At 53.2% G+C, this 68,464-nt stretch overlaps 3 protein-coding genes and 1 long non-coding RNA gene across 5 annotated transcripts; 1 reads left to right on the forward strand and 3 right to left on the reverse strand.

The window, feature by feature from the left end:
* Window positions 1-17,400: 17,400 nt before the first annotated feature.
* LOC146420512 (serine/threonine-protein kinase pim-1-like) lies at window positions 17,401-20,618 on the reverse strand. Its single transcript, XM_085048190.1, has 8 exons — window positions 20,462-20,618; window positions 20,021-20,127; window positions 19,872-19,922; window positions 19,264-19,678; window positions 18,848-19,024; window positions 18,445-18,594; window positions 18,098-18,198; window positions 17,401-17,484 (listed from the first exon to the last, which is right to left on the reverse strand). Exons 1-6 carry the CDS (start codon window positions 20,616-20,618, stop codon window positions 18,488-18,490), a joined length of 1,014 nt encoding a protein of 337 aa, XP_084904316.1. The 3' UTR covers window positions 17,401-17,484; window positions 18,098-18,198; window positions 18,445-18,487.
* Window positions 20,619-28,304: 7,686 nt separating this feature from the next.
* On the forward strand, window positions 28,305-34,173 carry LOC146420513 (maestro heat-like repeat-containing protein family member 6). Of its 2 annotated transcripts, XM_085048189.1 has the most exons (16): window positions 28,305-28,595; window positions 28,884-29,093; window positions 29,403-29,467; window positions 29,614-29,730; window positions 29,914-30,062; window positions 30,342-30,489; window positions 30,734-30,921; window positions 31,011-31,148; window positions 31,400-31,514; window positions 31,670-31,807; window positions 32,016-32,192; window positions 32,326-32,481; window positions 32,638-32,739; window positions 33,126-33,228; window positions 33,509-33,565; window positions 33,877-34,173. In XM_085048189.1, exons 2-16 carry the CDS (start codon window positions 28,973-28,975, stop codon window positions 34,074-34,076), a joined length of 1,974 nt encoding a protein of 657 aa, XP_084904315.1. In that variant the 5' UTR covers window positions 28,305-28,595; window positions 28,884-28,972; the 3' UTR covers window positions 34,077-34,173. The 2 variants fall into 2 exon arrangements, with proteins under 2 accessions (XP_084904315.1, XP_084904314.1); XM_085048188.1 differs by having other exon boundaries at window positions 28,305-29,093.
* Window positions 34,174-44,788: 10,615 nt separating this feature from the next.
* Window positions 44,789-46,494, reverse strand: LOC146420514 (uncharacterized). Its single transcript, XM_085048187.1, has 3 exons — window positions 46,432-46,494; window positions 45,762-46,219; window positions 44,789-45,509 (listed from the first exon to the last, which is right to left on the reverse strand). The coding sequence occupies exons 1-3, from the start codon at window positions 46,492-46,494 to the stop codon at window positions 44,789-44,791; spliced, it is 1,242 nt and encodes a 413-aa protein (XP_084904313.1).
* Window positions 46,495-61,799: 15,305 nt separating this feature from the next.
* Window positions 61,800-63,248, reverse strand: LOC146420515 (uncharacterized). Its single transcript, XR_014849116.1, has 3 exons — window positions 62,796-63,248; window positions 62,288-62,404; window positions 61,800-62,123 (listed from the first exon to the last, which is right to left on the reverse strand). It is a non-coding gene; the product is annotated as an uncharacterized LOC146420515 (long non-coding RNA).
* Between the last annotated feature and the right edge of the window lie 5,216 nt (window positions 63,249-68,464).

The following is a 68,464-nucleotide window of genomic DNA, read 5'->3' on the forward strand; positions in this document are numbered from 1 at the left end:
CATACCACTTTGCTGCCTTGGACTCTAGCTCATACTGGAGCTCCAGCATGACTGGCACAGCAGCACTCAGAGGTGGAGTCACCTCATTCAAGGCACGATAGTCCACAGTCAATCTCCATTCTCCTTCAGATTTTCGCACAGGCCAGATGGGGCTGTTAAAGGAGGAATGGGTCCTGCTGACCACCCCTTGGCTCTCCAGCTCACGGATTAGTTTGTGAATGGGAATCACGGCATCACGAGTTGTCCGGTACTGTCGGCGGTGCACAATCGAGGTTGCAATTGGTACTTGTTGCTCTTCCCCTTTCAGGAGTCCTACTGCAGATGGGTTCTCTGACAGTCCAGGCAAGGTGTTCAATTGTTTTAGGCCCTCTGTCTCCACAGCAGCTATCCCAAATGCCCACTTGAGTCCCTTTGGGTCTTTGAAATATCCATTTCGGAGGAAGTCTATACCCAAAATACATGGAGCCTCTGGGCCAGTCACAATGGAATGTTCTTTCCACTCTCTTCCAGTCAGGCTCACCTCAGCTTTCACGAGGGTCAAGTCTTGTGATCCTCCTGTAACGCCGGAAATAGAAATAGGTTCTGTCCCCACATGTCTCGATGGGATTATCGTGCATTGTGCACCAGTGTCAACTAAAGCCTCGTATTCTTGTGGTTCTGATGTGCCAGGCCACCGAATCCACACTGTCCAAAAAATTCGGTTTTCCCTGGCCTCTACCTGGCTAGAGGCAGGGCCCCTCTAACCATGGTGGGTATTTGTGTTAGAGGTTCCTTCAACGGAATCAGACATATTGAGTAGAGCTACTTCCCTTCTGGTGGAGTTCCTTCTCTGAGTCTTGCCCTCCTTCAATTCACGCACTCGTCGTGCCAGGACAGCAGTGGGTTGTCCATCCCACCTGTTCATGTTTTCTCCACTGTCACACAGGAAATACCACAACTCATGTCGAGGGATATATCCAGCTCTCATAGCTGAGGAGCGTCTGCGTGGGGTAGCAGAACCTCTGGTCTGTACTGCTGAGATTTGGAGAAGGCTGTCTTTAATCTCTTTACTGAGTTTCTCATGATTCTTCTCTATCTTATTTTCTAGTTTCTGCAGATTTGTTTCCACAGCTGAGATTCTTGCATTCATTGGGCTATGCACAACATCTGCATACGCTCGGAGTTTCCTTGTCATATCACGCACAGTCTCATGCCCGTCATCTTGCTTCATAATGGCTAAAGCAGAAGCATACCCTGATGGTCCAAGCTTTAGGAGTTTCCGCCACATCACAGGTGTACATTCTATCCTATCTGGGTCTATAATCGGATCTGGGTTTGCTATGTCCTCTGGGAAGACAATTTCTACCACTGCCATTTCTCTCAAGCGTTGAATCCCTTGTTCTATGGTTCTCCACTGGGTTTGTTGCGAATAGAGATCGTCGGGATGTAGGTATCTGTCCCTCGCAGCTCTGATAGCTCGTCTCCAGAGGCTGCTGCAGTCAGGCCCATCTCGTATAGTTTGGTTGATATCTGGGTCACGTGACACAGTCCCTAAATGCCTTGCCTCAGTAGCATCTAGAAGTGTAACATCGCCTGCAGCATCCCAAAGACGGACTAACCAACTAATCACAGATTCATCATCTCGTTGGACATAATCTTTTCTTAGGCTGTGAAGGTCTCTCACATTCATGGATTCAACAATGACCTCTTACTCAGTTGCTGGCCTTGAGGGTCCCTCCCCACTGTCATCTGGGCGATCAGTCTTAAATTGGGCTTTCCTGCTCCTTGTAATAGGAGCAACTGCCATTGGCTTAGGCTCCCTTACTTCCTGTTCTATAATATCTGACAGTGTACGATAAGCATATGCCAGGGCCCAACATATTGCACTGCAGTTGTCTCTGCACTTCTCTTTCAGATACTTCCCCACCTCAGCTGGTCTCGGGATTTGTCCAGGGGGAAATTCCCAGTCTATTGGATCAGAGAATTTCTTTAAAGTTTTACCTATGTCCTCCCATACTCCACACCATTCAAATTTCCTCACATCTGGATTAGGTGCCTGCTCCTGCTCAGCCCCTCTGGACTTCTCAGCCCTCATTCTGGTAACACTGAACATCATATACACGGAAACTCCTAGGTAAAGCACCTGTACTACCAAGTTAATGGTCTCTTTAACATCCAGGGGAAACTGAATATTCTCAAAAGCTGATATACCAGATTTAAAGGGAAAGAGATGGGTGAGGAGCCAGGAAGCTTCACCCTCTACTTCTCTAACAGGTTGGGTAATATTACTAACAAAACTCCAAAACAGGTTACTAAAACTAGAGGAGGAAACTAACAGAGCATGTACATCTTTAACTGTTTCCCATACCTTCTTACAGATCGTCAGTATCACACACATTACTAGAACAAGCCGGAGTCGTGTCCCTGATTGGTGGAAATTATACATTAGGGACAGGATTGCCCCTACCTGTTGGTAGGGAAACAAACCTATGTGCCAAACAGACAGTATTACATCAAACAACCTCCCATCAAACAGCATAGTGACTACTGATGGCTGTAATTCAATACCAAGCGATTAAAACCAGAATGCAATTATTAGGGTTTTTTTTTTTCTTCACTTTCTCTAACCCCACAAAAGGTGTAGAACAAGTAATCGAGGCCCCACGTTGGGCGCCAAATATGTCCCGGGTTAATGATAAGACTCTCTCTCCTCCGAGAGCGAAGGGCCCCGACACCCCCTCCCCCACCCACAACAGAACCTCTCAGATGAAAGTGAAGAAAAACTATTTATTTAACAAAACCACGCAGGGTGCCCTACAAGGCACAGGGGAAGGGGAAAAAACAAGGTGAAAGGCAGTTATTCAACCTGAAGATAAAGTCCTTTTCTCCGACGCAGTCCCTCTCCTCCTCGCCCCCCACCCGGGGCCGGGTGGAGCTCCCTGGAGAGCTCTGCTGTCCTCTGGCCCTCCTGGGGCTCCGGGTGGCAAAGCAGATCGAAGAGAAGGGGTCCAAACGAGGAAAAAAAGAAGAAGAATGGAAAAAAACGGGAACAAAGCTCACTCCGACCCCCCGTCCAGCACGCAGTCTCTGCCGAGCGAGGAATCCTCCCCCGGAGCGAGGCTTGGGGAAAATGTTTTCAAAAAAACCCGCGTTTCTCTCTGCGGCTGGGTGCAGTTAAAGAGACAGGACCACACATTTTTTTTCTTTCTTGGGCATATAAGCCAACGATAGGGGATAAAGGATTATCATATCATCAATCCAAGACACAGGCAAAAGCCTGATCAAAGGATGAGAGGGGGGACTGCTATAAATGAGTTTAAGTTCACTGAAGTTAATTATATCCATGAGTTAGTAATATGTTAATGAGTTCATAAAGTTAATTATAAAGTTAAGTTCCTTATATTACTTATGTTGGAGTTACTAGGTGGCAAGATGCTGTACTAAGTGTAACATTTAAACACACCCATTAAATGAATGTGCATGAAAGCACCCATATAAAGGAAGATGTTTCTAGAATATCCCACCAGAAGAGGGTGATGTCATCAAGAACGTGGATTGGACCAGACGAGAACCAACCAGGAGAGACCTAGACCGTGATTGGACAGGAACGCACCAGAGAAACGAGCCAATCACATTTGGACAAACGAGCCAATGAGATGAAGGATCCCAAATGGACCAATGGGGTGTAATAAGCGAGGGTATAAGAGTGACCCAGTGCTTTGCACCTGGTCCTCTGCCCTTTGGGATGTGCGAGGGAGAGCGCCCAGCATCGAGTGTGCTGTTTTCTCTGCCTTGGCACGAGAAATACTGAGCTTCCATTTTCTTGGCTGTTAATTGATAAATAGTTGTTCTTCACAAGCCGGGGAGTGAGTCATGTTGCTCACCACACCCTGGTTCCCCCCTTGTCACCAATGCCAGGCAGTGTCCAGCGTGGCACATTGTGGCATCCTGGAGCTTTCATCTGCACAATGTGTGTGGCCAAGCACGTGTCCCCTCAGGCTCCTTGTCTCAGGAGATTTTCAGCCAGGCTGCAAGAGCTGCATTTGCAAATGCATTTGAGTGCTGCAGCTCCTCTGCAGGCACCTGACACAGCCAGTGGGATCCAATGTCCTGGCAGGAAAATCCCCATGTGCCTCACAACGAGTTCCACAAAACAGCCTGGCAGCTGCTGGCCTGCAGAACAGAGAGTTCTGGAAAATCTCCTTGGCATGGCTGAGAGCTCTCCTCCCTGCAGAGATCCTACAGAATGATCTCTGCACCAGGGCAGCTCTCTAGGAGGAGAAGTGGACGCAAGAAAAGGAGCTTTTGCATCAGACCAAGGCCTTGTGGCACAAGTCACAAGCACTTGGTGTCCCTGCATCCCTCCTGCCCCAGGCAGCGCCTTTCTCCTCTGCCCCACACAGCACACACTGCAACGCCCCAGAGACCAAAAGGCTTCGGCCTTCAGCAGTTTCCCCCAAATCAATGACTACAGCACCATGAAAACAACAAGCACTTCTGATTTGTCAGTTCCATCATTTTATTTCAATAAAAGCATCTTGTGGAACCTGTTCTAACAGGGCAAGAGCTACAGCTCAACTGCCTGAGGAACAGATTCCAGAGGAACATATTCCAGGCCAAATGCTAAATAATATTTTCTACCATAAAAACAGAGCTCCCTAGCAGTTTTCTTTCCCAACTAATGTCTAGTTTAAACCTTCAGAACTCTTTACCTTGTTTAATTAATTAATTTCATTAATTAATTATTAGGGTTGAATTTTAATGAATTTAGTTAGTTAGCTAGCTAGTTAGTTATTAATTTTTATTAATAATTAATTTTTTTTGTTTTTTATTAAACAGGAAAAGAGGGCATGAGAGGGTCTTTATCCAATTATCTTTAATTCTAGAAGAGAGCTTTACTAACATCTAGCCCTATTTTAACCTACAGAATTTAATTCTAATAAATTCTCTTACTTTTGCTCCTCAAGTTTTTGAGGCAGCAAGTATTATGGCACCTCAGTCTTGAGCCTCCTGGCCCTGCAGCAGATGGACATTGCCACCCAACTTGGTGGCATCTGCAGAATGACTGAGGGTGCCTTCAGTGGTCTTGTCCAGGTCATTGGAAATGTCACTGCCAATGTCAGCGTTTGGTTACTCAGACCAGAACCCTGATTTGCTTTGGCACTTGCTTTGGCACGTCTTGTTTCCTGGTCACCTCCATGTCACAAAGAAGGAGAAGCAGGTTCTTTGTTTGGGGCCTTGCCAGAGTGGTGAAGGTGCCTTTGAAACAGATTTTTTGGGGAAGGGAACCTCTCCATCCCAAGCCTGCCAGTCGCATGCCAAGAGCTGTGAGGGATGCCTGGGACAATGCAAAGGCACTGCAGATCTTCCAGCCAACACATCCACTTTCTGCAGGGCCTGGCTCAGGGGCTGTGCACAAACACACATGGAGCAAAGGAGAGCAAGGACAGAGCGTTCCAGAGCTCATTCCAGTGCTCATGCCTCCATGGGTGTTACACCATTGGCATTCCAACAGAGCCATGGTGGAATGGCTCCTCTGACTGGAGCACTGGAATGAGGTGTCTGAGGCTCCCAAATGCCCTGAGCACCCTCCTGAAGTGGGACAGCTGCCACTTGGGGACAGCCACAGCCACAGCTGAGCGCAGGCCTTGCAGACACTCAAACAACCATCTGTGTCACTCTAGGAATTGCTGTCCCCAAGTGCCATCTGGAATGTCCTGTAGGAGGGACCCTGAGGCACTGTCTGTCATCCTCTATCCTCCAGGCTGGGTGGCTGCTTTCCAACCACAAGTCAATTGGGAGGGACACAGAGCCACTGTCCTCGTCAGCGTTCCCACTCAGGTCTCTGTCTTCAGCCCAGGCCTCTAATGGGAGAGACCCTGAGCCACTCTCTGCCTCACTGCTCCAGCTCAGCTGTGTCTTCAGCCCATGACCAACATGGAAGGAGCCTGAGCCACTCTCTTCCTCAGACCTGCTGCTCAGCTCTGCATCTTCAGGCCATGCCTCACCTGGGAGGGACCCTGAGGCTCTCTCCTCCTCAGTGCTCCAGCTCAGGTGTGTGATCTCTGCCCATGCTGTGCCCAGCCCTGGCAAACTGCACACAGACCTGAGCTTGTTTGAGCTGGACCACTCCTCAGCTGGTGCCCCTGACAGGCATGGCTCTGCTTCTGCCCCTGCCCAGGGAGATCTTCCAGCTGGCTGGGCAAGGGGCTTGGGGGCACTGGTGCATAACTGGGTATGGAGTTGAGGCCTTTTCCCCACTGTGAGGGACTCTGATGAGCAGAGCTGGGCCTTGGCCTGTGGCTGTTCATGGATGAAGGCTCCTGTGCTCTGCCCATCCCTCACAGGGCCTCACAGGAGGCCTCTCTTCTCTACTTCTCCAGCTTCGATCTCATTTGTGTTCCCCTTGCCAGTCTTCCTCCAGGATGACACAGGACCTCTCAGCAATCTCTGTCAGCACAGCCCCCGCTGCTGCCCCTGCCCCCTGCCCACCCAGAGCTTCCAGCTGGCCGGGCTCCGGGCTGGGGGGGCAGCAGGGGCTGTGCGGGGCAGCTGCCCGGCTCTCCGGCCCCAGTGCGGGGGCTGCTGCTGCCGTCCCTGTCCCCGTGCCCTGATGCGGGGGCCGCCGTGTCCCCGGCTGCTGGCCGCCTCGCCGGATCACAGCCGCCATCCCGCTCAGGATGGCACGGGAGCCGCGCCGCAGCGAGCGCAGCAGAGCCTGGCCGCGGCCCCTGGGGCTGTGCGGGGCTGCCCGGCTCTCTGCTGCTGCCGCCTGCGCCACAGAGGCAGCACAGGAGTCACGGTGCTCCTCAGCTTCCTGCGGGGCTGCCCGTGACTCGCAGTTGGACAGCTGCACGGAGCAGGAGAAGGATGAGGACCAGCTGGCCCTCTGCGGTGCAAACGGCCCCCTGGCACAGCAGCTCCCTCCGTGCCCGCAAGCCTGGCCCCAAGCCCGAGCGCATCCCTCACCTTCTGCCTCCCAGGGAATCGCAGCCACTTCTTCTTGGGTTGGACGCTCACGGTGCTCTTCTCGCTTGTCGCCATATCTGTCACGCTGTGACACTTCGCTACTGCGGGAGATGCTGTCTCCTGATAGAGCAGCTCTCTCTCCTGGCAGTGGCACCCCCGGGCTCTCGGTGCCTTTTATAGCCTCCCGCTCACGCCGTGTCCCCAGGTGTCACAATGGGCTCTGGGCACACGCAGCCACACGTCACAAAGCAGCCTGCAAGGCGCTGCTGTCCCCACGGGCCACTCCCCAGCAGCCCCAGGACAGCGGCGGGCTAGGGGGGCTCAGAACCAGCTGCAAACCGGCTGGAACCGGCTGGGACAGCAGTGTGCAAAGAGGGCGGTGACAGAGCTGTCACACAGCCTCTCGCAAGGACACATCAGGGACTGCAAAAGCAACCAGTGCATGTGCCACAGCTTTAAAAAACTGTGTTTGCACATCATGCACAGCTGTAAAGTTGGAGAAGGCATTGCTGCAGGCTGAAATTTGTTTGTAAATAATTAGAAGGTAGAAATACTTCTGGAAAATGTTCCAAAAAATCCTTTTTCTGTCCAAAAAATCATTTTTTGGTGTCTATTAATTCTAATAATTGCACACTCAGCAGAGAATTCCCTTCTCAAATCAGGCTAGAGGCCCCACTGAAAAATGCAGAGCCTTTTGCACATGGAACATGTGCAACCCCAAGTTTAGGGTCAAGAACTGTGGTGTGCAAATAATGGGCTCATTGGGAAAAAGGTTTTCCTTCCACCAGAGTTGAGAATTCCATCATTTGCCCCTTTAGAATGCAGAATAAAACAGAGGAGAACTCCCACGGTTCAGGAGGCAAAGGAAAGAACTCCAGAGATGAGCTGTTGGAATACAATTTCAAAAATGGTTGAAACGTTCACACAGCTCCATTTGAAACTGGGAAATTGCACGAGGAAGTGATGGTGAATACTCCCATTTCAGAGAGCTTGGATGGGCTCTTGGGAAGGACTTGTTCCCTGGGAGGGTGGGGAGGCCCTGGCACAGGGTGCCCAGAGAAGCTGTGGCTGCCCCTGGATCCCTGCAAGTGTCCAAGGCCAGGTTGGACACTGGGGCTTGGAGCAGCCTGGGATAGTGGAAGGTGTCCCTGCCCATGGCAGGGGGTGGCACTGGATGGGCTCCAAGGTCCCTCCCAAGCCAAACTGTTCTGGGGTTCCACGATTCTCTGGTTCTACAAACTACTGTGAAACATTTCACATCAGGGTGGAGAAGTCATTTCCATCCTGCTTAGAGATCCAAATGATAACATTTGATGTATTTGATCCGTTAGAATTTTGTCATGACTCTGAAACAGGAGATTCCTCTCAAATGTAATAGTGGGATCCTAAAATCTTTCAATATAAGGATTTCATGTGTGCCATCTACAAACGATGACTCTGAATGAGGCTGCATGTGACACCCTCCACTATTAATTTAACAATTAATTCTTCAATATATTTGAATGACAGTGAATTTCCTGTCATTCACAAACTCTGACACTGAAATTTCTTGAAAGTCAGAATGGAAACCAAGTTGGATTTACCTCTGCAAAAGACAATGTATATTTTGTAATTTTGAAATTATAAACATGTAGTAGTAGAAGAACCCAGTGAAGCAAATTAGAAAGAACAGAGCTCTCTAAGGGATCCCTGAATATTTCTTGGCAGTAAATCACAAGAGCTCTCTTCAGCATTGAGTAAATGCTTAAGTAAATTGAGTACCTATTAAGCATTGCGTAAAATAAGCATCTGTGATTTCCAGGCTCATTGTCATGCATGCTTTTTAAAGTTATCCATAAACCCTTTAAATATGTTTGTATTCTATCTCTTAGAAGCTGCGGCGAAACATTTGTTGCACTCCTTGAGGTGAATAAAACACACACTTGTTCTGAAATATTGCAAAGCAAAGCACAGACAGTTGGTGTCTTGGTTCAACCCAGGCAGCCCCTCACAGCCCCTCGGTCACTCCCACCAGTGGGATCAGGAAGAGAGTTTGGAGGGTAAAAACTGGACTGGGTTGAGATCAAGGCACTTGAACAGGGAAAGCAAAAGGCACCACATGAGCAAAGCAAAAGAAGGAATTCCTTCAGCCCTTCCCAGGGCTGGGCAGCTGTTCAGCACCTCCAGGAGAGCAGGGCTCCATCCCACAGAACGGTGACTTGGGAAGACAAAAGCCATCCCTCCAAACGTCCCCCCTTCCTGCTTCTTCCCCCCACTGCATATCCTGAGCATGAAGTGACATGGTCTGGGATATCCCTGGGGTCACAATGATGCCTTAATAATTTTGGGGTTTTTTCTCTTCATGTGTCTGTAACTTGGTGTAGTTCTGTGCTCTTACAGAATGCTGAAAACCTCTGTTCCAACACATTTAACCAAAACAAAGCTCTTGGGACAGAGATTCAAGGACATATTCATTACCCTAGGGCCAGAAAATATCTAAACAACAGCGCCTGAAGGTGTGATTAGAGAATTAGGGACCAATATGCTAATAAGGCAAAACTCATAAAAGGTGAAGAGCTCATGACCTGGTGTCCATTTTGGGTGTAGTCCCTGAGGGAGACTTAGCTTGCCCGAATATACCTTGAAGGACTTGAATAAATTTTTTCCACTTTTTATACACCTAATTGTTTTGGCCTCTGTTTCAGGTAGCCTGTTCCAGGCATCAGAGTCACCCAGAGATAAAGGACTGAATGTCTGCTGTGACCCATGAGAGCTCTGCAGCCCCTGGGGACACAGCAGGGACAGGGAAAGGAGTGTGGGCAGTGCCTCCTCTGAGCCTCAGGGAACTTCCAGAGGAGGATCCAGGGCAGCCCCAAGGCCATCTGGCAGGCCTGGAACAAGGCAGGCAGCTCTGAGCAGCCTCCATGGCCCCAGCAGAGCTCGTGTGGGAGGGCTGAGTGCAGGGAGCACCATCAGCTGCCTGTGTGTCCCAGCTGGAGCAGCAGAGCCCAGCAGAGGCAGCCCATGGCCCCGGGCAGCACAGCCCCCGTGCTCTGCAGAGCAGCACCCCCAGCTCTGTGGGGCTGTGGGGAGCAGGGCAGGGGCTGCAGCAATGGCTGCTCAGGCCAGCACAGCCGTGATCCCCTGGGAAAGGCTCTGTGGGCAGCTGGGATGTGCCAGGAGAAGAGCAGGAGCCCTTGTGTGTGTGCACAGGAGTCCTGGCAAGAGCTGGGGCAGCAGGAGCTGCCTGAGGAGCCCCGGGGCAAACTCTCTGCTGCTGTCCTGGGCAGTGGGGCTGTCCTGGGGCTGCAGGAGATGCCAGAGCTGAGGATCTCCTGAGCATTCCAGACACAGAGTCACTGTCCCTGACCTCCATTGCTTCCCATTCTTGCTGCAGGGCCAGATAGGACTGGGCTGCTCTGCTGGGCTGGGGCAGAGGTAGGGAGAGGCTGGACTGGGCAGTGCCAGGGAGAGGAAAACAATGGACCCTTGGTTATACAAGTCCCTGCAGTGTCAGAATGGTTCCATGGAGCCCCAGAGAGTCACAATGATCTCCCTTATTCCATGGGCCCCCACAGTGTCACAGTGTCCCTTGGTTGGTAAGGGCCCCATGATGTCACAATGGCACCTTGGTTCATGAGGCCTTGCAATGTCACAATGGTCTCCTTATCTTCATGACGCCCTGCAGTGTCACAATGGCACCTTGGTTCCTTTAAGCCTCACAGTGTCACCATGGTCCCCTGGGTTACACGAGGCCCTGCAGTGTCACAATGCCCCTTTGGTTCTATGGGGCCCTCAGTGTCTGTTTTGCTTGTGGGCAGTGTCAGTACCAAAGACAGACACCAATTGAGGGAACAGTGTAATTTATTATAACACACAACTGCAAAGAAGAACAAAAGGATATGCTCAGCCCTACAGAATCATTTGCAAAGAATCATTAGCAAAGGATTACAAAAGGATAAGATCAACAATGCACTCAGTCATCTCTACCAAAGATTGCCTATAATGATTTAGAAGGATCCATCACCAGTTATCCTCAGACTTGACCATCACCCAGACCCACACATCAGCTGGGGAAGCTGTCACAGCCAAGGACTGCAGAGCCACTCTGGACACTGGGAATTCCTGCAGCTGTGTCCAGCCACAGGTGAGGCTTCCAACCTCGCTGGGAGAGAGCCCAGCTTGGATAGTGCTGAACAAACAAACTGACAGCACTTCCAGTGCAGGAACATCTGGATTCATTCTCCTCTTGGATTCCCCAAAGCCTGGCCAGGGCTCCAGGAGGAACCAAGGGAGTTGACTTTGATCCTACTCCCTCAAACAAAACCAGATATGGCCTTGTCCAGTTTCTAAATACAGAAAGGTAAAACCAGGTTTCACCAGTGAACAGATACATAGATCATATTACTAATAATGTTTCATTAATGACCAGATACAAATACAACCTGTAGTTGGAAGGTTCATCTAGAGATAGCTTTGGCTCAAGGCCTGTTGCTCAGGCCTTAGTTCTTCAATCAGTCCCTTGACCTACAGATGAACGTCAATCTTCATAATAATTGTTTTAATAACAGAACCTTAGATTTAAGTATTTGGCGTAATGGCATTGTCTCTTGATCTTCAATTCAGTGCTGTTCAAGTTCATTACTCAGAGCTATGATTAACATTCCTTTCAAAACATGCCTAATTAGTTGCTATTCTCTATGTTATTTATGAATTCTCCTTTTTTTCTTGAGACTGTGTCTCTTTTCAGACAAGTCTCAGTGCTCCATTTTTCAGCACAAAGTGTCACAACAACTCTAACATGGAATCATAACACACCAAGTGCACACACTGCAATGATTACAGTCACTGCCACAAATGCATTTCACAGCAGCCTCCAATTTGGCAGCCATGAAGTCAATCCTACCAGGGAGAATTTTCCTCTTTCTGCCACTCTTCTACTGCTCTTTCTATCAAGGTCATTCCTGACTGTTGGACTCAAACCCATCACTGATACAAGTGCAACATTCCTGTCCTAGAATAGCACAGGTTCCTCCCTGGACAGAAAGCAGATAATCCAAGGCCATGTAGTTCTGTAGAGCTCCAATTTGTGTTTGTTGGAGCTCATAGGAGGTGCTATTCAATATTTTAGCAGTATCATTTGATATTTCTTCTAATAATCGATTTAGCTCCTTAACATAAACTCTACAGGGCAAAGCAATGTACATGGGACAGAGGGTGAACCAGAATCTTTGGCTTTCTGAAATCAAAGGCACTCTTTGGGTGGAAAATGTTCCCTTGGCCCCAGCTCTTCCCTGTGGTTGTTGCCAAAGTAGCCAAAAGGGTGGCACTGCAGCTGAGAGTGGTGTAACACTGACCCTGAGCAGCTCCAGCACCCCAAGCTCTATTGACATTGTGAGTGATGTTCAAGCACAGAATGCCATTCACATTGTGGCCTCTAACTGTAACAGGGTAAGTTTCTCCTGAAGGCAAATCCTAGTGAATCCTGTAAAATTGATAAATGTATTCCTTTGTTCCACAGCACAGTTTTCTTTAATTATCCCTTCACTGGCTCTGTTACAAGTCAGAGCCCATTGACAGAGTTCTGCCAGAGTAGCGTGGGCCCTCCAAGGGAATCCTGTTCCTCCCAACATTAGTTGAGAACATACCCAGCAATTAGTTACAATGAGTACTTTGGCTACTTTGATCTTTATAATTTCGCAAGTATTTTCATGACTAATCCCTTGATGAAACTCCAGAGGTGTTACTGGCAAACAAAGATTCTGGTTGACTATCAAGATACAACTTACAGACATAAGCAGTACTTTAGTGACAAGGTTATTCACTCTTTTTCCTCAATCTCATTCAGGTCAGGAACAATAATTCCATGGTCCATGGAGCTGGCTCCTTTTTAATTCCACAATAATGCCCCCAAGGTCCTTTGCTGTTCAGCTTCACCACGGTGTCTGTGGGTAACAAGGCTTGGTGGGGTCCTTTCCCCTTTGGCTGGAGAGCTGCCAGGTCCCAGTCCTTGAGGTGCTCCAGGCTCCTGGCTGGAATTCCTGTGGAAGGCACTCAGGGTCACATCAGCCTTCACATGGAGCCCTGTGGATCAGAGCATTTTCCAAAGGGAACGTTGGGGCAAACAGAGAGATTTGGTCTGGCAGAATCTGTGAAACAACATCCTATAACATCTACTTGTTCTCCCATAGAACACTTGGCTGCAGGGACATATTCTCATTGTTCCTGCCCAGGTTTCAGGATTAAAACTGTGTTGTCTTTCCCCAGAGCTGTTCCTTCAGCTGGCTCAGGAGGGCCATTTGGCCTCTGGACCCACACCTTGGCTCCATTATTAGGACTGCTGGATCCAAACACTTTATCTCCACAAGCAGTAGTGATTTGAGGTGGATCTCCTTTTTTCACAACTGTTTTTAAAACTGTATTATCAGTAATTGTCCTACCCTGTCATGGGGTGGCATAATCAAATCTTGTTCAGTATTGTTAACCAGAATTTAATTTCTTCTTCATTATTTGTAGCGATTTCTCCTCCCATGACATGAACACTTTGCAAGGCCAAGCTGCAGTGAGCAGTTATCAAACCAAAGTGTTCTGGAGGAATCTGAATTCCTGTTTTGGTATTGATAACTCTCATTTGCTTCTGATTTATCCTCATTAAATCTAAAGCATAAAGGTCCAGCCATGCAGCTTCTGGAGTGGACCTGTAAGGGGTTCTCCATCAGGACAGGTTCCCATCTCCTCATTTTTTCATCTGCTCTTTTAACAAATCCTCTATCCACTCTACAAATCCTACAGCTTGTGGATAGTGCGGTATATGATAAACCCAGCAGCCTTAATCACTTTATTTCTCACAGTAACAGACAAAGCATTCCATATCACAGTATCAGAAAACCCTATAAAAATAGCCAATTTCATCCCATCCTCCTTTATTCATTATACACAAACTCGTCAATTTTCTCACTGACATTCAGGTCCTGGCCAAACATTTTCTGTAGGGTATTTAGTGTTACATCCCTGAGCAGCAAAAGGTAACAAACTGTCAGCATTATTTCACATTATTATTTTCTTTGTATCTATATCTATATATATATATACATACATACTTATTTTATTATATTTTTACATATAATTTTAATGATATATATATATTTATTTATTATATTATTTCACTTGCACAAAGAAATCTAAGCTCAGAATTAAAAACTTTTGTTGCTCCATGTGGGAGCATTCCAAAAACAATTGTTCCTTCTGTTGGTGCTTTTTCCAATATACTGTTAACAAAATTTATCCTCATCTTCCCAAACCCACAAGATCTTTTCCTTTTTCCTTATGCAATGTTGGATGCATTTTAATACATCCAGCAGATCAGCTTCTTTTAGCTGACTTCCCCATTGCTCACACAGTGCTCTGATCTCAGCCCACTCCAGAGCCAGTGAACTATAGGGAAGGTCTTCCCAACCAGGAATCTTGGATGGGATCAATTCCTTACATTTATATTTAAAAAGTGACATTTTGCTGTGATCTGGACAGACTATGCCAATTTTGTTTTGCCAGTGGGCAGGGCCAGCACCAAAGACACAGACAGCAACTGAAGGAATCACTGCAATTTCCTATAGTTCAGAGCAGCAAAGAATCACAACAGGAGAAGCTCAGCAATGCACCCAATCATTCCTACCAAAGATTGCCTGAAGGGATTTAGAAAGATCCATCACCAGTTACCCTCAGACTTTACCATCACCCAGCCCCACACATCAGCTGGGGAAGCTGTCACAGCCAAGGACTGCAGAGCCACTCTGGACACTGGGAATTCCTGCAGCTGTGTCCAGCCACAGGTGAGGCTTCCAACCTCGCTGGGAGAGAGCCCAGCTTGGAGAGTGCTGAACAAACAAACTGACAGCACTTCCAGTGCAGGAACATCTGGATTCATTCTCCTCTTGGATTCTCCCAAAGCCTGGCCAGGGCTCAAGGAGGAACCAAGGGAGTTGACTTTGACCATACACCCCCAAACCAGGCCAGATGTTGGATTTCATGGCCTTGTTTAGCTTCTAAATACAGAAAAGTCAATACATGATTCACTAATTAGTGGATACATCTATCACAATGCTAATGATCACGCATGTTTTGTTAATGAGTGGATACAAAGATAACCTTAGGTTGGAAGGTTCATGGAGAGGTCACCTTTGGCTCAGGCCTGTTGTTCAGGCCTCAGTCAGGCCTCTTGTTCAGGCCTTGGCACTTCAGGGATGTGGTTTAGTGCTGGGCTGACAGTGCTGGGTGAACGCTGGACTTGATGAGTTCAAAGGTCTTTTTCAACAGAAAGGATTCTAGAATTCCAGGATTTTATCTGCTCCATTCAGCCTGGTCCATGTTAGCAGCATTAATTTGCTCAGAAAGTTCCCTCTTGGTCAGCTCTTGAGGCCTGAGGCTTCAGGCCCTTTAGCTCCTGGTGCTAAGCTGCTCATGCTGAACAAGATGACTATGAGAGAAGAATACAGTTCATCCAATTCCTTCTGGGACACTGAGAGGGGAGGGTGTGAAAACAGGAGCATTGCTTGGTGTCACCTCCTCTCTGCCCTTCAGGCCTTTCAGTGCTCTGAAACAGCCAAGAGCTTTCTTCAAGAGTGCAAGGAAGCAGCTGTTCCTTCTGCCAGGTCTGGCTCTCTCCAGTCTCTGCACTTGACTGCTTTTGTCCCTCTTGCTGTGCCCTCTGTTCCCCCTCTGCTCGCTGGCTGCTGCCCAGGACTGTGGAACTGGCCCAGATCAAGTGCTCGAGAGCCTCATTTCTCTGCCCTTGGAGCTGCCTGGGCACAGCAGCCTTTTCCATCTGCAAGCTCCATATGGACAGGGAGTGCCCAGCTCCGTTCCTTGCACAACCTCCAGGAGCCCAGGGCCTGCCATCTCAAGTCCCTGCTGGCACTGAGGGCTCCCAGGTGCCTCAGGCTGCTGTGACACCACTGCAAACAGGAGGCAAGAGTGGCAGGGGCTGTGCTCAAAGTCAGCTCCATTTCCTGCTGCTGCTGCTGCTGCTGTGGGGTCATTTGTCCAGCCCTGCCCCAGACTCAGGGATCAGCTCCAGGCCCTGCTGCTGCTCCCTCGGGATCAGCCACAATCTGGTTGTTGCTCTCAATGCCAGCAGAAGCAGTGGCTGAAGCACCAGGTGCTGACAGTGCCCCAAGCCCTGGGGCCAGAGGGAAGGGAGCTGCTTCACATGAAAACCAGGAGCAAAGGACATTTCTTTTTAGGACAGGTTTCCTGGTTTAAGGAAAAAAAAAAGAGAAAAAAAAAGAAAAAAGCCTAGATGAAATATGAAAGATAAAAACAAAACTCAGGTGTGTAGTGTAAAATCTTCTGTAACCTTGGATTAAGAGGTAACTGATCTTTTGTAAAAGAGAGCTCAGTTATTTACTTTGTCAATGTGCCGACAGCATGGATCTATCTTACTGACCCTCAGCAGCCTTTTTTTAATAGATTCTGGACTTTGTTTCCAATATTAAGTTATTTTAAATTGTGGTTGAAGCAATAGGAAATTGATTGTGCCCTGCCAGCTCCGAGCAGGACTGGGAATCCAGATTCTGCTGATCCCCATCCCATTAAGAAAATGTCCTTCCTTCTCACCCTGCGAATGAGCTGTGCATTCCCTTTGAAATTGTCAGGGGTTTCTTAAAGATGCAAAGTCCCGCTTACAGCTTTTTGCTCTGGTTTGGAAGTGGAGAAGGGCAATTCTTCATTCACCAACTCCAGACTACACTGCCTTAGGAACACAGCCCACTCGCCAGGTTTGGCTCACTCACGGCACTTCTAGAGGAGGAAGAAAGTGCAATTGCACAATTCCAACCCAAAAGGAATGAAGAGTGGGACAGACAAAACATCCTGTGGACATACAGGCGTTCAGCTGGGACTGTGGAGTGTTGGGGTTCTTGCCAATTGGATGTGTATCCCTCACTGCAATCTCTGGGCCTGCAGGAGAGTCTCACTCACCTGCACAAGCAGAAAGCTCCGTCGGTGTGCTCAGAACAGGCTCGTCTGATGCAGAGCTGTCAGAGCAATGGGAGGGCAGAGCAGACCCAGCCATGCCCAGGGCTGAGCCCCAGCAGAGCCCTGGCAGAGCCCAGAGCAGCCTCAGCATCTGCAGAGCCCTGCTGGAAGGAGAGAAACCAGAAACTGCCCGTCAGCTGAAGGCTCCTGTCCCCCTTGTCCCAACTGCCTGCAGTGCCCAGGCCATGCTGGCTGAGCTCAGAGCTGTGCCCAAACCTCCCCATCATTGCTGCCTGTGGGAGGAGAGCAGGAGGGCAGGACATGTGCCCAGCCTCCAGCCAGCCATGGCAGAGCCACCTCCTCAGCAGCTGCCCAGAGCAGGATGCTCCTGTGCTCGCTGCCATCTCCCCAGAGCCCTCATCCCACCCCTGCTGAGATGATGGGGATCCACCTCATGGCATCTGCTGCTGGAAGAAAAGTTGCTCCCAAAGGATGTCCTCACCTCTCTCCAAGGGCACATCTGAGCCATTCTGCAGCTGGTCCCAGCACTGCTCCATCCAGACCAGACAACAGTGAGAGTTATTCCTTTAAAAACCAAACAGCAAAATAATGAGATTACAAACCAAAGGTGGAAACAAGAAAAAAGTTACAACATTATCACTGTCAGGAGCTCAAGGAAGGACTGACCCCTCCATGCCAGGGAAAAACCCACTCACGGCTGGGGGAAACCAAGGTTTCTCCCTTCCCCCTTCATTGCTCCCCCAAAATAATGGTAACCCAGGGCAAACAAGGGCAGTGGAGCAGCCCAAGCACTTCCTCCCCTGCCAAACAAACCTGCTGCTGCACAGCTTCTGGAGTCCCACCTCTGCTCCCCCCATGGGGGTTTGTTTTGGTCAGGGTGGCTGCTCGCAGCTCCAGCCCCAGCCCAGGGCACGCTACCGGCTGGGGGCTGCTGCTAGGGCCTGGGGCTGCTGCTCCCATTTGGGATCCAGTCCAGCTAAAAATCAGCTTGGCAGCCCACTGAAGAATGAGCTGCACCTGCCCCAGCAGAGCGGGCAGGGAGCCTTCGGTGCCCAGCCAGGCTATGCAATGCCCACGTGTGGGAGCATCCCCCTGGCTGTGGACTCATCTGCACATTGGCTCTGGAGCCTGGCTCTGAAGCAGGTGCCCAAATCCCAGCGCATCGTCTTCAGCTTACCAGGGGCCAGGTCGAGGGAGATCTTGTCATCCTCCACGTCGTCCTCCGTGTCTCCAGCAGCAGCCCCACCTGGTGCAGCTCCTCTGGGGGCTCCTTCTTCCCTGGGGGTGGGAGAGACCAGGCTGTCAGTGTTCTGCCCAGGGCCCCAGCTGAAGTGCGCCGAGCAGGACAAGCAAAAGCAGCTTGTGTGGTGGCCAGCAGTGCTGGCAAGAGCAGCTCAGCTCCAGCACATGAGAGAGCTGCGTGTTCCCATCCCATGGCCCCTGCTCCGTGACACGGGCATGACAAAAAAGGCTGCGTTCCTTGGATTTTTATTGCCAAGGGATTTGTGTGGAGCTGCCACTTACCAGGCCAACAAATCCAATGGGCTGTGAGGCTCTCTCCCTTCTTCTACGGCTGATGAATATCCTGCACCCAAGGATCACAGAACAGGTCTTCCAAGGATGGCCTGTCCATGGAGTGCACAGATAAACACCACCGGATGAGCCCTTGGCAGTCTGCGGAGAGGAAGCAGAAAGCGCCAGTCAGTTGGAGAAGGCTCCTGTCCGCTTTGCCCCACTATTCCTGAGCACGCCCAGGCTATGCTGGATATGCTCAGAGCTCAGCCTAAGCTTCCCCATGCATTCTCTGCCTGGGAGGAGAGTGGGACGTGTGCCACCTCCCCAGCAGCTGCCAGAGCAGGAGCTCATGAGCCCGCCGCTGTCTCGCTGCGCTGCTCTTCCCCCCCGTGCCGCAGAGATGAGGATGCACCTGGAGAGAGCCGTTCTGGCAGCGGGAGCTGGCCCCAGCTGATACTTCGGCCCCTGCTGAACGGGTGCTCCCCGCAGACCATCTGGTGCAACACGATGCCCAGAGACCAGATGGTAGCTGGCTCGCCGTAATACCAGCCGAAGTCCTTCCACTCCGGGGGGCTGTAGGCTGCTGTTCCTACAGAATACACACACAGTCCATCAGGGGAACGCTGCCTGCTCCCAGAGCCTCGCCCCAGCATCCCTGGGCATTCCGGGTGAGCCGCTGCCTTCTCACCAGCAGCACCTGGGACTCGGGCACAAACCTGGGCTTGCAAGAGGGCAGCCCTGGGAAGCCCTGGGAAGGCCCAAGCTTGGGCCCTGACATGCTGGGCCACGAGATGCTGGGAGTGGGAGCAAAGCCCTGGCTGGGCTCACCTGCAAAGCTGGTGTATGCTGCCTCCTGGAGATAGGTGCCACAGCCGAAGTCAATCAGCTTGGCCTGTCCCGTGCACAGGTCGATGATGATATTCTCTGGTTTGATGTCCCTGTGCAGGACCCCGCAGATGGTGCAGTGCCACACAGCCTCCAGGACCTGCTGGAACAGCTCCCGCGCCACCTCCTCGGACAGGAAGCCCCGTGCCCGAATGAAGCGGGAGAGGTCCTGAGAGTGCTCTGGGCGCTCCATCACCATCCAGATGCAGGTGGAGAGCTCAGCCCACTCCAACAACTGGATGATGCTAGGGCACCCCGTGGACACCTTGCTCAGCAGGACTATCTCCAGGGGTGCGCTGGTGCCGTCAGGCTGCGGGAGGAGCACCGTGCCATCAGCGGGGCTGATGCCGTGCCGAGGCTGCACAATGATGCCCTCAGCCAGCCCGGGATGCTCTACGTCCTCTGCTGAGCCCACGCTCCCGCTCCCTCTCCATCCCTCCCTCCTTCCCTCCCTGCAGGCGTCCTGGTGCCTGCAGCCTGCCGGGCCCCGGCTTATCCCCACGGACCCGGCACGCCCCGCTTTCTCCCGCTCGCTCCAATGGCTCACTCACCAGCTCGGCCCAATGCCGGATGCGGCTCCGGGACACACACTTCACGGCCACCTGCGAGCCAAGGGGAGCAGTGGCATGAGCTCGCCGCCCGCCCTGCCCAGCCCCACCCTCCTCCTCCTCCTCCGCCCGCCGCCAGCCCCGCCACTCACCGGGGCGCCGTCCGCCACGCGTGTCGCTGCATAGACGCTGCCGAACCCGCCTTTGCCCAGCAGCGAGCCCACCCGGTACCGCTCCAGCAGGGCCTCCTGCGTCGTTCCTGCGGGCGAGACACGGCTCTCAGCCTCCGGCCCGGGGCCACCCGCGGACCCCGACCGCCTCTGCACCGCCCCGGGCCGGGCATCCCCCTCGCAACGGGGCAGCGGCGGCTCGGGGCCGGCGGCCGCGCTGTTGAGCGGCGGAGCTCGGGCCGGGGAAGCTGCGGCCGAGGCGGCGGGAGCGGCCGCGCCGCGTGTGTCCTCCTCGGGCCCCGGGAGGAGCCGGGGCCGCCGCCGGGCTTGGAACCGGGGCCGCCGCCGGGCTTGGAGCCGAGGCCGCCGCCGGGCTTGGAGCCGGGGCCGCCGCCGGGCTTGGAGCCGGGGCCGCCGCCGGGCTTGGAGCCGGGGCCGCCGCCGGGGCTGGCGCCGGGCTTGGGGCCGAGAATGCCGGGGCCGAGAACGCCGGGGCCGCAGCCCGCACAGGCGGAGCCAAGGACAGACGATGCTGCCCCAGCCGTGGCCACTGAGGCCCGCCCAGCAGCGCCACAGCCATGCCGGCGACAGCCGGGCGGAGCCGAGAGCGCGGCGGGCCGCCCGGGGGCGGGATGGGGGCAGCCCCGGCCGGGGCAGGGGGCGGGCCGGGCGCATGGCCCCGCCCGGCAGGGGGAGAGGGAGCCCGCGAAAGGGAGGGGACACAGGGAAAGGGACACCGGGAGAGGAGGCGGGACAGGGGGAGAGGGAGAGGAGGAGCAGGAGAAAGGGACGGAGAGGGTCCTAGAAACTGTTCCTTAGCTGCAGCTGCGCCGCTGCCGCCGCTGCCGCCGCTGCCGCCGCTGCCGCCGCTGCCGCCGCTGCCGCCGCTGCCGCCGCTGCCGCCGCTGCAACTGAAGCTCCGGGGCAGTTAGTCCGAGTGGCCGTTTGTCCGAGTGGCCGTTTGTCCGTTCCCCGCTCGCCCCCGCGCGCCCCACGGCCGAGCCCCGCGCGCCCCCGGGGGCAGCCCCTGAGTCTGTCCAAACACGGGAACTTTGCCGTGTTCAGCCCACATCCAGAGGCTTGACTGCTGCACAGTGGCACAGCAATCCCCTTGGCTGCTCTGTGCATTGTCCCTGCTGAGGGTCAAACACTAGTGGAGCACATTCCCTGTCTCTAGAATTCATACCTGACCCAAGCACTGCACTTGTGTCTCCAGCATTGCTTTCCAAGCAGAACAGGGGAAGACAAACTGTGTGTAACTCGTGGTATTTTGGAGAGTCTAAAACATGCTAAGTCATAGATCTTCGAGGTGAGATCCATTTGCAGTTAATGGCATAGAGAAGTAGTGCAACATGGAAAAGGAGAGCACATAAATAAATAGAGGAAAACATCTTGAATTGTTTCTTTGCATTTTCATTTCACTTCTGGAAAGCTGTTTCAGTTTTCCAGGAATCTTCTCCACAGTCCTGCTTGCTCTTTTCAAGAACCTTTCCTGGAGGGAATGAATTGCAGGGATTATTGGGCTGCACTGGCCCTAGCCGGGTGCCTGGTGCCACCAAAGCCACTCTGTCACTCTCCTCACAGGTGCAGGACACAGAAGCCAGGAGGAAAGGCTCGTGGGCTGGGATAAGGGCAGGGAGAGGTCACTCACTGGTCACTGTCAGGGGCACAACAGACACAAGCTAGGGAAATTAATGGAATTCATTTCCAAGCAAATCACAGTAGGAGAAGGAGAACTAAAACAAACCCTAACAAAACAGTTTCCCCACCCCTTCCTCCTTCCCAGGCTCCCAGCCTCCACCTGCAGTCCCTCCTCTGCTCTCTCTGCAATTGGAAATTTGTCACAAGCCACAAACTTTGCTTTAGCCTCATCCCAGGATCTCTTCCTGCAGAGGAAGAACTTTCTCCAAGAGAGATTTGGAGTGTGACAGCCTTTGAGGCTCAGGGTGTTTCTCCTGCAGCTCCTTTTGGATCTCCTCTTCCCGTGCTGGGTTTCCTGAACCACAGAACTCTGTCAGCTGCAGCTTTGCAAACGTCAGGTCAAAGTCTGGATGTTCCTGAACAATTTGCTCGAGGTCCTTGGGGGCTGCATCCAATGCATTCTTCTGGTCTTCCCTCTTTGCATGGAGCCAGTGGATCTGCTGGCCCCTGGCCAGGGCCTGGCAGAGCAGGTGGAACCTGGGTCCTGCTGCAGGAGCTGGGGGAGCTCCAGGACTCGCTCTGGCCGCTGGGGCAGCCACAACACAAGCCGTTCCCAGCCAGGAGCCGAGGGCTCTGTGTGGCTCTGCAGGACCTTGTCCCTGAGGCTCGTCTGGATCAGCGCGGGCAGCTGGGCTGCACTTGGCTTCCTTTGTGTCCCTGCTTCCCCTGGGACAGCAGCTGCCCAGCGCCGAGGGGACAGCAATGGCACCGGAGCAGTTTGGGGTGAGGTTCAGTGTCTGTGCCTGGCAGAAATCCCAAATCCTTCCCGAAGGAGCAGAGAGTGCTGACAGAGCACAGGATGCTCTGCTGAGCATGGAATGGACCAGGGGTGATGTGAGACAAAGCCGGGATGGGAGTATGAAATAAAAGGAGGAAGACGAGCAGGAGGAAAAACCGGCAGGAGAGGAGGAGGAGAGACAGTGGAGGATGAAGAACGGGTGGGGAGGAGGGATGGAAGAGGGGAAGCTGGAGCAAGAGGAGGGATAAAAGGGGAGGAGCGGGAGGAAGAGGAGGGATAGACGAACCAAAAGTGAAGCAGGGGAAGGAATCACCACGTGTGTCTATCGTTCTCTGTGTCTGCAACCGTCGGCCCGGGAGCATCGCCCCCCCGGGACATCCCGCAGGTGAGCGGGCAGGGGGAGCTCGGCCCAAATATCTTGGGCAGTGCCTGGAGTTCTTTTTGGGAGGGGGGATTTTTGGACCTTGTAGGACTCCAGCACCGAGACCTAATTATCTTCGTTAGCTTCCCGGTGGAGTTTCTTTCTTTTTGGAGGGGGGAGGGGGAGGATGTTTGTATCTTGCAGGACTCCAAATATGAGTCGCAAATGCCCCTTGGAGGGATATTGGGGTGTCCCCTAGACGCAAATTTTTTGGGTGGTCCGGGTGTCGGCTGCCGTGAAAAATGGGATGGGATGGGATGGGATGGGATGGGGCCCGGGAAGGGTTGGATGTGGATTGGGCTGTGGGATGAAGTCTGGGGGAGGAGGATGGGTGGGATGGGGACAGGGATGAGGCAGCCGAAGGTTGGGGGTGATGAAGCCGGGGGGACCCCACTCCTTAGGGGCCTGTGGGGTATCCGGCAGCTGTGAGGGAGTTTTGGGGTACCCCTGATCCTGCAGGGGTGGCACTGGCAGTAGGGGGACACATGGCTCCGGCACCTCTGGACCCCACCTGCGCCCCTCCTCGCCCCCAGCGCCCCCAGGAGCGGAATTTGGGGAGGGGGGAGGTGGGGGGTGCCCAGGCCGGGCCCCCCTTGCTGTCCCGGCAACTGGGGGCCGAGTGCGGGGGGAGCCCCGCGGGCATTGCCCGGCCCTGCCCGGCACGGCTGATGCCGCCCGCCCGCGCTGCGCACTGCTCCGGACTGGTGCTGCCAGTGCCGCGCGGGGCGGGGCCGCTTTGGGGACCCCCCAGGGCAGAGCGCTTTGGGCACTCCCACAGCAGCTTTGAGAAGGGGGATCCCCAGAACCCCAAAGATAGAAGACTGGAAAGGAGGAACTCCTGGGAGGCTTTTTCTGAACTCATTCTTATTTTAGGAGGATTTTATGGACACCAAACACCCGGTGACTTCTAGAGATAGACTTGGGCAGGAGGAACCCCCAGCCCAAAGCACTCACACATTTTTTTTTTTACCCACATGAGGATTTCCAATTCCCAAAACTTGGCTGGATGGAGAAGGAGGTGGTGAGGAAGAGGAAGATGCCCCAGGTCCCCCAGGCAGGTGAGGAGGAAGTCACTGCCCCTTTCCTGCTCTCTTCTTCTCCACCTCCCAGCCCAGCATCACCCCTGGCTGGAGGACAACCGTGCTGTCAATGCTGTCCTGCTGGGGATGGATTGTGGGGATCTCTTTCCCTTTCCCTCTGGCACAGAGGCAAATCCCAAATCCTCTCCTTGTCCTTCCTCATCCAGGCACTGAGCTGAGGGTGGAGACCAGGGAGGAGAAATCCTTGCAGCTGAACCTCGTGGAAGATGCCATTTTGAGCAGCTCCATGAGACAGGAATTCAACAGACAAGAAAAGCCCCAGAGATGCTGCACAAGAAGGGGCTGCAAACCCAGCCCAGGGCACTGTGAGGAGCAAAGACCCACCCTGTGCCAGGAAAGCAACCAGTGCTTCAGACAGAGTTCGGACCTGTCTGAACCTGTTTGTCCATGAATAGGTTCATGATGGAGAGAAGCCCCACAAGTGCTTGGAATGTGGGAAGAGCTTCAGCAAGAGTTCCCACCTGATCTGTCAAAAGAGGATCCACACCGGAGAGGCTCTACGAGTGTCCCGAGTGTGGGAAGAGGTTTCAGACCAGCTCCCATCTCCTCATGCATCAGCAGATTCACACAGAGGCCCTTCCGCTGCCCTGAGTGCAAGAAGGGCTTCAGGCACAACTCCCACCTCATCACCCACCGGCGCATCCACACCGGGGAGAGACCCCGTGAGTGTGGGGAATGTGGGATGAGCTTCAGCCAGAGCTCCTCCCTGATCTACCACCAGAGGATCCACACTGGGGAGAGGCCCTGTGAATGTCCCAAGTGTGGTAGGAGCTTCACCAGGAGCTCTCACTTGACCCAACACCGGCGGAGTCACCGGTAAGGGAAGCCCTACGAGTGCCTTCAGTGCAGGAAGAGCTTCATGCACTGCTTCAGCTTCATCCACCAACTGGATGACACACATTGGGAAGAGCCCTTGTGACCCTCACTCCCAGTGACCCATGCTGGGAAGACACCTGGCTGGTGGATTTCACATCCTCCTGATTCCCTGTGGCCACCTGGACAAACACAGGGGCAGGAACATCCATCGGGACTCAGATCGACATCGGGAATTCATTGGGAAGAGCTGATTTAATAATGTTACATCCCCTAAAAAATGTCACGTGCTGTGTCCAATTGTTTCTTCCGGTGGCATCAAGCAACGCTGGATGATCCTGGATGTATTTTCCAACCTAAATAATTTCCTTCTTCATCCTGTCAAAACCACCAAAATTGGGGTAAAATGAAAGAAATGAAACAAAAAGATCTAAAGCTGCACCATTTTCCTGGGATTTGTGGGTGACTTTGGGGTTCAGGGGGATATTCAGGAGGATTTGGGTGTTCTGGGGCTGCCCAGGCTGGGGGATAGGATCATGATCTCGTAGTTGTACTAGCATAAGATGTCCGCCTGAGCCCATCTGTTCTCCAGGAATTCCACTTGTCTGTCCCAGTCCCTGGCCTGGGTCTCCCCCTTTAGGGTGTGCCCCCCAACGTGCCCAAATTGCTGCTGAATTGCCCAAGCTGCTCCCAGCTGTGCATGTTCCTGTCCACCAACCTCTCCTGGTCAGTGTCATGGGGGCTGGGAGGGGGTTTAGGGGATTCGGAGGATATTGGGAGAGACTTTTGTGGCTCTTGGGGCCTCTTGTGGTACTGTGAGGGGGATTGGCAGAGTTCTTGAGGAAGTTTTGGGGTCCTGGGCAGGCTGTGTTTTGGAGCGAATTTGGGTGGGTCTTGAGGATGATGGAAAGGGTTTTGGTAGCTCTTAGGGCCATTTATATTGCAGGGAGTGGTTTGGGGGGATCCTAGGAGGAGCTGTGGGGTGGTTTGAGAGGTCTGGGAGTGGCTAGGGGGCTGGAAGGGGGTTTGAGGCAGTTGTGATCCCCCAGACCCCCAAAGCTGCCACCACACACTGCCCCACAAGATGCTGCCAAAGTTCAGGGGCTCCATGTTAGGGTTCATCCTCCTGGTGCTATGGGGGAAGGTGAGGGGGAATCCCCAGGGGTCATGTGTGTCCCTGAGAGCATGTGTGACCCCCCATCCCAGTGTCACCCCCTTTTCCCTCCCCACAGGGCTCCTGACCCAGCTCCTGCTTCCCTGAGAGGGAATTAGGGGAGGGGGCAGAGGGGGTGTGCAGCCCCCACCACGGGATGACCCTGAGCCAGTGCCCTTTGTTTAGCACCAACCTGGGCTTGGGGCTGCAGGAGGAACAGAGCTGATCTGTCTGCTCTGCCTGCTGGGGCCACCTGAGCCTGTGGAGAACTCCTCTTTTCTTTAAGCATTTTCTTTGGGTTTTAGGATGTAAATATAGAATGTGTTCTAATACAATAACTCCCAGGATCTTTCTTTCAGTGCCCAGTGTCTGCAGAGCAGAGGGGAAGAGGGGGAAAAAGGGTGCTTGTGCTCAGCAGGTTGCCCGGGTGTGCAGTGTGGAACGGAAAGTGGCCAGAAGCCCCTTGGCCTTTGGTGGTTCTGCTGAAGCCTTAACACTTGCGCCAGAGCAGGTGGGCAGAGGCTGGAGCTGTGGGGATCCCTGCGAGACTGTGCCTGGAGATGGCCACAAGCCCTCTGCCAGCCAGGAAGCGCCAGCTGTGTCCTGCCCGTGTGCTGCTGGCTGGATTGCCGAGGGCTCCGAGGTGCCTCTTGCTGCGGCTCCTCTGGAGCTCCAGCAGGGCTGTGCCGCTGCCAGGCAGGATGGCCGGGCTGGGGCAGACCCTGAGGGGACAGGGCGGTGGGAGGCTGGGAAGGGATGAGGTGCTGTGGAGACCCTGATGGGACAAGGCAGTGGGAAGGCAGGAGGGGGATGTGTGAGGGGTAGGTGGCAGGAGGCTACAAGGGGACAGGAGGCCCACGCAGGGCTGGGGTGCTGGGAAGCCCTGAGGTATTTGGTGTCAAGAGGCCCTAAGCAGCCTCCAGGCAGCTTCTTTGCTCCTGACAGCCCAGCCAGCTGCTCTGGCATTTCCCCAATGTACCTGCCATGCCTGTGGCAGAAGGCCTTGAGGCTGAGCCTCAGTGGGAGGGAGGGAAGGTGGGGACACTGCTGAAGTGCCCAGGCTGGGCTGGCTGGGGACAAGGAGGGCAAGGGGGCCCTGCTGGGGCATGGCCTCTGGGTGCTGCCAGCAAGGGGCAGTGGGCAGAGGCAGGGCTGGCAGCCAGCCTGGGCCTCTGTGGCTGTCCAGGCCACAGTGCTGCAGCCAAGGCCCCCCTGACACAGAGCTCTGGTACTGCAGAGCCAGTGTCTGATGAGGAGATGGTCTGCTTCACAGGCACAGGCTTTGCTGCTAGAGGATCCTGCTTTGCTCTTGCTGGAGGCCATTCCCTACCAGCAGTGCATGGCTCTGCACTTTTCCTGCATCTAGTCTTGTGGACCTGTGGCAACAAGTCTGTCCCGTGTCCATCTGACAGCAGAAAAGGGCAGGACATGTCTGCTTCCAGCGCTTCCCTGGGCTGCTCCTTCAGGGTGCTGGCACCATCATCAGAGACACACAACAGCTTCTCCTCCCACCGTTATCCCTACCCCCTGCACTTCCCCAGGTGACTCCCTTGACATTCCCTGGGGAACCTCCCTGTGTGTGGCTGTCCATTGCCGTGCTCAGCAGGCACCCAGTTGTGTTTGGACAGTAGCTGCCACAGCTAGACACGCAGCAAGTGGAGCACTGAATACCAGAGGTTGGACCAAATATTTTTTTTCCTGAGTGCAAGAAAGACAGTCAGGAAAGTCCAAGGAAACTTCACAATGTCTCTGTGGAATCTCTCTGTCCTGTGAACCTCAGCAGCTGATGGTGTTCTTGTGCTACTGCTAATCCCTTCCATGAAAAAGAATCATTCCAGGAAGACACAACATCATCTGACAGATACCAAGCATTGTGACCAGCTGCTGCAGGTGCTCCTGCCAACAGCCACCTGCATGAAGGAGCACAGACACCAATGCATGTTGGCTTTGGCTGCCCTCTGGCAGAGATGCCCCCCGGGAGCACAGGTCTCTGGGGCAGCAGACAGGCACCAGTGCTGCCAGGGCTCGGGGGGTGGCAGGTCTGCTGCAGCAGGGACTCCGCCACACCTGCTGACTGCAGTGCTCCCCAGGCCCCAGGGGTCAGAGCAGCATTGGTGCCCTGGCCCACACGTTCCTTGTGTGTGTCACACCCCTGTGTTTAGGATGGCCAGCAGCTGGGACTTGTCCCAAGGAGGCTGTGACAGCTTCTGTGCAAGGCCCTGTGTCCTTCCCACTGTGGGGACTCCTTCTGCTGCCCTGAGCCTGCAGAGCAGGGGAGCATTTGCTTCTTGTCTGAGCCGTTCCTAAGGTTCCTGTTGGGCTGCCTTAGATGCTTGGGGCAACGGATTCCTTCCAACCTGGGCCACATTGGGCGGGCTGGGGGCAGCCCCAGGGCAGGGGGCAGCGTGTGCAAGGGCCCTTTGTGACACAGTGCAGCATGGTCACCGTGGGATGGAACCGGGACAGGGTGTCCAAGGGCCCTTTGTGACACGTCGTGACATAGGTGCTGGCAATGACACAGCCACGCCACTGTGCTCGGAGCACGCGACGGGACAGGACGGGACAGAGCAGTGTCGTGAGGAGCCCCCACACAGCACACTTGTTCCTTTCTGACCCAGAGCTTTTCTGAGGCGTTTCTCCTGCAGGTGACCTCGTGGACAGACCACAGGACTTGGTGACCAGTGGCCTTCCCGAGGCTTCTCTTCTGCAGGTGCCCTCGAGGGCAGACTGCGGGACTTGGTGCCCGGAGCTCTTCCGAGGCATCTCCTATCCCCGCAGCCAGTGCCCTCAAGGCCAGACCGTGGAACTTGCTGACCACAATCCCTGACAAGGAGTCTCCTGTCCTTTTGGCAGGAGACCTTGAGACCAGAGTGCAGGACTTGCTGTCCTGTAGCCTTCCCAAGACTTTTCCCTTGCAGGTGCCTTCAAGGCTCGACTGCAAGACTTGCTGACCCCGAGCTTTCTTGAGGCATCCCTCCTGCAAGTAGCCCTAAACCCAGTCAGTGACATGGAGCAGAGACCCCCAAGTGTGCCCAAGCTGGCCTGGGTGAAGGAGGAGGAAGAAGGCCCTGGCGCTGCCCCAGCACAACAGCCTGGAGAGGTGGAACAGTTGTCGCGGATGCAGGAGGGTGAGTTGATGCAGAGTTGGGCCATAGGGCTGGTACCTGCAGCCAGCCTGCCTGCCAGCCTGGCCCCATCCTATCCCATCCCATCCCATCCCATCCCATCCCATCCCATCCCATCCCATCCCATCCCATCCACTGGGGACATGCCCATGGGCAAGACGGAAGAGAGGCCAGTGCTGCCACCCCCCCTACAGCTGTGCTCCATCCCCTGGGCATCCCGGGGCTGTCCCTGCCTGGGCAGTGCAGGGCTGGCCTGTGCTCTCCGGCCTCTCCTGCAGCCCCTCAGCTCTGGCTGTGCTCGCTCTTTGCCAGATGCAGGCACGGACCAGACACGAGAGCAGGATGCTGCCCGTGGCCTCTTCCGCAGAACAGCGCAGGTAGCTGCAGCCATCCCCACCTGGGCTGGGCCTGCTGTCCCTGCTCAGCCGAGCACTGCACTTGGAGCACTCTGTGGAACATCCCTCTCTTCCTGCCCTTCATTCTCCTGCCCATGACTTGCAAATTCATCAAGTGCATTTGGCAGGAAGAGACCAGCGACATGGGCACTGAGTCCATGGCAAACTCTGATGTCAACAGTGCCGACCCCGGTGCTGCCATGCTGGATTTGCTTGTGCAGAAGGGTGTCTCCATTCCAGAGCAAGTAAGCAGCCTGTGGCCAGGGCTGGAGCCCCCCAGGAATTTCTTGGCCTCCCAAGCCACGTCCGCTGGTCCCTTGAAGCCTTTGAGGCCATCCCAGTGTGGTGGCAAGGGAAGCACTTCTCTGGGGAAGCTGGGGACATTACTCCCTCTGGCAGCTTTCCAACTCTCCCCGGGCCTTCTCCAGGTGCCAGCCATGGTGAGGTACATCCACCAGTGGCTCGTGTCCAATGAGTCTGGTGAGCACAATCCGGAAATGGCCCTTGTGGAACTGACCAAGGCACACCCCACTGATGTGGTGATAACTCTCCTGCGCGTGGCCCCGTCGTGCGACAGGTACAGAGCCCACCTGCCCAGAGAGCTCAGGGCCCCCCAGTCCATTACCCTATGGAGCCTGTCCCAGGTGTCTGACAAACGGAGAGTTCCAGGTGGAACTCTGGCTCCATTTCCCAGCCCTGGCATGTCAGCCCCCAAGCCTGCTGCCATGCTCCCTCCCTGCCCCTCAGGGGCCTGTCCCCACAGGGGTGGGCTGCCTGGGTGCTGCCAGTGAGTGGCAGTGGGCAGAGGCAGGGCTGGTGGCCAAGACTCACTTGACACAGAGCTTTGATCCCACAGAGCTGCTATGACCATGTGGAGAATAATCATGTCCTTGAGCAGGACTGCAGAGCCAGTGCTGCTGACACTTGTCGATGTGCTGGGGAGCTGGCCAGAGCACAGCACGTGCACCTCTGATGAGGACAACACACCTGTCTTTGCCCTGGCTGTGAGTTCCTGGAACTGGCCTTTGCTCGCCCCCAGGCCGCCTCTCCAGCAGCTCTCCATCCTCCTCCCCTCACTGCATCTCCCTGCCTCAGGCACTGGGCTAAAACCTGGGCTAAGGGCAGTTCAGGGGCACCAGGCCCGGTGCTCCCCCTGCGTCTCCCCTGGCCTCTCCCTCCCACGCTTGGGCCCTGCCCCATGGACACCTCGGCACTGAGCGCTGTCTCAGGGTGGTTTGTCCTTTGCAGGCAACTGTGGTGATCTGGAAGATTCTCCAGGTGCCCTGCTGCCCACATAGAGTGACTGTGTATTTCCCCTGCCTCTTTGTGCACCTGCTCTTCCAAGTGCTCTTCAGCACATCAGATATGCCAGAGGAGGTCGATACCTTCTGGAAGGAATGCCAGCAGCAACACGGCCTTGCCACCAACCCCAACAGGTGCTCCATGCCAGTCCTCCTGTCCCTCCCATGTCCCTAGGGCAGGAACCAGTGCTGCCAGTGTGACCTGGGCTTTGCTCTGCACACAGGTTTGCAGTGCAGACCTTGAAGGCCCTGCTCTGCCTTCTCCAGTGTGAGCATGTGGTGGTGGCAATGGAAACTAAGTGTGGCTGGGACACACTGCTCTGTGCTGACACCCAGCACTATGCCGTGGGTGTGCTGGCCAGGTGAAAACTGCTTCTCCCCATTGCCCCTGGCATTCCTGCCCTGTGCCCAGTGTGCCCCTCACAGCCCCCATGGCCATGGGCCAGAGGGCCTTGTCAGTGAGCGGCGGCCAAGCAGACTGCAAAAGGCCCAGGAGCAGCCGCCTCCCATGTCTGCTCGCAGGGTGGTGGGGAAAGACCAGACCTGTGTGAGTCAGGCCTGGCAGAGGTTTGCCCTCCCACCTCAGGGTCTTGGTTCCTTTTCCCACCTCCAGCGAGATGTGCAGTGCATCCACACCCTTGTGTTCTGGTATTGCACTGCACCTCCTCAGGCTGCTCAGCAGGGAGGAGTCACCCTGGGATCTTCCCGCCCTGGTGTTCCTTGTGGAGGTGAGCCTGAAGGCCAGCGCTGCCTCATTCAGCTGCCTCCCAGCTTTCTGTCCTCTTGGCTGCCTGGGACTGAGCCATGCCCTGTGCTGCTGCCTGGGCCCAGCCCTGTATGGCTCCTGCCAGCCAGCACCCCGTCATTGCCTTGTGTCTTTCAGATCCTGGAGTGCCTGGACTTGGGTGAATGCAGTGACAGCATCCTGGAGATCATGGCAAAGAACCTGCAGAGTGATTGCAGGGAGAGGCGTTGCCAGGTTCTCAGGGCCCTCCTCCAGCTCACTGACGATCCCTCAATGGTGAGAAGGGGACAGTGGCGCAAGCCATGCTGGCAGCGTGGGGCTGGAGAACACAGCCACTTGGGCTTGGCTGGGCTTCGGGAGCTGAGGCAGCTGCTCCCAGCTCTCCTGCCTCCTGCTTCAGCTGCCCAAGTGCTTTGGGACAGGCCTTTGGCCTCTGGGCCCTGCGGCAGCAGGCTGGGGTTTCACAGACTTGTGTTCTGCACAGGCCAGAAGAATGTGGAGCCTGACTGAAAACCTCATGAAGCTCCTGTGGGACACAGATGGAGACATGGTTGCAATGACACTCACTGTACTCAGCCTTACAGTCTTGGACAAGGACAGGCTGATACCCAGCCCCCTTGCCCTGCAGCTGGCTGAGGCACTCCTGCCACTCTTTGACAATGTAAGGCTCTGTGCCTCCAGCCACGGGCACTGGGTGCTGCCCAGACACTTTGCTCCCTGTGGATTTTCAGGCCTGTGCCCAGGTGTGCTTGGAGCTGCCAACGTTGAAGTCTTTTTTTCTTCCTTTCATACAGGAACATAGCCATGTGCAGCTTCTTTCCATGATCCTCTTTCAAGAAATCATGAATTTTTTAGCGGAAGAGGGGAAAAAGCCTTTCAAGTTAGCTGTGCGTCAGAGCCTGCTCCCACTCTTCTTCCACTGCCATGATGAGAACCAGGAAGTGGCAGAGGTAAGGACTGAGGGGCTGCTGGTGTCTCCCTTCAAGGGGGCTCAGCTGCCTCCTGCCCTGGTGTCTCGCGGGCTGCAGCCTCCTGGCCTGGGCACACAGACACTGGTCCTGTGCCCTACGCTGTGATGCCATCTCTGTGTCTCTGCTGCTCTCCAGGTCTCTTGGTCAACACTGCTTTGTGCGACCGAGTTCCTGAAGAGGAATGATATGAAGAAGCTGGTGAAGAAGAAGGAGCTGTGGCAGTTCAGTGAGTGCCTGGTAAGAAGAGCCTGGAAGCCCCAAAGGATGGCCTGGAAGCCTCAGCCTGGAGAAGGCCCCTGACCACAGTGCTCAGTGCGTGGGGCTGGGAGCTGTGCCCCTGCCCACTGCTGCACCCAGAGGCCATGTGGGCTCCTCTCCAGGCTGCTCTGGCCCTGAGCCAGGTGCCGATGGAGCTCCAGCCCAGCTGGGCTGTGCAGTGGGGTGGCCCAGAGGCTCCCCGGGCAGCACCCGGCCCTCTGCCCCCTCCAAAGCCCGGTGCCAGCGGCTGCTGGCCGCACCTCTGGGCTGTGCGAGCAGGGGAGGCCAGGGCTGGCTGCAGGGAGAGCCCGGCCAAGGGACAGAGCTCACACCAAACATTCCCTCCTGGCGCCCTCTCTCTCCAGCTGGCAGAGGACTTGAGCCGAAGGGTCAAGCACCTGCACCAGGCCGTGCCGTACCTGGACAGCCCACAGGAGCCCCTGCGAGAGGCAGCCATCAGGTTCATCGGTAAGCCACGAGCCCGGGCTCCCTCCCCGCCCCGCCGCAGCTCGGCCCCAGCCCCGCCTGCTGCCCCGCCAGCGCCATCCGGCCCGGGGCTGTGCAGCCCCGCCTGCCCTCGGGGCTGCTGCCGCCCTCCTCTCGCAGCCCTGCCCTTCCTCGGGCGGCAGGATGCGGCAAGGGCCCGGGCTGAGCCCTGCCGGCGCAGGAGGCCGTGCGGCCACAGGGCTGGCGGCGCCGCTGTGGCGGAGCTGTGCCGCTGGGGCTGTGACAGGCTCTGTGTTCCCAGGGATGGCCGGGCGGCGCTTGAGGGGGCAGTCAGGACAGTTCCGGTTCGTCTGCCTAGGTGAGTGAGGGCAGCGAGGCGTCAGCAGGGCTTTTCAGGGGGAGCTGCAATCCCTGGGCAGGGAGCTGCAATCCCTGCCCCGGCTGCGGAGGGCCCTGCTCCCTGTGTGGACGAGGGGCGTCCTGGGCAGAGCACAGGGAGATTTCAGGGGCACGCGGGGGATTCGTGGCCAGCACCTTCTGGCTGATCTCCTTGGTCCCTGCTCTGTCCTGGCCATGGCAAGAGTTGGCTGGGATTGCCCGGGCAGGAGGGTCTCCTTGGGTCCCTGCAGATTCAGGCTCTGACCGTGGCTCTCTTCCTCTCTGTTTCAGCCCTTGAACACATGACAAATGACATCAGCCCTGCCGTCTCAAACCTGGCTCTGCAGACACTCTACATAATGAGAGCACTAGAGGGATCTCCCTTCTCCATGTTCCGGAAGCTGCGCGATCGACTCCACACGGCATGGCAGACACGGCCTCGTCTGTGGGGCCTTGGCTGCCTGTGCTGCTGGAGCTTTGTGGAGAGCTGATCTGTCTGCTCCATCTGCTGGGGTCACCTGAGCCTGCGGGGAACTATTCTTTTCTTTAAGCATTTTCTTTGGGTTTTAGTATGTAAATATAGAATGTGTTCTAATACACAGACTCCCAGGATCTTTCTTTCAGTACCCAGTGTCGGCAGGGCATAGAGGAAGAGGGGAAAAAGGGTGCTTGTGCTCAGCAGGTTGCCTGGGTGTGCAGTGTGGAAGGGAAAGTGGCCAGAAGCCCCTTGGCCTTTGGTGGTTCTGCTGAAGCCTTAACGCTTGCGCCAGAGCAGGTGGGCAGAGGCTGGAGCTGTGGGGATCCCTGCGAGACTGTGCCTGGAGATGGCCACAAGCCCTCTGCCAGCCAGGAAGCACCAGCTGTGTCCTGCCCGTGTGCTGCCGGCTGGATTGCCGAGGGCTCCGAGGTGCCTCTTGCTGCGGCTCCTCTGGAGCTCCAGCGGGGCTGTGCCGCTGCCAGGCAGGATGGCCGGGCTGGGGCAGACCCTGAGGGGACAGGGCGGTGGGAGGCTGGGAAGGGATGAGGTGCTGTGGAGACCCTGATGGGACAAGGCAGTGGGAAGGCAGGAGGGGGATGTGTGAGGGGTTGGGGACAGGAGGCCCCTGAGGGGATGGGGTGCTGGGAAGCCCTGAGGAACTGGGGGTCAGAGGCCCTAAGCAGCCCCCAGGCAGCTGCTTTGTTCCTGCCACCCAGCTGCTCCGGTGCTTCCCCAAGGCATCTCCCTCAGCAGATGGCTGGAGGGACCCCCAAATCAGGCATGTATCCCTGGTCCTGGCCTTTCAGAGCTGTGGGCCCAGGAGTTGTGGGGCTGGGCGTGTGCCCTCCCTGTCCTCCAGACTGGGCCCCAGCCCCTCAGCCTTAGGCCGTGCGCTCCACTGCCTGGCTATTGAACCTTTGTCCTGTTGGTGGGGGGAGGCTGAGCTTTGTGGCTTTAGGCAAGAATGAGCAAGAAGAGCAGCAGCTTTGAGCCCGAGAGGGGCCATGAGCAAAGCCCTCTGGGCCAAGGGCATTCCTGGGGCATGGATACTAGAGAGTGCAGTGGGCACCTTCAGGGTGCCATGGCTGGCTTTGTGCTGGGCGACCTCCCTGAAAGCAGGGCTGGGGCTTGTGCAGCTCATTGGAGTCTGTTTGGAGTGCTGTTATGGAGGGAGATTTCAAAGTGCACCTCATGAATTTTATCTTTAATCAAATGAGTATTTTTTTATTTTTCAGTTCAATGAAAAGGTGATAGAAGCATTCCCCAAATGATCTTGATGCTGAATGTCTCCTTAGGAGGTCTGGGCATGTAGAAGAATGAATCTCTTGTGGGCTGACCCTGTTTGGACAACCTGCTCCTCATCCCCAACCTCACCATGTCTGACATTGCCCACCCAGGACTGACATCCCAAAATATATTTTAAAAATAATGTAATTTATGCTTTTTTATTAGTATTCAATTCATATTTCAATGTATTAATTGTATATATTTCTTACTGAAAGGAATGAGAAGGAAGTGTCTTTATAAACAAACTGGGCCTGCTGATAGATAAAGCCAGATACTGAGAGAGAGAAGAAACAATGGGAAGGAATTCCATAGGAATTCCTCTGGTTGACTTACCCAAGACTTTAACAAGACTGTCTTAAATCCCTGAATTTAACTAAAAGAACAGAGACACAAGAAAAACAAGGCAGCTGGGGGAATGTATCTTAGAATAGGATGTGTATTAGGCAATTAGGGAAGTCTGTACCTCTCGAGTACCTCAGTCAGTGGGGAAAGAGAGGGAACTGTGATCAGGAAATCAGGATAAAAAGAGGCTGTGTCCTCTAGCAATTTGAGAGACCCCATGGGAAATGCCCATGACCTCTCCCTTTATTAATGAATAAAGTTACAGGACTCCTCTGTCTCCTTTTTGGACATAAACCTCTGGTGTTTGTGGATTAATTTTCCTGACACTTCCAAGACCTGACTACCCTTTCCTGGCCAACCTGAACCTCCTCTGGCACAGCTTGAGGCCCTTTCCTCTTGTCCTGTCACTTCATGTCTGGGAGCAGAGCCCAACCCCACCTGGCTACAACCTCCTGTCAGGGAGTACAGCAGGATTCTTCCTTTTCTAGACCCTCTCCTCCTCTTTGCTTTCCAAAACCAAACAGGAATCACTGAAGGATGACAAAGAAATGCCAAATCAGGATTTGGGATTGCATGTTCATCCATTTCTTCTCTCTGCAGGGACAACCAAGTGTCTCCCTCCTCCCTTGCCCAATATCCAATAGCAGAGGGTCCATGGGCCAACATTCCTCTCTTTGGGAACACCAGGAGGGAAATTTGATGGCTTATGCAGCCCTGAGAGAAGGCAGGCATTCTCATCTCCTTCTTTACCATACCAAAGGAGACTCAGGCAGTGTGAAAAGGATTTGTTGTAGGTGGAGATGCCCTGCAGGGCTCCAGCCCCGAGCAGAGACTCCAGGGACATCAGGTGTGTCACACCTGCAGGCTGGCACTTCAAAGCAGTGTAAGGACTCAGGAAATTTGAGTAAAAATAGATTACCTAGAACCACACTTGACCTGTCTTCTATCACTCACTGCACTTTGGTGTAGATTTATGGGAATCTTGTGAAAACAGGAGTAAATCTGATTTTACTACTTCTGTGCTGTAATGCAGTCTTGAAAAGGAGGGACGCTTTTATGCACACACATGTACACACATGTCTAAAGCATATGAATTCTCTGGTACTTCCACATTTATTCTGAAGCTTTGTATCCAATTGCTCATTTATTCCAGATGTTGCTCCTTTTAATTACATGTTTGCAAAATAAAGCAAATCAGAGGAAACAAAAAATATAGAAGTTTAAAATCCAAGAACAACCACTGATAAAACTGCAGAAGAAAGATTTTTATAGTAAAGCATTTTTCTTATTGAATCTTTTGTCAGACGACATGTTACTCCTAAGTGTTAATGCCTTTTTAAACACAGTTATATATAATAATTCCTTTTTAATATTTATTATGCCTTTTGAACCCCATGTACAACAGACTAATGCAATCAGAAGAATATTTCTACTCCAAACAGACTAAAAAAATAGTTTCTTTATCCCAAAGACACCAAACCCCGAGTGTTTGGCGTCCCATCTCACACGACCGGTCCCGGTATCTCCCCAGGGGATTTCTGCTCTGGGGCAGCCGAGTGGCGATGTTCATACACCGAGCACAGCCATTCGGGCCGGTGTCCGAAGGCATGCGGAACTGCACGGACTTTCTTTAGCAGCAAAGTCTGTCTTTATTCTCTCTCTCCTTATTCTCTCTCTCCCCTCACAGCCGAGCAGGGCTGGCGGGAGCCGCGCTCCCCTCAGCGCCCCTGAGCAATGGCGGCAGCAATGGCGGCGCCGCTCCCTCAGCGCCGCCCTGGCCCCGGCGGGCGGGGAGCCCTCGGCAGCGCCCTGGGGGCAGCAGGACCGAGCCCCGGCCCCGGGCTGTGTCCCCGTGGCGCCGCAGAGCCCAGGGCACACACGGGCAGGGCACTCGGCGCCATCGCCCCCAGCCCCGCAGCCCCTTTGGAACCCGGCCCGGGGCTCGCCCTGCCTCCTCCAAGGCCCTGCTGGGCTCCAGCTGTTGCTCAGGGCTCTGTGGGGATCTTGTGCTCGGCCCGAGCGGGCTTTGTTTGCAGCCCGGGCTGCTGAGGGTCAGCCGTGAAATGTCCCTGCAGGGCACTTTTAATGGGATCAGCCCGGTGCTTCCTTTGTGCTGTGCCTTGCGCTGCTGTTTTATTCTGCTTTTAGAGCCTGCCTGGGAAGATCAGCCCCCAGGAGAGCAGAGCCTGCTGAAAGACCCAACATTCTGGGGCCTGACCTCTCTGCTGCTGTAGTTCCATGGACAGAGGTTGTTGTCTTTTCCCCCTTCCCATGGGCAGGCTGTGTTCAGCCATCTCCAGGACAGCAGGGCCACATCCCATGTCACTGTGACCTGGCAAGACAAAAACCATCACTCCAAAAGTGCCTCCGTTTCTCCTTCTTCCCAGGCATTTGGCCCTGGTAGTGGGTTTGGCTGCTGGTTGCTGCAGGAGGGAGACCACTGTGACACTTTGGGGCACATGGATCCAAGGAAACCCTTGTGACACTGTGGAGCCTCATGGAACCTGGGGGCCACTGTGACACTGCAGGGCCTTGTGGAACCAAGGAGACCATGGTGACACTGTGGCACCCTGTGGAACCAAATATCCATTGTGACAGTATGGGACCTCATGGAACCAACTGTCCATTGTGACAGTGCAGATCCAAGGAGGCCATGGTCTTCCTCATTATTTATGCAAAGCTTTTGTATTCCTCATGGAATCCAGGAGAGCCTTGTTACACAGCAGAGCTTCATGGAACCAAGGGTCCATGGTGTCACTTTGGAGCTAAGGAGGCCACTGCTGAGAATACAGAACCTCATGGAACCAAAAGTTCATGTGACAGAGCAAGGCCTCATGGACTCAAAAAGAGCATTATGACACTGTGGGGCCCTATGGAACCAAATATCCATTGGGACACTATGGAACCTCATGGAACCAAGGGATCATTGGGACACAGAAAGGCCTTGTGGAACCAAGGAGTCCAAAGGTCTAAAACATTCCTTGCATGGTTCAACCTTGGTGAAGGGGAGCCTCCTTGGTGACGGCTTGGACTTGGGACGCACTGGAGGAGGCTGTCTGTTTAAAGTGGAGATATAAACTGCTTACAAAAAAAAAAAAAAAAGGGAAAACCTCTGTTTGCCTGTGTGCAGCCAGTTCCCCAAGGAAAGCAGTCTACAAGTAAGTGAGGAGAGACAGGATGGGGTTTGGGAATGGGGAGCAAGGGTGACCACACTGTGTCAGACCTCAAGGGACAACTTCTCTGACCAGGCCAGACCTCCTTAGGAGACACCCTGGATCAATATCAATCACTGAATGCTGCATTCACCTCTTCTCTAAACGGAAAAATACACCCTTTTAAATAGGAATGTGGATTTATTAGAAGTTCTTCGAAATATTTCTCCATAAATATAGAAAAGAAACTTCCTAATGAACTGCACTAGACTGGAGGGAAAGCAAGGCAGGGCCATGGTTTGTTAGGATTTGCTTGATCCTAAGGAGCCCCTAAGGAGCTCAGGATTTGGTGCTGAGCCCTTGAGCCTCAGGGTCTGAGAGCAGATTGCACAAACCTTTCCAGGAGTCAAAGTCAGAGGACAAACTCAAAGTATTTCAAAGAATTAATGGGTCCTAATGAGGTCTATCCCCGACACAGCCTCCTTGTGGAGTTCTTGGAGGAGACAACTGGAGGCCATGATTGCACAAACCTCCCAGACACTCAGTGTTAAAAGGAGAATGGAAAAATGTCTTTAAAAAACTGAAGTACCTTGAAGCATTAATGAGCCCCACTGAGTGTCATTTCTGACAAAGCCTATCAAGGGACTAATTAGAGCAGATAATTGAAGGCCATGATTGCACAAAGCTCTCAGAGACTCCAAGGCAAAAGCAAACCCCAAAGTCCTTTGAAAAACCTGCAGTCTCTGGGAGCACTAAGAAGCCCCCCAGGGCCATTCCTGCCAAAGGCTCCCCAGGACTCCTTCCATCAGATCCTCGAGGCCATTGGGATGTGGGGTGGGGATGTTGAGGGCAGGACAAGGGGGTGACAGTGCCCAGCCTCGCTGGGGCTGTGCCAGGAGGGCCCAGTGCCTCAGGACAAGGTGTTTCCTCACAGCCCTTGGTAGCAGAGACAGTGCTGTTCCCAAGGGCGCAAAGAGTTGGCTTCTCTTTGTCCCCACCTGTCATCCCTGTCTCCACTTTCCTACTCCAACTGGGCCATGGGGACAATTTCTCAGTTGTGTCCCTCAGTGGGACCCATTTATGGTATCAGGAACTTTGGAGTTCAATTCTGCCTTTGAATACTTGAGAGGTTTCTGCAACTCCCTCTCAGGGACTGATGTTCAGAGCCTGAGCACCAAAGCCCCACGAGGGTCATTCAAGTTGCTGTGCAGTTGCTGTGCTGCTGAGCTGGGCTGGGCTTCTGGCACAGAGGAGCTCCTGGCAAGCGGCAGCGCTGCAGAGAGACAGCTCTGCCCAGGAGCAGCTCCTGTGCACAGCCCAGCAGGGCTGGGGCACTGCCAGGCCATCTCAGGGACACGAGCAGGGCACACCCAGAGCTCACAGGTGCTCAGCATTGGCAGGGGCTGTGCCATGGCCCAGAGGGGGCTGTGTCATAGCCATGGGCACCTCTGGGGCTGTGTCAGAGAGCCACAGACCAGCTGTGATGTCAGAAAGGAGCTGTGTGACATCACAGAGTTGGTTATGCGAGGTCATGGAGAAGCTATGGCATCATAGAGAGGACTGTGTGACATCATAGAGAAGGCTGTGAAATCACAGTGTGGCTGTATGACATCCCAGGTTGGCTGTGAGGTCACAGATTCCTGTGACATCAAAAAGTGGGTTGAGATGTCACACAGCTGGCTGTGATATCATAGACTGGGCAGGATGTAATGTCACATGGTAGTGATGTGACATCATAAAGCCGGCTGTGACACAGAGTAGGTTGAGACATCACAAAGAGGTCTGTGCAGTCGCAGAGCAGACTGCCATTGTAGAGGGTGGTCTGTCTGACATCACAGAGCAGGATGTGACATCAGAGTGTGGCTTTGTGACATCATGGAGCAGGCTGCGTGATGTCACATAGAAGGCTGTGAAATCACAGAGTGGGTTGTGACATCACAGGGTTGCTGGGCGACATCCCAGATGGGTGGTGACATCACAGTGCAGGCTGTGATGTCTCAGAATAGTGGTGTGACACCCGAGGGCAGATTGTTTGACATCACAGCATGAACTGTGACATCACAGAATGGGCTGTGAAATCACAGAATGGCTCTGTGACATCCAAGGGGGCTGTGAGAGGTCACTGAAGAGGTCACTCTGCCCCAGCCCCCCTCACAGTTCCCCCAGACAAGTCCAACGCTGCTCGTGCACAGCAGGGTCCCCTGTCCCCCCAGGTCCCCCCTGCCCCCCAGTGCCACAGCCTCCCACAGAGGATGTTCCATGAGATCGACCCCCAGAGCCTAACACAGGGACGGGGGGACAGGGCCCTGGGGGGTGGGACAGGGCCCTGGGGGGTGGGACAGGGGGACAGGGACCACCCTGGCAGTGTCCCCGTGTCCCCCAGGACGAGAGCCTGGCCCAGGGCTCCTTCACCCTCTTACGAACGAAGGCTTGAGAGCACTTAAAAAATCCCCAGCAAGGGATCAGCAAAAGCCAGATTTAATATTAAGTGACAGCATAACAAAGTTCCTTTGCAAGAGTCACTCTGCTCCTGACTGCGCAGTTCAGGCACACCAAGGGAAAAAAGTAACAAGAGAAGCAAGAAAATCCAGTCAATCAAACCAGAAATGAACTGAGGACTGTCCCTAGTGTGTGTGTGTGTGTGTGTGTGTGTTTGTGTGTTGTGTGCTAAAGGACTGTGAGGGCAAGGATAAAAAGAATATGGCCTAAAAGCTCATACCTTATGACTGAACCTCACTTACAGGCCTAACTCACTCAGATATCCAAGGCACTTCAACACCTCCCAGAGCAGCATTTCTCCCCCATTTCCAGAGCACAGGCACACGTGTGTGCACACAGACAGACAGAGGCAGTGCCAGGGAGCTGTCAGAAATTGCCCTGGAGGGCAGGGAAATGCTCACTGCGGATGCTTTTGCATCTCCCCAGCAGGCGAAGGGTTGAGCCTGGAGGAGTGGGGAGATCGGCCCAGGGTCCCTCGTTGTTCGGGGATGCCCTGAGTGCAGCAAACGGGAGAGTTCCCGGCTCAGAGAGGCCCCACTCAGAGGGAGCTCACTGCTCCAGGAGAGCTCCAAGGGGCTCCTTTTGGAGCCCTGTTGATAGGGCCCCAAGAGATGGGCTTTAGTCACAGCAATGTTCCATCCTGGCTGCACTTCGCATCAACAGCTTTCTTGGACACTGTGAGAACAGGGATGTTGTGCCATTGAGGGGAGAAAAACAGTTCCCAAGGCTGCTCCTAAAGAAAGCAGGAGCTGGTTGGACAGCAGCAGTGCCTGGGAGCAGACAGTGTTTGTGATCAGCTGCAGAGGAGCTGAGCCCAGGGGCTGTTGGCCAAGGCTGAGGCCTAACGAGCATTTCTCAGATCCAGGGCTGCCCTGGAAAGGTGGTGGTGGGGATAATTCACACCCTCAGGGTGCTCCCAGTTCCTCCAAGTATTTCCATTTCTGTGCTCCAAGTGCTGCTCACAGCCCTGATCCGTGGGGATGGGAATGTCCCTCTCCCTTCCCGGGGCAGTGTCACACCTGAGCCAGGTGTGCAGGGCAGGATCTTGCCCTGACCCCAAGCACTGTCCCACCTGCAGGATCTGCTTCCCATTGGCCTTTTCCTCCTGCAGCCCCAAGCCCAGGTTGGTGCTAAACAAAGGGCGCTGGCTCAGGGTCATCCCCCGGTGGGGGCTGTGCACCCCCTCTGCCCCCTCCCCAAATTCCCTCCTGGGGGCAGCAGGAGCTGGGTCAGGAGCCCTGTGGGGAGGGAAAAGGGGGTGACACTGGGATGGGGGTCACACATGCTCTCAGGGACACACATGACCCCTGTGGACACCCTTCACCTTCCCCCGCAGAGCCAGGAGGATGAACCCCAAAATGGAGCCCCCAAACCCCAGCAGCACCTTGGAGGTTGGGGTCTTGGGGCAGCTTTGGGAGTCTGGTGTGGTCATGACCACTCTAAAATGCTCTCCCAGCCCCACAGTCACACCCAGACCCCTCAAACCACCCCCCCAGATCCCCCAAGGATCCCCACAGCCAAGGATCCCTGCAATATAAATGGGCCCAAGAGCCACCAAATCCCCTTCTCATCTCCCCCTACACCCACCCAAATTCTCTCCAAGTCACACAGCCCTGCCAGGATGCTAAACCTCCCTCACAGAGCCCCCAGAAACCCCCCCAAACTCTCTCCTAGCACCACAAATGCTCCCAAGAGCAACAAAAGCCCCTCCCAATGCCCCCAGGATCCCCTAAACGCCCCACCACCCCCCATGGTACTGACCAGGAGAGGCTGGTAGACAGGAACATCCTTAGCTGGGAGCAGCTCAGGCACTTCAGCAGTGATTTGGGCACTTTGTGGGGCACACCCTACATGGGGAGACCCAGGCCAGGGACTGGGACAGAAAACCAGAATTCCTGGAGAACACATGGGCTCAGGTGGACACATTCTGCTGGAACAACTATGAGACTGTTGTCCTGTCCCCCAGCCTGGGCAGCCCCGGGATATCCAAATCCTCATGGATATTCCCTGAACCCCACATTCACCCCCAAATGCACAGTAAAATGGTGCAGCTTTAGATCTCTTTGTTTAATTTCTTTATTTTACCTCAGCTTTGGTTGTTCTGACAAGGTGAAGAAGGAAATCATTTAGGTTGGAAAAGACCTCCAAGATCATCCATCATTTCTTGATGCCACCAGAAGAAACACTTACACAGCAGGTAACATTTTTTAGGGTGTAACATTAATAAATCAGCTCTTCCCAATGAATTTTGGATGTCACTCTGAGTCCCCATGGATGTTCCTGCCCCTGTGTTTGTCCAGGTGGCCACAGGGAATCAGGAGGCCATGGAAGCCACCAGCCAGGTGCCTTCCCAATCTGAGTATGTTAGTTTTGCTTAGCCCAGAACATCAGCAAGCTATCTTTGGCATCTAGGGGAAACTTAAACTCTTCAAAAGCTGTTGTGGTAGGCCTGAAGAAGTGGCTGAAGGGTTGGGAGAAAACTCACCCCTGTGCTCATGAGTTGGTTTTGCTTAGCCCAGTTTTTGCTAGTGGGTGGGGAGGAGCACAAAAATGGCTTCTGTGTGTCCTGCGTGAATGTTCTAGAAGTTTTCACCATAAAATCCTCTGCTGGCTGTGGTGAGGACAATGGGGAAGCAGGTTGTCCCCCTGCAGCCCATGGGGTCCACGAGGGGTGCAGAGATCCACCCACAGCCCGTGGGGAGGTGCTCACGCTAGAGGAGCAGGTGGATGCCTGGAGGAAGCTGTGATCCAGTGGGAGTCCCAGTGCAGGGAAAGGCCTTGTTCCTTGGGATGGAAACAGCCTGGCCTGGGCTCAGAGCTTTGAACCCTGTGGACAAGAACTCATGGGGCAGCAGATTCCAGTGGCTGCTGCTCGAGAGATTGGACCCATAGCAAAGAAGTTTGCAGAGGACTGTCTCCAGTGGGAGGGACCCATGGCTAAGTAGAGGACTCCTCTCCCTGAACAGCGGAAGAAATTTTGGTCATGGACTGACCAAAAAAACCCCATACCCTGCCTGCCACAACCCTCTGTGGGAAAGAGGGAGGGGGGTAAGCAGAGAAACAGTCTATTAAGAGATTATTTTTAGTTCTCATTTGCCCCCTCTGACTCTGTGTAGGGTTAGGTTACCAATAAATCACTTTGCAACTTTAAGTTCTCAGCCTGTTTTACCCTTCACTGCATCCTGCCCGGTTCATTATCTCGACTCATGAGCCGTGTGTGTGTGTGTGTGTGTCTGTGTGTTAGGGCTTTTTTCCCCTCCCCTCTGCACAGCTGCAGCAGGGGAGAGAAGAGAAAGCAGATTTTGTAGGTGCCTGGCATTTGGCCAGGGTCAAACCACAACACTGATTCACCAGGGCTCTTCCCAATGAGGGTCCTCCGATGGGGGATGAATACGGAGCAGCGCATTAAGCTCTTCCCCCACTTGGGGCACTCGCAGGGCTTCCCTTACTGGTGCCTCCATCGGTGCTGGGTCAAGTGAGAGCTCTGGGTGAAGCCTTTTCCACACTCGGGACACTCATAGGGTCTCTCCCCAGTGTGGATGCGCTGGTGGGTGATGAGGTGGGAGTTGCGCTTGAAGCCTTTCCTGCACTCAGGGCAGCGGAAAGGCCTCTCCTGTGTGTGAATCCGCTGATGCTTGAGGAGATCTGAGCTGGAATGAAACCTCTTCCCACACTCAGAACACTCATAGGGCCTCTCCTCTGTGTGGCTCCTCTTGTGACGGATCAGGTCAGAGCTCTGGATGAAGCTCTTCCCACATTCCCCACACTCATAGGCTCTCTCCCCAGTGTGGATCCTCTGGTGGCTGATCAGGTGAGAGCTCTGGCTGAAGCTCTTCCCACATTCCCCACACTCATAGGGTCTCTCCCCAGTGTGGATGCGCCAGTGCCTGATGAGGTGGGAGTTGCGCTTGAAGCCCTTCCTGCACTCAGGGCAGCGGAAAGGCCTCTCCTGTGTGTGAATCCGCTCATGGATGAGGAGATCTGAGCTGGTATGAAACCTCTTCCCACACTCAGAACACTCAAAGGGCCTCTCCCCAGTGTGGATGCGCCGGTGGGTGGTGAGGTGGGAGTTATATTTGAAGCCCTTTCTGCAGTCAGGGCAACGGAAGGGCCTCTCATCTGTGTGAATCCGCTGGTGTAAGAGGAGAGCTGAGCTGGTCTGAAACCTCTTCCTGCACTTGGAACACTCATAGGGCCTCTCTCCAGTGTGGCTCCTCTTGTGACGGATCAGGTGGGAGCTCCGGCTGAAGCTCTTCCCACATTCCCCACACTCATAGGGTCTCTCCCCAGTATGGATGCGCCGGTGCCTGAGGAGGTGGGAGTTGTGCTTGAAGCCCTTCCTGCAGTCAGGACAGTGAAAAGGCCTCTCGTCTCTGTGAATCCGCTCATGGATGAGGAGATCTGAGCTGCTCTGAAACTTCTTCCCACACTCTGAACACTCATAGGGTCTCTCCCCAGTGTGGATCCTCTTGTGGCGGATCATATTGGAGCTCTGGCTGAAGCTCTTCCCACATTCCCCACACTCATAGGGCTTCTCCCCTGTGTGGATCCGATGGTGGTCCATAAGCTTGGAGATCTTTCTGAAGCTCTTCCCACATTCCCCACACTCGTAGGGCTTCTCGGTCTCATGAAGCTTCTCAGGAATCTCCAGCTCTGAACTCTGTCTGAAGCTCTTGCCAACTTCCTGGCACAGGGTGGGTCCTTGCTCTTCAGAGCACCCTGGGCTGGGTTTGCAGCCCCTCCTTCTGCAGCATCTCTGGGGCTTTTCCTCACAGTTTGATTCCTGGATCATGGAGCTGCTCAAAATGGCCTCTTGCATGAGGTTCTGCCGTAAGGACTTGTCCTCCCTGGTCTCTCTCCTCAGCGCCCCTCCACACTTGTCCTCCCTGGTCTCTCTCCTCAGCTCGTTGTCTGGGGAAGGAAGGACAAGGAGAGGATTTGGGATTTGCCTCCATGCCAGAGGGAAGGGGAAGGAGATCCCACCAATCCATCCCTAGCAGGACAGAGTCAGCAGCAGGGCTGTCCTGCAGTCAGGGGCGATGCTGGGCTGGGAGATGGAGGAGAAGAGAGCAGGAAAGGGGCAGTGACTTCCTCCTCACCTGCCTGGCTCTCCTGGGGCATCTTCCTCTTCCTCGCAGCTTCCTCCTCCATCTGGCTAAGTTTGGGGAATTGGCTAATCCTCGTTTGGGTAAAAAAAAGGTGTGAGTGCCTTGGGTTGGGGGTTCCTCCTGCCCAAGTCTATCTCTGAAAGTCACCAGGTGTTTTGTGTCTATAAATTCCTCCTAAAATAACAATGAGTTCAGAAAAAGCCTCCCAGGGTTCCCCCTTTCCAGTCTCCTGTCTTTGGGGTTCTTTGGTTTCCCATTCTCGAAGCTGCTGGAGCTCCCATGGGTCCTGGGGATCCCCTTCTCCTGGGTCCTGATTAGGGATGCTGTGGGGTTTTGGTGCTCCCAGGGGTCCCTTCTTCCCTGATTCTGCCTTGGCTCTCAGGGCTCCCAGGGTCCCCCTCTTCAGGCTCCCCCCACTCCAGGCACTCAGGGCTTCCCCCTCTCCCCATCGCCCCTTTCAGTGTCACAGTGTCCCAGCCCTGCCTCATCTCCAGCCTCCCCCAGCCCTCCAGGTTGCCAGGGGTCCCCCAGCTCCGGTATTGCCCCTCTCTGCTCTCACCACTTGGGGAGTACAATGTTCCACCCTCCCAGCTCTCTCAGGGATCCCCAAAACTGATGTCCTGTCCTGCTGATAGCAGGCCATTCCCACATGGACCCCCCAATATTCCACCAAAGGTGCATTTATGGCTCAGCTTTGAAGTCCTGCAAGATCCAAACATCTCCTCTGGCCCAAAAAATCCCCACCAGGGGCATGCAAAGATATCTGGCGCTCACTTCCAGAATCTGTGAGTTCCAAACACCCCTCAGAAACAAACACCCTCCCAGAGACCCCCCGATAGCTTTGGGGTGAGCTCTCCCTCCCTGGTGACCTGTGGAATGCAGGGGGAGCAATGATCCCAGAGCCAGGGGTGCTGCAGACACAGTGGGTGGTGAAATCTCATGGTTCTCCTGATCCTCCTTTTCCTGCTCCTCCTCCTCTCTCCCTCCTCTTCCTCCTCTGCTCCTCCTCTGCTCCCACCCCAGAACCCCATTCCCCACCCTCCTCTGACCCACGGCTGCTGCAGCACTGGCTGCTGGGTGGGGGGAACCCCCCGATCAGCCCCAAGGATGGACAGGGGGCTTGGGGACCCCCAGTGCAGATCCACCTCCCCCAGAGCCCCAGGGAATTGCTCCAGGGATCCAGTGCTGGGGGACAGGGCTGGACCCCCATGGAACTGCCCTGCTTCTGTGCCAACCCCACCTTTCCCTCTCCTCTCCTCCCCTTTCCCATCCTTCTCCCAATCCACAGACCCCTCCCGACTCCATTTGGGTGTCCCATCCCCCTCCCGCTCTCTTTGGGGGTCCCAGCCCCCTCTTTTCCCTTGCTCTTCTGCCCTTTCACCATCATTCCCTCAATCCCAACCCCCCTCCCCTGTGACTGGTTTTGGGGGTTCCAGGCCCTTCCTGCCCACTCTGGGGGTTCCAATCCCCATTTCGCTCCATTTGGGCTCCCGGCCTGGGCGCCCCCCACCTCCCCCCTCCCCAAATTCCGCTCCTGGGGGCGCTGGGGGCGAGGGGGGGAACAGGTGGGGTCCAGAGGTTCCGGAGCCACGTGTTCCCCCGCTGCCAGTGCCACCCCCGGAGGATCAGGGGTACCCCAAAACTCCCTCACAGCTGCCGGATACCCCACAAGCCCTTAAGGAGTGGGGTCCCCCCAGCTTCATCACCCCCAACCTTTGGCTGCCTCATCCCAGGCCCCATCCCACCCATCCCCCTCCCACAGACTTCATCCCACACCCCAATCCACATCCAACCCTTCCCAGGCCTCATCCCATCCCATCCCATCCCATCCCTCCCAGCAGACGCCGCCGGGATCCCCTAAAAATCCCACGTGCTGGGGACTCCCCCATATCTCCCCAAGGGGCATTTGCGACTCACATTTGGAGTCCTGCAAGATCCAAAAATCTGCCCCCTCCCCCCCCATTGCCCCTCCCCCCAAAAAAACCCCTACCGGGCAGCCAACAAAAATATTTGGGGTTAGGTGCTGCAGTCCTACAAGGTCCAAAAAGTCCCCTCTCCCAGAAAGAACCCCAGGCATCGCCCAAGATATTTGGGCCGAGCTCCCCCTGCCCGCTCACCTGTGGGATGTCCCGGGGGGGCGATGCTCCCGGGCCGAGGGTTGCAGACACAAAGAACAATAACTCCTGCTCTGTACCTTTGGGTGCTCAGTGTGTCTGCTGGGAGCCTCCTCAAGGGCCTTCAGCCACTGCTCAGCCCATGGACAGCAGCAGCAGCACCTTTGCAGGGCCCAGCAGGGCTCTTGCCAGCTGCCCTTGCCCACCTGCACACAGAGCCTCCCCCAGGCAGGGCCCTGCAGACAGGCAGGTTTCTGTAGGGCCGGGCGAGTGCACAGAGGGTGGGATGGGCTCTGTGAGCGCTGACAGGGACAAGGCTCCTCTCAGGAGGAACATGTGCAGCACAGGGAGATGATGAGGGAAGGAGAGGGAGCTGAACAGAGCAGTGCTGTGGACAGGAGGGCACTGTTGGTGTGTGGGAGGTGCCGTGCACAGCTGGGGACAGGGAACACTGTCCTGAGTGCCACGCTGTCCCTGCCCTGCCCTCTCAGGCACAGCACCACAACATCTTCTCTTGTTTCTGCATTCCTCTGATACTGTCACTGTTATCTGGTGCTCTCAGGGAGGCTCTGGGCTTTGCAGCAGCTGAGGCAGGCACTGCCCTTGGGATTCCTCCCAGGCAGGTGTGTCCCTGGGAATGGGGTGTCCAAGCTTCCCTGTGACCTGTGGGGCTGTGGGCAAAGCAGTCCATGGGAAAGGGGAAGGAGCTGAGCCTCCCTCCCTGAGATGCCATCATGAGCACACCTGGGGATCTCCTTGCTGTGTCCTTCCAAGCTCTGAGCTTCCCTCCTGGGTGAAAATCTGTGCCAGAGCCTCTCAGAGTTCCCTGAATGTCCCATGGGGAAGTGCAGAGATGCCACAAGTGAGGAAATGCTGTTGGGTTTGCCAAGGGAACAGTGAGTGTCCTTGGCAGAAGGAGGGGCTGAGACCTTGCTGAGAGATCTTTGGAGAGGGTAAGACATTCAGTGATCCCTCTGCTCTCAGCAGGGTCTGATTTCTTCCCAGGGTGACAGGGGAGTGTGATTGTGCTCTGATTGCAGCCAAAGGTGCAAACCCAGGGCAGTTGGGAACAAGCCCATCCAGCCCCTCACCTGAGCCTCAGGGAATCCCTTTGCCTCTCACATCTCTCAGTGTCAAACTCTGAGTACAGCAGAAATGCTGGGGATTTCTGACCTCAGAGAACCAGGAATGATGTGTGCGTAGGAAAACATTCCTTAAAACTCCCTCCTGCTATCCTGTGGAACTGTGAGTGAAAATGCTACCAAGCCTTTTTGCATTAGGAGGGATTCCCCTGACAAATCCTGAATATTCAGCCTTGTCCCTCTGCCCCATGGCCACAATCCCAGGGCAGCAGGGCAGGGATGGCTCCTGGAGAGCCCCACGCAGAGGCCTGGCTGCTCATGGCACACTCAGACAACACCAGTGGAGCTCAGGCAGGGACCTGGATGAAGGTTTTCCCAGAGAAGGAACAAGGGTGGATAAGTCCCAGCCGGACAGTCTGCAGGGAATGGCACAGCTTTGGCTCAAAGCAGCCTCTCCTAACTTTTCACTGTCCTTTTCTCCATCAACAGGTCCCCATGGCCAGACACAGCAAATGTCCAACAGCAGCTCCATCAGCCACTTCCTCCTCCTGGCATTCGCAGACATGCAGTAGCTGCAGCTCCTGCAGTTCTGCCTCTTGCTGGGCATCTCCCTGGCTGCCCTCCTGGCCAACAGCCTCATCATCAGCGCCGTAGCCTGCGGCCACCACCTGCACACCCCATGTTCTTCTTCCTGCTCAACCTAGCCCTCACTGACCTGGGCTCCATCTGCTCCACTGTCCCCAAAGCCATGCACAATTCCCTCTGGGACACCAGGGACATCTCCTATGCAGGATGTGCTGCCCAACAAGTTATTTTTGGTTTTTCATTTCAGCACAGTATTATCTCCTCACCATCATGTGTTATGACCGCTCTGTGTCCATCTGCAAACCCCTGCACTGTGGGACCCTCCTGGGCAGCAGAGCTTGTGCCCACATGGCAGCAGCTGCCTGGGCCAGTGGCTTTCTCACTGCTCTGCTGCACACAGCCAATACATTTTCCCTGCCCCTGTGCCAGGGCAATGCCCTGGGCCAGTTCTTCTGTGAAGTGCCCCAGATCCTCAAGCTCTCATGTGCACACTCCATCCTCAGGGAACTTTGGCTCATGGTCATTACTGCTTGGATAACTTCTGGCTGTTTTGTGTTCATTGTTTTCTCCTATGTGCAGATGTTCAGGGCTGTGCTGAGGATCCCCTCTGAGCAGGGACAGCACAAAGCCTTTTCCACATGCCTCCCTCACCTGGCTGTGGTCTCCCTGGTTATCAGCACTGCCATGTTTGCCCTTGGTGCTGCAGAGAGCTCAGGGCAGCTGGGAGAGCTTGGAGGGAGCTGGGCTGGGCTGAGAGAAGCTGGAAGAGAAACCCATCAGTGTCCATCTCAGCCTGTGTGAGCGTGCAGGGGGAGGATTGAGCCCAGGGCTTGTGGGGCAGAGCCAGGGCCTGGGGAAGGGATGGAAAACAGGCAAGTGGCTGAGAGAGGAGGCTGCTCTGTGCCCTTGGTGGCACGGACAGAGCAGGGAGGGAGCCCAGGACATTTGTCAGCCCAGCCTCTGTCCCCAGCCATTGCCAGCCCTGGCTGCTCAGCCCAGGTTTGCAGGTGAGTTTGGCTGTGCCCCAGCTCCATCCTGCTGCGGGGCTCAGGGCCTGTTCCCGGCAATGGCCAGCCCTGCCCAGCCTCTCTCCTGGCCTCGAGCCCGGCAGAGCCTGGGGCAGGGCTGGCTGGGAAGGCCCACAGGTGCCACAGGGCTGTGCAGGAGCTTGGAGAGGCTGCCCAGCAGGGAGGCCATGGGGGCACAGAGCCCCAGGGGCTGCTGTGGGCACCACGGCACAGGGGCTGTTCCCACCCGGAATGCTCCTGGCCTGGGCTGGGCTGCACAGGGGGCTGTGGCACCATGGCTGGGACAGTGGGGCACAAAGGGGCCACGGAGCTGCTGCCGGGGGTGACAGCAAGGCCAGGAGCAGACAAGGAATTTCTTATCTATTTAGGCTGTATTAGGAAATACTTGGATTCAATATCAATTGGAAATTGCGCATATTAATGTATTAACAGGAAAAAAAACCTAAACAGGACCTAAAAAGTCTTTTCCCTCTGTTCTTCAAAATATAATATATTTACTTTGAATAAACTTCTGAAATCTGCCTAATTAATTACAGAAGGTTTGAAAACTTACATCAAATTATTGCCAGAGGCTTGCCTTGTTGAGGTATTTTAAATGTTAATGAGCCCTCGAGCACTGAATTGCTGAAGATTTGAAGTCTGAACAAGCCTCTGGAGAAGTAAAATTCAGCAGCAACCTCCAAGTTGCTGAGGATGTCAGCAGTCACCACTGAGGCCATCCCTGCCAAGAGACTGTGGGGGCAATGAGCAGACAAGGAGAGCATCCCTGGGGCTGGGGAAGCAGAACGCAGAGGCACCTCTGGGTCCAGGTGGGAAATGAACTGTGGAATGTGGCTGTGAAAGCCCTGCCTGGGCTGTGCCAAGCAGGACAGCCAAGCCCTGACTCCCATGCCCTGGGAATGGGGCTCTGTGGCCTCATAGCATGCTTGTGGCTCTCCTGGGAGCAGTGGGATGTGGGCTGTGGAATGGTGAGTGCAGGTGTAAGGCCCCAAACAACTCTCTCAATGAGACCTTTGAAAGGAATTACAGTTGTTTGTGGACTCTGAGTACAAGGCAATATTCCTATGGGAACGATCCCTGGATAGAAGGAAATGTGGTGGTGCAATCCCAAATCTGCCCATGGATGCCTGGAGGAGAAGGACAGTTCTTTTCCACAGGAAGGACAGCAGAGAGCCCCAGTGTTTCAGTGGCAGATGAGAAGCGACTCTCAACATGTCTAGTTCGGCTGCAGCAGTCAGGTGGCTCCTGGGAGGCCAAACCAGCCAGACCTGTGCTATGTTCCCTTGGTTTTATGGGCCCTGTAGTGTCACAATGGCACTTGGTTCCATGGGGGTTCATGGTGTCACAATGGTCTTCTTTGGTTCCACAGTGTCATAATTAAGCATTAATTACATGAGGTCACTCTGTGTCACCATGGTGCTTTGGTTCCATGCAGCTCTGCAGTGTCACCATGTCCCCTTGGTTCCATGAGGCTGTGAAATTTCTTAATGGTCTCTCCATGGTTCCATGAGGCCTTGCAATGTCACAATGGACCCTTAGCTCCACGGGGTCTCACAGTGTCACAATGGTCTCCTGTGGTTCTGCAGTGTCACAATGGACTCTTGGTTCTATAAGGCACTGCAGTGTCCCAGTGGCCTCCTGGTTTGATGAGGTCCTGTAGGGTCACAATGGCCCCTTTGCTTCCATGAGGCCCAGCAGTGTGAAACTGGCCCTTGGTTCCACAACCCCTGCAGTGTCACAATGGTCCCTTGGTTCCATGGAGCCACACACAGTCACTATGGTCCCCTTGGTTCCATGAGGCCATGCAATGTCACAGTGGTCTCCATGATTCCATGAGGCTCAGCAGTGTCACAATGGTCCCTTGGTCCCAAAAGGCCCCACAGTGTCACAATGGTCTCCTTAGTTCCATGGGGCCCTGGGGTGGTGCATTCCTCCCTCCCCTTCTCAGGCTGCCCTGCGATCTGAGAAATGCTCCTTAGGCCTCAGCCTTGGCCAACAGCCCCTGGGCTCAGCTCCTCTGCAGCTGATCACAAACACTGTCTGCTCCCAGGCACTGCTGCTGTCCAACCAGCTCCTGCTTTCTTTAGGAGCAGCCTTGGGAACTGGTTTTCTTCCCTCAGTGGCACAACATCCCTGTTCTCACAGTGTCAGAGAAAGCTGTTGATGCGAAGTGCAGCCAGGATGGAACATTGCAGTGACTAAAGCCCATCTCTTGGGGCCCTATCAACAGGGCTCCAAAAGGAGCCCCTTGGAGCTCTCCTGGAGCAGTGAGCTCCCTCTGAGTGGGGCCTCTCTGAGCCGGGAACTCTCCCGTTTGCTGCACTCGGGGCATCCCCGAACAACGAGGGACCCTGGGCCGATCCCCCCACTCCTCCAGGCTCAACCCTTCGCCTGCTGGGGAGATGCAAAAGCATCCCCAGTGAGCATTTCCCTGCCCTCCAGGGCAATTTCTGACAGCTCCCTGGCACTGCCTCTTTCTGTCTGTGTGCACACACGTGTGCCTGTGCTCTGGAAATGGGGGAGAAATGCTGCTTTGGGAGGTGTTGAAGTGCCTTGGATATCTGAGTGAGTTAGGCCTGTAAGTGAGGTTCAGTCATAAGGTATGAGCTAAGTGAAATGCTGCTCAGGGCTGGTTTTTTGCTAAGTTGTTAAGTTTAAGGTATAAGTTCAGGTTAATGTAGAAGTTAAGTTCTTTTAAGTTTGAGGGCTGTTAAGCTTTTAGGCCATATTCCTTTTATCCTTGCCCTCACTGTCCTTTTGTGTCACACACCCACCTAAACACACACACACACACAGAGGGACAGTTCTTGGTTCATTTCTGGTTTGATTGCCTGGATTTGCTTGCTTTTGTTGCTTTTTTCCCCTGGTGTGCCTGAACTGTGCAGTCAGGAGCAGAGTGACTCTTGCCAAGGAACTTTGTTGTTCTGTGACTTAATATTAAATCTGGTGTTTGCTGATCCTTTGCTGGGGATTTTTTAATTGCTCTCAAGCCCTCATTCATAAGAGAGTGAAGGAGCCCTGGGCCAGGCTCTTGCCCTGGGGGACACAGGGACACTGCTGGGGCATCCCTGTACCCCTGTCCCACCCCCCAGGGCCCTGTCCCCTCTGTCCCCGTGTCAGGCTCTGGGGGTCGATCTCGTGGAACATCCTGTGGGGGAGGCTGTGGCACTGGGGGGCAGGGGGGACCTGGGGGGACAGGGGACCCTGCTGTGCACGAGCAGCTTTGGACTTATCTGGGGGAGCTGTGAGGGGGGCTGGGGCAGAGTGACCTTTGCAGTGACCTCACACAGCCATCCCCTGGGTTGTCACAGCCTATTCTGTGATGTTTCACAGTCCTCCTGTGACATCACACAGTCACCCTGTGTTGTCACAGCCCGCTGTGTTATCTCACACAGCCTTTGCTATGATCACATAAATCTGCCCTGTGATGTCACAGCCCATTCCATGATGTCACAGCCTATTCCATGATGTCTCACAGCCATTCCATGATGTCACAGCCCCCTTTGTGATGTCACATCACTGCCCTGTGGTGTCACACAGTCCACTCTGTGACCTCCCAGCCTGCTGTATGAGCATTATACATGTATGAGATTATACAGCCACACTGGGATGTCACAGCCTGCTCTTTGATGTCACACAACCAACCAGTGATGCCACAGCCCACTTGATGATGTCACATATCACACCCTGCTGTGGGATGTCACATTCTGCTCTGTGGTGTCACAAGCCAGTCAGTAATGTCATACAGCCCACTCTGTGGTGTCATACAGCCACTCGATGTTATACATCTCACTCTGTAGCTGCACAGCTTGCTTATATTATGAGGCCTCCAAACCCCTTCTAGGGAGATTTTTGAGTCCTCTCTGATGTTTTTGAGGAAGGAAAAATATTGGTCAAAGTGCAAGGAAAATGGAGTGTCATTTTTTCCCAAATTTTACAGTGACAGAAGAAGGGTCAATATCTTTAAACTAAATGAGAGTGGATTTACATTCGTTATAAGAAGGGAATATTTTACAATTAAATGGTCACAAAACTTCAAGTGTTTTTCCAGTTGCTGCCCCATCCCAGGAATTATCCAAGGACAGGAGCTTTGTGCAACCTGACATAGTGAAACTCCTCCTCTCCCCAAGGATGGAACTCCTGTTGTGTGGGTTCTCTGATGTGCTGGATGACCTCACAGTACTTCTGGCCAGAATGTCAGCTGAGGGCCAAGCAGGCTGCTGCAGTGGCAGTGACCTCACAGCCATCACCATTGCAGCCATGTTCCCTGGGCCTGGCTCTCCCCATTCCATGAGCTCCTGTTCTGTCACCAATGGCCTCCTGAGTTCCAACAAGGCCCCACAGTGTCACAGTGTCCCCTTCATTCCATGAGGTTCTGCAGTGTCACAATGCACTCCTGGGTTCCATGAGGCCCCACTGTGTCACAATGACCCCTTGGTTCCATGAGGTGCCACAGAGTCACAGAGGTCTCCCTTCATCCTTGAGGCCCCGCAGTGTCACTTTGGTCTCCATGGTTCCATGTGGCCGCAAAGTGTCACAATGATCTCTGTGATTCCATTGGGAACACAAAAGCTTTGCATAAACATTGAGCAACACCTGCTTAACACAGCTGGGCACATCTGTTTGTATTTAAAAGAGGGTTTAAAGGTGAGAATGGCACCATCAGCTTCCTGCAACTGAGATCAAGGGAAAGGACAGGGACAGAGAATTCTGCTTCAAGACTCAGCCAATTCTGCTTACAGAGATCATTTCTGCTCACATTGTCCCTTGTAGAAAGGTGACATCATCAGAGGCAGCCTGTACTGAGCATGTGGTTCCTGAGTGGGGTTTGTTGTTTAGGAAACCTGCTCAGGCTTTTCCATTCTTTCCTCACAAACAGGAAAACTCCTCCTGGGCCTGTGTGCAGGCAGAGGCCTGAGGAGAGCAGGTGGGACATGGAGCAATGGGCTGGGACAGCCAGCTGCAGAGCTCAGGGGACAAGTTTGTGATGCAGGGAACAGGGATGTCAGTGCCAGGTGGGCAATGTCAGCCATGGTGAGGTTGGGGGTGAGGAGCAGGTTGTCCCAACAGGGTCAGCCCTCAAGGGTCTCATTCTTCTACATGCCCAGGCCTCCTAAGGAGACATTCAGCATCAAAGTCACTTGGGGAATGCTTCTATCACCTCCTCTCTGAACAGAAAAATAAAAAAAATTATTTCCTTGATTTAAAAGAAAAGTCATGGGTTGCACTTTGAAATCTTCCTCCTTAAAAGAACCTCTGTCTGATGTAATTGTTCAGTGGAAATGAACTTTCATTGCTCCCTTAGATGAACTAAGGGTTCAGTGAGCTTTTCTTTCTTCTTCCAGGTTATAGTACCCTTTTGAAAGGAATTTCAGGCAAGTTCAGCAGTGGGGAACTCGTTGCAATTATGGGTCCTTCAGGAGCTGGGAAGTCAACGCTGATGAATATTCTGGCAGTATTGTGATAATGGCTGCAAGTTCCCCACACCCCTTTCTTAACGACTGTACTTGTCACCTATTGTCCTGCCTTCCCTACTCCACACAGTCCTAGCCACGCCCCCGTTTCCCCTATTGGTTCCTGTACCCTAACCCCACGTGGCCCTGGCCACTCCCTCGGGTTTCCCCTATTGGTTCCTGTACTCCTAACTCCGCCCCTGTACCTCCCCTGTACCCAGAGGTCACTGGGCCTGTGTGCTGTCCCTGCCCCTCTCTGTTTCCCTATAAAACCCCTTACCCTCCGCCATCTTGCTGTCTATGCTCCACGTGTGTCTATGCTCCACATGTGCTGAGCATGTGAGGCCTTCGCCCTCGAGGCATCTCTGCCTCGGGGAGGTCGTTGGCCTCTGCTGCACCATGCGAATAAACATCTTCCATGGACACAACGCATAGACCCTCCTCGCCTCCTTTATCACTGCCGGTTGTGGAAGCAGACGAACCAGAGCTAGCCTTATGGCTCCCCGGCCGGTGAGAGCGCAGTGTCCAGCCCTGGGACAGAGGGTTTGGAGCACTGAGGCGCTGAACCGGGCTGGGTAGAGAAGCTCTAGGGTAAAGTCTGCTGCAACATCCTCTAAACCGCAACATGGCAGGATACAGGTCAGTACCAATGAAAACCCTGAGTTAAGATAACATCACTGAGCCTGAGGGCTCCTTGGAGACAACAGCAGAAGAAATTTTAGCCTAGAGTTTGTCAAACACAGGCACTTCAAAGCTTTTGAATTAGGTTCTTATTGCTTATATTTTTTCTGTGTCCTGTTCTGGTCACTTGGGATTTATCTCTTAACAGGTCTGCTCCAAAAATAAGAAGCAATTTAAAATCAAAAAAACAGACATAAAGAAAACCTCCTTTTTTTGGCTGTGTAAGAAATCTGACTCAGTGTCTTGTGTTTGTGATGTTTTTTAAGTCACATAAACACTTGAAAAATCTACTCTTTTTAGTTGTCACTTCATAATGTTGATGTCTTCTTGACCAAACTGCAATGACTGAAGTGACTGTGCTTCATCTTTCTAAATCCCCTCTTGTATGGCCAAATACAAAGTGTCTCTGTCATGTTGTACTGTAGTGTTTAGAAGGAAATTTCAGCTTTGGTGTAGCTGGATTTGCACCATTATTTGCTTTGCAGAGTGGAGTAAAAGCTTTACATTCCCAACAGAAGCTAACTGGCAGCCCACACAGAGAGCTGAAGGAGGCCCAGGTGGGCTTGCTGCATGCTGGTCCAAGGGGAAAGTTGGAACCAAATCCCTTTTTCTTGCAGATTGAGCCTCTGTCTTTCTGTCTCCAGGGCTGTCTGGGGTAAGACATGCTAACCCAGCCAGGAGCTGTGGATATGTGAGTTCTGGCAGCGACCTGCTTCTCCAGAGTGAGGGACAAGGCCAGCCCCAAAGCCAGTGCTGAAAGGTGTTCTTGGTGCTGGACAAGGCCAGGCTGGCCTTGAGCAGGGATGGCCTGCAAAGGGGACCTTCCCACCTTGGGCTGCTGACAAAGGGCAGCTGGTGGCCTTCCACCAAATGCTTCTTTTGTCCAGCTCTTGCAAATGTTCCAGCCAGCATCAATTCCTGCTGCTCACACCAGCCCCTTCCCAAGCAGGAGGAGTTTTGTGGAGGCAGCCTGACAGCTTAGTGGCAGGAGAATACAAGACTCAGCTGAGAGTTCCCAACTCTCTGCCAGAAGCTGCATCCACAGCCCCTTCTCTCTTCTGGTTGTCTCAGACAGGTGTGGAGGAAGTGGCAGGAAATCACTGAGCCTGGAAGGGCAAGTGGAAGGAGGAAAGGCAGTAGCAGGTCCCTGGGGCCTCCCCTTGGGAGCAGGGAGAGCCATCCAAACCTGGCCCTCTGCTGCCTTGTGGAGATAAGAGTGACAAAGCCAGCAATCCTCTGCGGGAGGCTGGAGCCATCTGTGAATATGAGCATGGAAATCTCACCTTGTAAAACAGAGAAAAAGGTGTCCTTGGGTGTTTGCAATGGTCTGAGCCACCTGGTCTAGTTGAAAGTGTCCCTGACCATGGCAGTGGGGTTTTTAAGAAGGTCTTGTAAGGAGACCTCTTTAGAAGGTCTTTAAGGTCCTTTGCAACATTATCCCCTCTGTGAGTCTGTTAATTCCAAGCCCATAGTGACAAAGAGAACACAAGAAACCTGGGTGTCCCACTACATTATTGGAAGTTGTTTCCCCTGGAGACAGGTTTGTATTTGGAGACATTTTCACGGTCCTACAGTATTTATGTGTGACTTTCCCTGGTTCAGTGCCACAACAGATGCCAGAAGAGATGATTTGCAAGCACAGAATTGGTTAACCTGCTTGTGAACCTGAAGGGAGAAGTGGCTTTGTGTTATTGCAGTGTCTACACCATACAGGTTACATTTGTTTTGCAGTTTGAATATGCAATGTTCATACACAATGCTTCTATAAGCATAAATAGCAGCTTTAAATCCTAATTCCTTCTTCACACAAGGATGTGTAACCCATCAGAAATATTTAACAAGGAGCCATATTAGCTTTGGCCTTGATGGTATGGGTTGTTTAAAGTGTGTGATGAGTAATGGGAGCTCGAACAAATAGCACTCTTTCTAATTCGGGTTTGTTCTTTGTCAGCCCTGCTGCATAGAAATCTCTTCTTTACAGCAGAGACAAAATGAAATTCCTTAATACAGATGAGAATTGTGCAATTCAGGCTGATTGAAGGGGAAGTTCTCTGTTATTGTGAAAAGATAAACTAAATGACCTGTTTGCTGTACATCCTGGAGGAGGCTTTGAAGTGAAGAGTGAAAAAGAAAAAATATTTTCCTTACGAAGTATCTTGAAAGAGTTGTTTTGGTTTATCAGAAGCAGCTGCACTGATCATGACCTCCACAATTCCAAATGCACAACAAAGACTTACTTGACTTAATCTGGCCACAATTTGGAGCTGCAATTCCAAAATCTCATCAAATAGGTTGTTATGCTATAATAACGAATGAGAGCAGAAGAAACAACATTTCTCATCAGGGTTTTGGGTTGGAAAGGCCATTTAATTTATGCTCCCTCAGCTGCCAGCCTAAAGTCTGCTGTGCAAACCTTAGGTGTACATTGGGACTTTATGTATTTCTTTAGCATCAACACAGGTGCAAACCTGGTGTAAAACCCTCCACACATCGCCCTGATTTCCAGGGACAGAACTTCTCTGTTCCAGCATAAAACTGACTTTTCCTGCTCCAGCAGGGAACAGCCCCCATCCCCCTGTGCCACCCCATCCCTCTTCTCCTCAGCAGACACCAGCCCGAGCTGTCAGCAGTGTCCTGCCTCAGGTCTGAGCACAACTTTTCTGTCAACAAAGGATCTCCTGGACCCTGTGCAGACTTGGCTGTGCAGCAGGATGGAGACCATCTACGGGGAGCAGTGGTGGCTTGCAGAGATCTCACAGAGCTGCATCCTGCACACTCTCTGTATGTATGGGCCAGACCAGGAGATCATGACCCAGAGCTTGCAGGACATCCTGGAGGAACACACAGTGCCACTGGTCCAGGGCACCACTGACATCATTGTGAGGCAGTGCAGAGAGGAGGCCCAGAGGCTTCTGTGCTCCCACACTGCTGTGGGTGAGGATGACAGCCCAGCAGCCAGCAGCAGCTCCAGCAGCTCCAGCAGCTCCAGCAGCTCCTTGCCTTGGATGGGGACTCCAGCCAGCATCCCTGCAGTCTCAATGGAGGAGGAAGAAGCTGCCACTACATAGGCTGCCCACCCCAGGGGTCACAGGCACCCCCAAATTGTGGCTGTGTCTGCAGGGCTGGACCAGTCCCAGGAGGAGCCAGAACAGGAGTGGGGATGGTGGTAGGTCCCTCTGCCCAGAGCAGCAGGCCCACACCCTCTGGATCAGTATCATGTTGTCTATAATTTGTTTGTGGATTTGTTCGGGTTTTTTGTTGTTGATCAGAAGGTTTATATATTTTGGTCTCAAAGAGCAGATAAGGTTCAAATTAAAAGATTGCTGCACACAGTAGATAAATGCTAAAAAAGGTTTGGAATAATCTCTGTTATATGGGAGTATGTGGTAGGCAACTCAAATATCTGTGCAAACATGAAAATAATAGATATTACTTGATTTCATTTGGGAGTGCTTTCTATAATTATGGTATAGGCTCAAAATTTATTGCCAACTCTTACATCAGTATGCTTATAATAAAAAGTCTAAATGAAATAAATCACCATCAAACCTTTTAAATTCATTAATTTCAATTTTGCAAAACCTTCCTACATGTGATGGTATTGCAGCCTCCTAAGCTCCTGAAGCTCTCACTCACCTCAGCTCAGTTTGGGCAGGAAGGGGATGGTTCTGTTTGTGAGATGTGGGGACAGGAGGAGGGAAGACTTTGCAAACGCTGTCACCAGGGCAGGGCTGTTTTCATTCATGGTGACAAGTGGTAGTACTTAAGCTTTTTATTTACTGAGAGTGAGGTGCTGAAGGGCAAAACTTCTCAGGAAGAAGGACAAGTTTCACTTCCAAAGGAGGGTGATTGAAGGGGAAAAGTGTCATTCGTCTTTCATGGAAGGTGTTTCATTTTTAACAAATTATTTTTGCTGAAGATGTACCTAGACAGCACTGATTTAGAGCATTTTATCAGACTCCCAGAGTATCCTCACATCTGTTTTGCCACATTTTCTCTCTCTGTTTCATTGTGAATGATTTCTCCTCCCCGGGTGGCTCCTGCTTGGAGCTCTCTGCTCAGTGGAGTCCCGTTTGCTCAGCAGCCTTTGCAGCGAGTTATTCCCCAGCGTGTGGCTCTGCTGCCATCCCAAATCTGCGGTTTCACTGCCCAGCCTGACTGAGACTGGGGAGCTGCTGGGCATGGCTGGAGAATTTCCCCCAGTCCCTTTCACTCACTGCCAAAACCCTGCAGCATCATCGTGTTTACATCTGCTCATTGTTTTGAAAAGCACAGCTTAATGCTTATTTCAGATAAAAAATTTGATTTATTGAAGATTGCTGCACTTGATGCATAAATACACAAATATCAAAATAAGTTAAAGATTTAAATTTATTACAGATTTCTAAAACCAAACAATAAAAAATATTCAAATATCAATTTTAGTTTAACAAAACTAATTTATTACATCATATATATAAATTATATTATATTATATTATATTATATTATATTATATTATATTACATTATTAAAATATAGTACAGAAATAATATTAAAACCAGACATAAATAGAAATAGAAATCTAACTATACAAACATCAATCTACCTATCTAAATATCCATATATAATTATATGAATCTATAAATATATCCTGAAGGGATTTCAGAAGCCCCATCTTCACACGTTCTCCCTCTGTCTCTTCCTCCCATGCAGCGCAGCCCTCCTAGACAGGGACAGCAGATGAACATCTGGGAAGCAAAGGGAACACTGAGTCAATATCGGGACATTTCCCTGGGCAGCAGCTGCACTTGTGTGAGGGAAGAGAAAATCTCAGAGCCTCCCCAGCAGGGTGAGAAAGAAAAAGCAGGCTGAGCCTCAGCCCCAGCCTGCCTCACCAGCCCTGTGGCCTCACCCAGGCTCTCGGGGGGCAGCAGCAGCAGCTCCCTGTTCACTGCTCTTGCTGGTGCCCTTCAGCTTCTCCCTGATGGTTCTTGTCACTCTCTGGATGTTCTTGAGGCATTTAGGGAAGCTGTGGCAAAATTGTACACACAGGAATTGGTTCCAAGGCCTGGCAGAGCCACAGTCCTGGACCCCTCTGTGCTCCCTGCTGGCTCCCTCCATCCCCTCAGCCCTGCCATCCCCTCAGCAAACCCACAGCCCCCCCAGTTCCTTCAGACCCCCACAGTCCATTCTGACACATCGAGTCCCCTTAGACCTGCCACCCCCCTCAGCCTGTGCCACTTCCCTGTGCCCTCAGCCCCCACCATCCCCTGCAGCTCACCCTGAACCCACAGCTCCACCATTCCCCTTTCCTCCCCCACACCCCTCAGCCCCACAGTCCCCTCAGCCCCACCAGCACCTCAAGCTCACTGTCCCTTCAGTGTCACCTCTCCTCAGCCCCGTCAGCCCCTCAGTCTCACCGTCCTTCAGCAGCTCCTCAGGGGACACCAGCTGCTCTCCCTGCTCTAGGGACACCTGAGGACACCTGGAACTGCTGCTCCGCCCGGGCCGGCCGCCAGCTCGGACCCAGCACGGGAAGAGGGGACAGAGGGGACATGGGGGAAAAGCAAAAGATGAAATAGGAAGCAGAGCAGGGAAAGAGGTTAAAATGCAAACTAGGCCTACACAAATATCAATTCATGTACCTAAATATTCACATAACTCTAACTCTGCACATTTCTAAATATAACTTTATATATAAAAGTTACTCTAATTACATATAATTGTATCTATGCAAATTATAAATCTAACTACATATATATAAAACAATCACATCAATAATTATATACATATAAATGGATAGAAATCAAACTATACAGATTTGTAACTATAAGTATATATCCACACAATTCTGTAAACCTAGAATGAAACTATAAAGAGAAAAAAATGGAATTATTAATATATGTAAATGTAATATAAACAGAGGGATCCCACCTGTCTGATCTTCACAGGCTCTCCCTTGGTCTCCGTGTCCCACGCAGGGCAGCCCTCCTGGCGAGGTAGATCAGATGGATGTCTGGGAAACAAAGGGAACACTGAGTCAATATCTTGCCTTCATGAATGTTTCCCTTTGGAAGGAATTGTACTTCTGTCAAAGATTGTAAAAGATCGCCTGAAAGGCAAACCCTCACGTGGGAATTAGAGGCCTCCTCTTTACAGAAGAGGGATCCTTCCAAGTTTTCTAAACTTCAGAACTTTTGGAGTATCCCAATAAAGTTGCAGCACCCACAGTGAAAATGGCACCCAGGGGAGCTTGAAACACACACAGTCCCAGCTCACACAAAGAACCCAGCCTTGGTCTTTCTCTGTGCTCACAGAGACACCTCAGTCCTCACTGAAATGGCTGAAGCTGAAGGGTGATGTGAGCTGAGTTACAAACCAGCACTGGTCCCTGGCATCTAAAAAGTGCTCTCTGCAGTGAGCAACAGCTCCTCCAAATCAAGCAGCAGCTCTGGGATGAAGAGCTGGCAGGGAAAGAGCTCCCTACGAGGCCTGCAGGCTGCACCAGCTTTGCTCGAGAATGCAGATACAAAGTGCTCTCTCTCTCCTATTAGTTCTCACTAATCTGAGGAAATTTAAATTTTTCCTTTAGCTACTGCATTTGTGTTCTGCGATTTGTTTGGCCTCAGAGGTTCTACTGGTTGTATTTTTAATGTGTCTCACTACAGCTGTCACCAGACCTGTACTACATTGATTTAATGCTTTCAGACACAAAGCTCAGCCTTCTACTCTGACATTTTGTTGGCATTTTCCCCGGTTACTTCAAGAGTCACTCAGCGCTGCCTCCAGAGCACTGCCACCCTGCAGCAAACCTATCCATGCACTTCAGCTGGAAACTGGGACAGCCAGCTTGGTGACACAAGTGCCAGAAGGTCAGCTTTGTTCACTGCTCTCTTGCCACACCACAGGACTCAGGGTCAGTGCTGCCAGAGAAGCGTGGAGGGCAGGGCTCCACCGGGGAGGCTGTGCCAGTGCCCTGCTGGAACTCAAGGCACCAGGAAGCACCAAGCCTGCAGACAAGAACTCAACTCCTCTGATCTCCCTTCCTGCCACAGGCAGGCTCACAGCAGCCATCTCAGACCTCTCTCAACCAATGTAGGCTCTCTCCTTACCAAGCTCCTCGGGCTCCAGGGAACTGCTCCCATGGCTCACGGTGCCAGGCAAAGCTCTCTCTGCTGCAGCCATGTTCTCAGGCTCCCCTCCTGAAGACTCAGGGGCGACACCAGTGTTCCCCTTAAAAGAAAACCAGAAAGAAAGAAAACCCAAAGATCACTCACTGTTTTCTGCAGGGACACAGTAGTTCAGAGCCTGCAATATTTCTTTCTCTTGAGGAAGAAAATGCTTCTGAGGACTGGCTTGGGTGAGTTTACAGAAGACAAAAGTTCATCACACTTGGCAATACAATATGGACAATTCCAAAACATCTCATTCACTGCCTTGAATCTGCCTCTCCTCAATAGTAAATCTAGAGAAGGCAATGGGTCTGCATATTAAATCAAATAGAGAAATTCTTTGGCAAAGCTGTATAACAATATGCAAAAATGTCTGTGCCTGATAGAATAGAGACACTGAACACTTCACGCAAGTCTGGAAAGAGGCAAGAGTTAAGAGAAAGTGGATTCCTATGTGAAAGATGGAATCTTTCAAACACAAGGACTAATGGTCCCTGATTGAATTGCACTTCAACACAGAAGAAGCCCCTGGGCTTCAAGGAGTCCTTAACCATTTCATGTGCAGCACCAACATTGTCCTTCCCTCCAATTCACAACTCACGGAGCCTCAGAACCAACATATCTGCTCCCTAAAGGCTCCAGGGCTCACTCACTTTCATCTCTTGCTCCTAACAAGGAGGTCTGGCCCCCAAAGGCAGTGGAGAAGATTGACTTCTCAAACCCAGTCCAGAAGCTGCCAAAGCTGACAAGGTTGAACGTGGGGTGACACTGAACACATGACGTGGGCACTAAGGAAGGAGTCCTGCCAGCTCCTGGCACAGGGATGTGCTCCTCCCTCCACAGCCCTGAGCACAACAGCCTCATCCAGGCTGCAGCTTTGCCAGGACTGGATGGGAACACACACACGTCTTCCCACAGAGATGTCCAAGAGGAACGTGACAAAGCTCTGGAACATGGAAAGCAAGACTGGCCAGTTTGCCCAGCTGAGGATTTCCCACATAGAAACTCGACTGGAGGCTACAGAGAGGACCAGAAAGCTGCAGCTGCAGCACATCCCCTCACACGGCTCTGGCAGTGCCTACACACACAGCAGGGCTCACACAGCAGCAGCAGCTGCAGCCCAGCCCTTGCTCTGCCTTGGCCTTCCAACCAAAAGGAGGCAGAGCCCACAGCTGGTGCTCTAACAGAGGCTCCTCTCACATGCTCCTCCCTGGGTGGGACACTTTGCCTTCAGGGGCAATTCTCCAAACACTCTCCTGTTTCACATCAAGCTAAGCTTGTTAGAACCTGCAAAGCATCACCAGGAATGATGCCCCTGCACTAGGGATTCTTCCCAGGAAAAGGAGAAAGGAGCACCTAAACTTGGCCAACACCTCTCATCCTCACTAAGGTTGAGCCCCCTTTTCCTTCCCTCCTCCTTTGCAAATCTTGCTTTACCAAGCAAATCCTTCCCTGTCCATTCACAGCTCAATTCAAGAAGCCTTTCCTTCTCAGCCATGCAACAACTTTCAAAAGCTCTCAGTCCAGCCCTTGTCATCTCTTTCCAATGCAGTTACCTGAGCAAAGGGAGACCTTTCAGGTGGGGAGTGGGAAATCATCTCCTCCAGCGTCTCAAGCACCAGGTCCAGAGTCAGTGGTGGCAATTCCTCTTCCCTAGGCTCATTCCATGGCCAGCTGGAGGCTGTCCATGCTGCACAACCAGCACTGCCAGTCGGAGCATCAGGAACTGAACTGCTCACTGTGGCTGCAAGAATCCAAACACTTGGGTCAGGCTCCAGAACAGAGCTTGGCACACAGAGCTCTACTGCTGCCTTGGATCAAACACCACAGGAAGCACACAGCAAACTCAATGCCAGAAATGTATTCCAACTTCCCAGGGGATTGGAAGACTGATTTCTTCCTCTTAAAAAGTATTTATTCTCATTGATGGGTATGTCTGGTAAAGTATGGACTGTAAAACTGATCTACGCACACACACACACTAATACTTTGTAATCACAGCCTTTTCCATCTCCTCATCAGCTTGAGGATTTGGCTGCTTTGGAGTTTTGCTGAACAAAGAAAGTGGATCCCCCTTGGAAGAGCCCAGATCTGCAGACATGCAGGCTAAAATCAAAGTGGGATTGTATTGCAGAAAAGCAACCTTGTGGCTGAGGCTGTATTCTGCAGCTGCAACTGTTCTGGGGACACACAGAGCTCATTGAAATGCAATAAAAGTCTTTGCAGGAGAGACAATCTTGAAACTCTGCCATATCCTATCAGCGTCCTAGTTTGGCTTCACTCAAGAAAACAGGGGAGCTCACCAGACACTGAGCAGTTGAGGGCAAATGTTTTTTGCCTCAGTCTTTCTCCTCTACAGAGAGACTGTTTGGAAAACCCCCAGAAAATCCTCCAAATCTGGAGGAAGGACAGGAAAACCAGATAGAGATTGTTTTTGTTCTCAAGGTCCCCCTTCCTGGTCAACTTGACAATTTCTGTCTGATTCTCACTTGACATCTACCCATGACAGAGCACAGCAGAAAAATACTTTAAATGGTCTGTTGGCTGGAGCAGTTGGTAAAGCAAGGGTAGAAGTTCTTTCCCTACCTGATGGGCTGTAGGCTGGCAGGTGCTGCTCTGAAAATGTGCAGCTGCTGCTCTCTGGAAGGGTCCTGGAAGAGCTCAGATGGTCAATGTGGATTAGTGGAATGATGAGCTCATGCTGGCATTTAAATTCGCGTGTGTCTGGTTCCTCCAATGAATCCCCAAGAACTCCAGAGGTGGCAAACACTTTCTTGGGAGGCTCTGGGGAAGCCTCAGTGTCCTGATCAGCTGCACTTGTGCTGGAAGGGCCTGGAGGCAGCTCTGAATCCTCAGGTGAGGCAGCACTGAGATCTTGGCATGAGGGAGCTGAGTAGCAATGAGGGAAGAAAGGGAGAAACAGAAGATTGGGTCACTATTGCTCCTGGGCTTCGTTTCCCTTGGCAGCAACTGGACATCTATCAGCAAACAGCTAACCTCAGATCCTCCCAAGTAGGGTGAGGAAGAAAAAAATCCCCACATGTTCTGGGGCTTTTCAAAAACCAATCCCCTGTCTATTTAGATCTCACCTATTTGTTTAACTGTCTGGGAAGACTGTCCCCTGCCAGTTCCTCTGCACGGATAGTCAAGAAGCCCAACAACCAGGTCTTTTCCCCTCTGCTCCAAAGGGACACAAAAACTTCATAATCACAACCTTTCCTACATGCCCATTAGCTTTTGGAGTTGGCTGCTTGAGTTTCTCATCCCAACACATGAGATTCACATCTCATCCACAGAGTGGATTCACCCTGGACAAGACCAGATCTTCAGGCAAACACTGAAATTCACCTGTGATTTTTATGCTAAAAAGCAACCTTGTGGCTCAGGCCATATTCTGCAGGTGCAACTGTTCTGCAAACACACAGAGATCCTTGAAATGGCATGGCCTGATGGGCACAACACACAGTCTTAAAAATCTGTGATATTCTATCACCGTCCCAGTTTGGCTTCATTCAAAGACAGAGGGGAGCTCACCTAACACTGACCACCTTTCAGCCAAGATTTTTTGCCTTACACTTGCACCTCAGCAGAAAGGCTGTCTGGAAAATGCCCAGGAGACAAACCAAATTGGAAGAAAGGAGAGGAAAAGGAGACCGAGAAGTCTTTTGCATTCAAGGTTCCTTTTCCTAGTCAACTTGACACTTTTCTACCTGATTCTCACTTGACATCTACCCATGACAGAGCACTGCAGAAAAATACTCCAAATGGTCTCTGGCCAGGAGCTGTTGGAAAAGCAAGGGTAGAAGTTCTTTCCCTACCTGATGGGCTGTAGGCTGTCAGGTGCTGCTCTGATGATCTGGAGCTGCTGCTCTCTGGAAGGGCCCTGGAAACGCTCGGGTGGTCAATGCGAACCAGGT

This window comes from Lichenostomus cassidix, unplaced genomic scaffold (genome assembly GCF_008360975.1).
Source record: "Lichenostomus cassidix isolate B80296 unplaced genomic scaffold, HeHo_3.0 HiC_scaffold_836, whole genome shotgun sequence".
In the NCBI taxonomy this organism is placed as follows: domain Eukaryota; kingdom Metazoa; phylum Chordata; class Aves; order Passeriformes; family Meliphagidae; genus Lichenostomus; species Lichenostomus cassidix.

What these genes read in the sequence shown, in the direction of transcription:
- LOC146420512 (XM_085048190.1), bottom strand. Translation starts at nt 20,618, where the DNA reads ATGGCTGTGGCGCTGCTGGGCGGGCCTCAGTGGCCACGGCTGGGGCAG. An exon ending in GGCGGCGGCCCCGGCTCCAA is followed by an intron (nt 20,128 to 20,461) that starts GCCCGGCGGCGG and finishes TCTCGCCCGCAG; the next exon opens with GAACGACGCAGGAGGCCCTG. An exon ending in TCCGGCATTGGGCCGAGCTG is followed by an intron (nt 19,679 to 19,871) that starts GTGAGTGAGCCA and finishes ATCATTGTGCAG; the next exon opens with CCTCGGCACGGCATCAGCCC.
- LOC146420513 (XM_085048188.1), top strand. Translation starts at nt 28,973, where the DNA reads ATGGAGCAGAGACCCCCAAGTGTGCCCAAGCTGGCCTGGGTGAAGGAG. An exon ending in GTGTCTCCATTCCAGAGCAA is followed by an intron (nt 29,731 to 29,913) that starts GTAAGCAGCCTG and finishes GGCCTTCTCCAG; the next exon opens with GTGCCAGCCATGGTGAGGTA. An exon ending in GTGGCCCCGTCGTGCGACAG is followed by an intron (nt 30,063 to 30,341) that starts GTACAGAGCCCA and finishes TTGATCCCACAG; the next exon opens with AGCTGCTATGACCATGTGGA.
- LOC146420514 (XM_085048187.1), bottom strand. Translation starts at nt 46,494, where the DNA reads ATGGAGGAGGAAGCTGCGAGGAAGAGGAAGATGCCCCAGGAGAGCCAG. An exon ending in GCCAGGCAGGTGAGGAGGAA is followed by an intron (nt 46,220 to 46,431) that starts GTCACTGCCCCT and finishes AGGGAGGACAAG; the next exon opens with TGTGGAGGGGCGCTGAGGAG. An exon ending in TGTTCAGAGTGTGGGAAGAA is followed by an intron (nt 45,510 to 45,761) that starts GTTTCAGAGCAG and finishes GTGCAGGAAGAG; the next exon opens with GTTTCAGACCAGCTCAGCTC.